Below are 68,608 nucleotides of genomic sequence, written 5' to 3'. Positions count from 1 at the left end.
TCCAGCGCGGCAGACAAAAGAGATTTACGGCGGCTTCTCATTCACATCACAGCCATCGTCCAAACTGGCTCTTCTCCTTAGTCATTGTTAAGTATGATGATGTGCAACACTTAAACAAACCCAAAGCTTTTACCGCACACACACCAATCAGAGGGCGAATCGCTGCCGACACAGACGACAATCAAGTGGCTTCTGCTGAACCAAAACAGGCAGAATTTATAGAAGCCGCTTCACTGGGAAATGATGAAAAATAGTCCCCCGGACCATCTGTTTGCGGAGAGCAGAGCAGATCAATAACAATCAAGACTGTGATCAGCCGAAAGGGGGCCTATCTTGTTTGAATTGTCTCGCATCAGATCTGTGTGGGTATTCAGCGCTGTGTGTTACCAATGTTTGGACAAATAAAACCTGACACGTTGGCGGTAACTGAAACCAAATCTTGTTGTTGCAGGAACAAGCAAAAGGTTGTCTCATCGAAACCTTCACGCTCGCATGGGAAATGGTATTTTCTATTATTTAGTGAGCCCTTTCCTCCGCTGTCGAGGTGCGGTATTTTATAAAACTGTGGGTATCTCGCACGCTCACCTGTCCTCGCCACAGCAGCAGGGAGGGAGGATCAGTTCAACCCGGAGCTGCCGAGCGAGGGAAGATTCGCCGAGGACTTTAAAAAGATGGTGGCGGATCAGCCGGGGAACTGCAGATGAGAGATGAAAAGGAGGAGGGGGAGACGGAGAGAGGGAGGGCCGGAGGAGAGGTGGGAAGAGATGGAGTGAGGTGAGAAGTTAATATCCCCCCCCCCCACACACACACACACACGACATATCCAGCATATCCAGGAGAAATAACAGCCAGCCCGTCAATGCAAATATGCACAATTACGCCCAAGTGTTGACCTGCTCGGTATTTCAAACATGTCACGGGGATTTCCAGCTTGAACGGGAGAATGAGGAGTTTGGAGCTGCTGCCTTGTGAGAGGATCAGCCTGATAATCTTCGTAATATCAAAAAGGCATCCATTATTTGGGAGCAGGCGCACGTGGTGCGCGACGCAGGGATACGACGGATGAGCTGATGCCCAATTCAATTAAAACACACACATGAATAAAAAAGCTCCCCGCAGCCGTCCCTAATGCGTGAAAAGTGTTTTGAAAGCCGCTCCGTGATCTGGGTGGATGTCCTCATTAGCATTCTTTTGCTCTGCTGGAGCTGAGGGTCATTAAAACACCTGACAGCACATTGTGTTCTGCGGGCGTTGAAATAAATAAATAAATTTGCCGCAATTAAACACAAACACCAGTTTGACTTCAGGAAAAGCATCTTTTACGCCGCATTCATCCATTTGCTCCCGTGTGGGGTCGTGTTGGCCTCAGCGGCGCACCGACTGACCTCCAGGAGTTCATGTTTTCATCTGTCTGCTGTGCTGCTGATGATCACACAACCTCTGGTTCAAATAAAGTTATGTTTTCTTTGGGGAAACGTTACAATAAAGTGATTTATCACGCTATAAACGAGACTAAAAACGACAGAATAGGGTTTACAATCATTATCTATGGACGTAGTATCAGGATAGTCAGCAAGTATAATACCTTAAACTAACTTATTTCCACTTTTGCATACATGGAGATCTCAAAAGACGCCGTAAATCATTCCGGCTCCGCGTTCCTTGATGGCGACCGATTGTGTTCACTTCCCTCTTTTCTTCTTTATTAAAAGACGGCAGGTCCGACCTGACAGCAGACCAATCTCCGAAGCCTCCGTATTACACCCCCCCCCCCCCCCACACACACACACACACCTCCACCCGCCCTCCGCCCTCCTTCCACCTCCCGCCCCAAAATTAAGATTAATTACACAACAGGCCAATATGCTGAAATGGGGGGAAATGATATGCTCCCAGGAGCAGGGCTCTGTGGATGCTCTGTCTGCGTTAGTGGAACAGCTTTTAGATTGCGCTCACACATCCCTGTGCTGAGCACAGCAGGCGTGGGATTGACTGTCTCGCTGTATTCTGCGGGCTTGATAATACCTGGCAGAGCGTCTCCGGATGCGATGACACTGATTAAAGCCACTTTTATTGCGTGTCAGGTGGGGCTGAGTTCTCCTTTTCCTTCTTATCGGTCTTCATGCGCCGTGAGGCAACACAGCGCGAGTCCTCCTGTGTGACGGGAGGCGTCACCGTGAGGCAGTACAGGATGTGCAGGCGGGACATTTTATGGCGGGAGTCTTGTACATATGAAGTAGTCAAATATGTGTACTTGGTCTTGCTGGAAAGAGGCACCACATATAGATGGTCCGTCAGCTTGCTCGTGTCAAACGGCTGGTCTTCAGGGTTTGGCAGCGTCCAGCAGGGAGGCTGCAGACTCTGAACTGAAACGTCTGTCATGGTCGAAGTCGGGTGGCCGACGTGAAAAACGCTGAAGGCTTTGGTTTGTCCACTGTGGGCTACGGTAGAAACATCCGTAATGAGGACGCACATGTGGATATAAACAGGCCATTCACAAATTTTAAATACACACCAATGTGATTATACTCCAAAGAAAAACATACTTAATATTATATTCCATTTGCCAATAGATCTCCCTCAATGCTACACAATAGCCAATGTGCAAAAAATAACTCATATTTGGTAAAAAAAAAAAAAAAAGACGAAGGAAGCCGGTTGGATCCCTGTTTTCTCCTCATAGTTTCATGTTGAAGTGTCCTTGAGCAAGACACAGCAGCACAAAGCTCCTTCATTACTAAGGATGATGGGTAAAATGCAGAGAATAATTCCCCCACTGTGGGATTAAGAAGGGATTAATAAAGGTCGCGCCCCACAGTTTGAGGATCACTGCACTCGCCCTTTAAGACAACTGTCGCTAAACATTGCTACATATTCTTTAAGCTATTTCTCTGTTTATGTCATTCAGACTGAAACAGAGGATTGTCTTCATTTCAACACAACACCTTGTTTCCTTGTTTTCACGACAGAATGTACCGCTTGCATTGGACAAGCCAACAGGAAGGCAAGTACAACATGTCCACGTTTTATGTGCCTCAAGCAAGTCTTGAGTGCACGCCTCTCCTCCCAGCAGCAGCATCAAAGCCCCCCATCCTCCTCCGTATTAGAGGAAAAGCGTTGACCACCCTGCTCCCCCAGCTGTGAACATCACCAGAGGAAAGATCCCTGCCGAGCGCACCGAGGGGAGCGGCACCTGGTGTGTTACGCAATGCGTGGAGCTCATTGTTCAACATGCAGCTCGGCGCGTTCACACTCTGCAGACCGGGAGGCATTATGTCCTGGACCGCGTTCAAGGATGGATGACGGGCAGCTGGTGGCAGCAACATGCCTCTGAACTGTTTCACACGCACCAGCATCCGACACACTCCGAGTACTCGAGAGGAAGAAGAAGAAGAAAAAAAATCCTCTGAACGCTTGTGAACAATGCGAGCATTCAGGAATAAGTATGCGCTGTCGAGAACTTCATCCGGGTACATGTCTGGCCAAAATGAACACAGAGCTTAGAATAGGACTAAATGCAAGTGCACGTGGGAAATGCAGTTCTTCCTCCAAGACGTGATGCCAGAACATTTCCCCTGATGAAGGTTTAGAGGTAAAATGTTGCTTTTATTTTAGTGTATCGAGCATCTGTGGCTACTTATTATATTTTGGGTTTTCCAGTGGATGGATGATCGAGATTCAAAGAAAATGCAATTACCTTTTCTCCAAAATCAAGTCTGCTACAAGGTGCTGCGTTGCTTCAGACGTCTTCCTCAGAATCAGATTACAAACACTTTCATCAGCAATGGATTTTCCTCTTGAATGTTGGATTCAGTAGAACATGATTCTGGTTTCCACACACATGATCTCAGTCTGTTTTATTGCACAAAGTGCCTCATCGTGTAAGTTCTCCACTGACATCTACAGCTCAAGTATGGCTGCAACCGTCGTTCATGAGAACAACTTCTGTGAAACTCTCACGCTGCGGTCTCAGCTAGGACTCTCTTGGAAACTAGATTTTAAACCTAACTGGATATATAAAAATGTAACAAGATAATAAAAAAGAATAAGGTTGAGGATCAGTCAACAACCCCCCAACAAGTTTAAAGATGGAGCTCATGAAGTTTAAAAAGAGAACAATAATCGTAAAGCACCTTTTACCTGCAGAAAGAGCTGACTCAGCAAAACGCCGAGCACAAACCTGTTTGGGTCGAGTTGTACGCCGAGGCCTAAAACGCCATTTGAGTGTCACGTTGCTCCAACTGCTCAAACGATGACCGAGCACAATTCGCAGCACGTCATTGCCATGTTCAAACTCTCTGGCCTCCTAGCAACGCATCTCTTCTTCACCGTCAGTGTTTTCCAGAACTCGCCAGGCGTCACAAATGTCACGAACGCCGACGGTGCACCCGCGTCCCGCGCCCCGCCGCCCCGCCGCCCCGCGGGTTGACGGCGGACATCGAGCAGAATCTGGAGCAGCGGACGCAAAGCGTCAATCATCCGATGAGGAGCGAGGCGGTTGAGTGAAACTGAGACGGTTCTTCTCCCGCGTGAGACCTGAAAACTCCCCTTCAATAAAACCTCGCCCTTCAACCGGGATGTCGGAGCTTCGCAGACAAAGGAATGCGATGATTAAATTCCCGCCTTCAGCCACAGAAACCCAACACAGGAGGATAACAGGAGTCAAGGTCACCGCTTTCCAGGCTCCAAAGGACGGCGGTCTGTTTGCTTGTTGTTTGTTTTTCCCCCCCGAGACGAAAGAAATAGGAAGTTTCAAAAACCCGGAAGGGTGAAGGAGCGGCGTGGAAGGAGCGGTCGGAGGGACGCCGACGCGGTGGCCTGTAATATATTACAATGACGCGCCCGAGAATCAAAAGCAATGAGCTGCTGACTGTTTAATAAACTGCAAGCTTACACAGCGCTATGCTCTTAACTATGATTCATTACTGTCACTGGATCTCCTATGAAAATAGAAGAGGCGCCCGAGGAGGCTGCTGGATTCCCGCCACACTAAATTGCAGTAAATTGCCTCTGCGTTGCATGTAAAGACTTTTTTTTTTTTTTTTTGGTGGAGTTCATTTTGCTGTGTTTTCTCTCCTCTTCCCTTCATTTCACTAGCAATTAAAAATGCATGGGAATAAGAGTTGCAAGAGCCCCGCGAGTTGTCACGGGGTTTTCAAAAGCACATGGTAAAGGCACAGTTTGATATTTTATTCATTAATGGGTTTCCTTAAATCATAATTATGGAGGTAGACTTAAACAGCCTCCTCAAAGTCACACGGCTGGTATTTCTCTCTTGAAGGAGCTGAATGTTCTGCAGCGCTTCATCTCCTCGAGACAACAGCTAAATGAACTCTTCATGACACTCCAGCTCCACGGAGAAGATACAAAAAAAAAAGCTTTTATGTTGAGGTCAGGAATATGCAGTGCATCACTTATAACCCGGGATGAACATTTTCCACATCCTAAGTAAAAAAAACAAACCAAAATGAATTAAAAATTCTGTTTGAAGTCATCCACGGAGAGTCTAAAAATGTTTGTTTTAAACAGAAGCGTGTCTCCTTTCGTCATGCCATTTCATCTGCGGGTCCACTGTGAGCCTTAAGAAATGATCGTTATTGCAAAAGGTGATATCACGGCTCTTAGATGCATTTTAAATGGCGAAATTAAAAGAAAAACCAGGAAAGGCAGTGCTTTATCCCTGAAGAAAGGCTGAGAGGAAGGCCGGCCAGATACTGGTGGGAATCGAGACACACACACACACACACACACACACACACACACACACACACACAGAGCAGGGTACTGGTTAAGGGTGCCGCCGCTCCGGTTGGAGCCAACGCTCGGCTGACTCATTACAGCGCTGTGAGTACACTCATTAGTCCGTTTCTGTGGAAACCGCTTAAAAAGCTGCCTATAAATGGTCATCCGGACGCTCCGTGTGCTAAAGCGCCCGTACGGTTCTTCAGAGTTTAAGACGATCTATAATTCATTCGGCCGCGCTCATTGTTATTCTCATTGGTGAAAGGGAGAGTCTGGGGAGTGTGATCGGGCCTCTTCTTCCTGTTCATTAGTGGAGCAGAGACAATGGCTTTTTCTCAAACTTGTCATGAACATGACCCGAGGCTATTAGGTGACTGGGAAACTTGACTTATTGCGATATGGCTGAAACGCAATCTGCGGTTCGCGTCCGGTCTTTAAAAGCTGCCTGTCAGCCGGGGAAACGGGGGGGCAGGGGAGGGAAAAGAGGCAGCGAGGCGGGCAGCGCTTGAAGTGTCGAGGTCCCTGTGAGTTGGTTTCATGGAGGGGTCGAGAACGCCCGGAAGCTTCCAGGGAGGCCGCTCCTGTCGCCGCTCGCTTCAAACCAGCGAGCAGAACCCGCCAGAGATCAAGATGTCAAGTCAAGTGTCTCTGAACGTCTCTTAGTGTCAGCCATCACGTCTCCAAGTTATCACCGTCATGACGAACCGCCCTCAAACTCAATTTAACCCTGGAACACCCGAGCGATTGTGGTTACGGTGTTTTCATTGGGTTGCTTTTGTCTGAGTTGTGTAGCTTCATGCTGCTCACTGATGTCATTGAAGGTGGGTGTGTCTTATTTATGGTAGGTGTGTCTTGTTTGAGGTGGGCGTCTCTTGTTTAAGGTACATTATATCGTGTAGTGGTGCTACTATTCGTAACGTTGTGTTCTCGGGTTAACGCACAGTTCAATGTGAGTTCAAATGGCGGTCGTCGGGACGGGGAGGTGCTTTTTGTATTTTAGCGCCACACAGGAGCGTCATCACATGTTCATATCCGTTTTTATATTGCAGCAACTGCAGGTGATGACAACGGGAGCAGGTATGTGGACCTCAGCGGCTCCACAGGCTCAACTCTCATCCACTCGGGTCCTCCGTATCGTTGGGGGTGGAAATAAAAAAAAGAACAAAATCCCATGATGAAGTGTTACTTTTAGAGCTATGACAGGTAATAAAGAATCCCAGACCAAGCTTAACAAATACATTAGGCCATTTCCCTAAGCCCAGGGACATATTCCTGCAGTTGGAGAGCATTCATTCATAAATAAATAATGGTGAAACAGATTATGGGTGCATCTGGCTTTATATCCGTATTAGCCGCTGTCCTCATGCAACCATGAATCACGATAAAGAGGATTCATGAGCGCCGAGGCCTCTTTAAAACACGGATCCGTCAAGCCTTTTGTTCCTGCGGAGGAGCTGAAGGATCATGCAATGCTGCTTTTCCTATTGCCTTATAATCCAATGATATGAATAGATACATTCACCCAGGTCAGGGTGAAGACTTGCAAACTAAAAAATGTTCTCCTGTTGGAAAAGCATCATCGACCCTGTGGTGTCACAACAAAAGTTTTCTTTACTGGCTTGTTGTTGCATAAGCCCCAGAAAATGTCCTTATACACGGTGTTCTGTTGCGAGAAAACATGCATCTCACAAACAAGGTCACTTCTTTTTCTTCTTCTTCTTCTTCTTCTTCTTCTTCTACGTCATCTTCCTGCGTTGTTTGTTCCCCGTATGAACTGGTCGTGTATGCAAATGGAGGACTCGGGTATTGAACCGTGCTCGCTAACGGATCGGCCATGTTTTATCCCACTTTGATGGAAATGTGGCCGAGCACAGACTCACGCGTCCTGAATAACTGAAAGCACGCCGAAGTGTAGCGTCGGCACAAATGTGCTGAACAAAGGGTCGTACAGGCCGTCGGATTCTGACTCTACAGCCATAATCATAACCGTAAATGGGATATTTAATCCATACTGCATGCTTTTGGATTTGCTGCACACCTGAAGCCTTCAAGATATGATCATATATCGATGTTTTGATATGTGAAAATGATGAAATAATTCACACGTTATGAGAACATATCGTTACTGTGATGTATTCAACTTTCTGTTCCGAGCTATTTGACAAAATGACTCAAAATCTTTTGAAAAAAAACACGTAATATTTCTTGTAACAGATGCACCTCATCGCAAAAGTTTGACTGTAAGCATCTTGGAGACTACAAAACTACACACACACACACACACACACACACACACACACACACACACACACACACACACACTAAAGTGGAGCATGACCCGACTACACGAATATCACCTTCTGAAATCACTATTGTGATACTGAACAAAGTCTCTTTCATAGGCGTGTTATTTTCATAAAAAGAGGAACATATCTGTGCAGCAGCATAACAGCCTTGTGATTGGATGTCCACGTGCGTGCACATCTATATTAAAATCAACTCACCGTTCGGATGGCTCCTGATCAAAATCAGCAAGAGTGACGATTCCTCTCGCTGCTAATCTCGCCGTGTTTTGCTTTTGTCTGAAACCCGAGATAAAGGAGGACAGGAAATGGCAGCAGGGAGTAATAAAAATTCAATAAAGAAAGGAAATTTCACTCGTCGTGAACCGTAGAGATCGGTCCACACAGGTATGCTGAGTACCTTTGAGCGGTGCCGATGACAGGGTGGACGTGGCCTGCAGCCAGACCACCACACACACACACACACACACACACACACACACACACACACACACACACACACACACATACCAGCAACCTGCACCGCTGGCGCCTTGGATCACGACTCATGTTGTCCAACACACAAACATCTTAACTCTCGATCTCCCAGCCCGTCGGCCACGCTGACCCTCTGCAACCCGGGCCGATCCTGCGATAGAAACCAAGCAGCGGTCCCGCTCGGTACCGAAGGTCTGCCGCTGTCTCGCCCCGCTTTGAACACTTCCCCCGTGAAGGTTGATGGAGTGGTCAGGGGGGGGGGGGGGAGGAAAGAGAGGGATAACGAACAAGCAGCGTGCATGTGAATGTGAAAAGAAGCTCGGGAGCAGATAACCGGCAACTAATTGGCGGCAACGAGGAGGACGAGGCGATGCCGATGGGGGCATCGGGACGTTTTTCCCAATGGACGACAACGACATCTTGAGCTTGACCATCAACATGTTGCCCCGCCGTGAGGGAGAGTCCTCAAATCAACTCTAACAAACCGTACATTTGGCTGCATTTGAACACAACCCCACCGGCTCCTTCCGCGTATGAAATGACTCGCGGGCGGCCATTCTTCTTATCTCGTGTCTGGGAGCTCGGCTCGCTGTGAGGCCGGGACACTCTCATAATCTGTCGTTACACACCGGTTTCACGTCGGTGACCTTTTCGCTGCGCCAGCACATGCATATTGCGGCCGGGCTCGTGCACCGAGCTCTGCGAGTAAAGCTCTCCGTCTCTGTCTTCCTCTCGGTCCTTTCCCCTGAATTCCAACCGCTTCTTTTTTTCTTCCCCCGCCCTCCTAAAATCAATGATTATTGATTTCTCTGCACTCTCCGGGGTGGAGTCAAAAGAGGGGACAAAGGAGATAAAAACCACGGGCGAAACGCTAAAGTAACTCCACTGTGCCGTGGGGGGGGGACTCACATTAGCGTGAGAGAGGAGTCAGCCGCTGGTTCGAGTCCACCGCAGAGCGCCAGGAGAAAGAGAGCTCACGGCATCCTGTGCTTACCGGGACATTTCCACATGATTCACCAGGTGGATCTCAGCCAAGAGCTGGCTGCCTGTCTTGTTTTATGGCGTATCAGCAACACGCTGATACAGAAAGCCTCGAATACTTCTAACTTTAGTTTAACAGCTGCTCTAAGATGACCCCTCCCCCCGACTGGAAACCCGGCGGGTGAGAGGGGAGACGATGACAGATGCTTCACCATTCTGGCCCTTTTTCTGAATATGCTTCTCAGATGATTTACAAGATTAGTTCTAAATTGTGTTGGACTGAATCACCGTTCAGTCTGATACAAAACAATAAAAATGACTTTTAGATCTCTGATGAACAGCTGTGAAAAATACCTACGCACATTTACTCAAGTTCTGTAAATCAGTACAATTCTGACTTATTTAAATTACTATACAATCATGTGACTGGTCGTGATTTAACTATCAAACTCTCTTGTGTAATATGTCTTAACACGTGGCTTCATTCCACCATTTCACATTTTAATGTATTTACTTTCGCCTTGAAAGGCAAAGCAGACTAAAATGTGTTATTTCAGTTATCTTTTAATCAAAATGACTGATTGTTTTTTTGTTTTTTACCATTTAACACCAATAATATTTGCTTGAATATACTGAACACAAATGCATCTTAATGTAATAATCTGGAGTGAAACGTATAAACTGTATTTTAATCTGACCCAATATGCAAAAGTACAGTTTGTTGATGACATGTACATAACTATTGTGTTGTGCTGCGATTGTTTGCGTCGTCCTTGTGCGTTGAACATGTGTGTGAGGCTTAATGATGCGAAGCTTCTTAACCACCGGTGATAACATGAAAGTCAGAGTTCACACAGATTTGCCGGCTGCAGCTTCACAACAAGTAATTGAAAGACATTAAGAGTTCACTCGACTTGTCTTTTCATTTGAAGCGTCATGAATCAATTACAGAATCAGCAGCTGATGAATCACAGTGTCCTCAAGCTGGTTGCTAGAAACTGCTTTTTTTTTTCCAATTGCCTTTTAAAAAACACCACCACGGGTGGTGGAAATACGACAAGTGGACGGCCATCTTTGAGTAAAGCTGAGCTCAGACATGCTGGCATCTGCACGTCCCAGCACCTCTACACCCTGGAAGAAAAAGCTTGAAATAATAATCCCGCCCAGAGATGTGGAGGCGCTCGTGTACCGCGACGCCTCGAGGAGACAATGAGCGCTGGGTTTGCGTGCTTGGATCCCAGCGGGATGAAAGAGGGATCTTTGCACATTAAAACATAAAAACACCTTCACATCGAGCACCGTGCCGGAACAGGACACCATCTGACAGCTGAACACAAGACTGTGGACAGTGTCGCAGATCTGAGAACAGATCCGCTCTCGTGGAGCTTTTCTCTCATTATCGGCTTCTCTGACAACAATCACTCTCAAGTTGGAGAGCAGCAACACACACAGCGTTGTGCAACTTCAATGTTCATTGAAATATTCATATGTGTCAGTGTTCATGCTGCATCAGAGTCTCTGTGAAGAAACCCAAGAGCTGAAAGCTGAAGGACATGTTAGAGAAGAGCTCCCTCTAGTGGCTGAATGAATACACACAAAACAACACCAACTTTAAACGTTTTTAATCAGGTTTTTCATTTTGTACTTGCATGGGTAAACCAACAAAGTATGTACACATTTGTCCTTTTGGTGGGGGGAAAAGATAATGTAAAAGTGCATACATGATAACAAAGGAGAAATAAATTAACATTGAAGATGTCGACTCGTTCTAATGAACGCCTGGATGTCAAACACTTTGCTCAGCTCATAAAAAAATAGAAAAAAGTTTTTTTTTTAATGAAATGAAGAGGAAAAAGATAGAACAGAGGCCTTAATATCACATTTAAAAAAAACTGAACCTGGTACAAGAAATACAGTAAAACAGCATTAATTAGTGAACACAATCTCATTGAATGCAATGCACTGTATTTTACAAAATGCTTTAAGAACGATACATAAAAATAATCACAAGTAAAAGACGAAAAGGTCAAAGTGGAGACGTGCTCGGCGTTCAGCACGACATTGTTCTCTGTTAGCTTAGGAAACGTTAAAGTGAGACTCCAGACATTCGTTCATTCGGCTCCTCGGTTTCATCCAGAGACTCAAAGTTACGGCTTGTTTTGCTTCAGGCTGCGGACGCGTTTCATATTCTGTGTGTGTCGTGTTTACATGTGGACAACAGCTTCAATATTAAGCACACAGCTGCTTTGCTGCAGTACCACGGTATCTGGAGGAGTCTTTTTTTTTTTGGAAGATCAGTTTCAGTGGTTATTGCAAATTTGATTGAGTGGTAAAATCACACAAACGTGTCATTTATTTATTTATTGTTCCACCTGGAAACAGTGGAACTTGTGTGACTCTGTAAAGAAAAAACCTCAATAACTCAACGTGCAGGATTCTCTTATCTTTAATTAACTTCCGTTTAATGCATTTTGACAACCGGCGATTAAAAAATATCGTGCCGCTGCTTTCAGAGCACGTTGGGAAGTTGTTTTGAATAAAGAATAACACAAAAAAAAGACATTATGATCGCAATGATTGACTTGGCATAAGTACTACAAAAGGTTTGAAATGAACATTTACATTTTAATGACACAGTTCATTACATACTGAAATAGAAAACTAAAAATGTACTATCTTTCCTTATTGCATTTAGCTATATATATATTTATATGTATCTATTTATTTGAGATGCGTTTGGAGTCGAGAGCGGCCACATCTTTGATGCAGCTGAGAACATTTCAACTGTTCGCACTGAATTAATGGCGTCTTTTTCACAATACATTCATACATTCATACATATATGAGGCTATTTAGTCGCCACAGAGATGATCACGTCCATAGTGTTGTTTGTCTCCGCTGCTGTAACAGCAATTATAAAACACAAAACAAAGACAGCAACCTACCAGCAAGGTAGGAGCACCCAGAGAGCAGAATTACAAACAAAAAAGAAGAAGATATGTCTGCTAAACATTGGTAGACACTAGTAGAATGTGTAAAGAAACGACAGCATTAAATATATATTTTTTAAGTTGAATCATTTTAACTGTACAGATGAGATATTCTGTCATTTACAATGTCTTAATATTGGAATGGTGTGCAAATCAAGCAACGGGATACAGCGGCCATGCGCGGCGCTCTACGTGAAACAGCCACAGACTCTTGCATAGTTAATGAAATACATGCATTAGCGTTGTCATGCAATATTGCATTCCTTAAATCATTCTCAATTTTGTACATCGAACACAACAAAAAGAGACAATAACCGCAGTGGAGGACGCCAGAAAGGAGAATTGATTCCGTAAGATATCGATTGCTTTTCTTGTACATTTTACAAACATTTTTTCAATGGGGATCTGTATTTGGATTAATTTGATGTATTTATAGTCCTCGTCTGGTGGTAAAAAGTTGCACTTTTTTTTTTGGTAATTCAAACCTTAACTTCTTTAATCTTACTGATAAATGAGACTATTTTTGCTTGTGTTGTATTTTATGTCCCTGTGCCAGAATACAGGACCCCGGGGATTCAGATGGGGATTTCTATGACAGCGCTACAACACAACGCCGCCCTGAATGAAGCCTCGTGTCTCCCGCGCCGTAAATACTAAAGAGTCATGGAGGCAATGTGGTGGCTATAAAACACAATTGTTACGGATGAATGAAGAGCTTTAAGATTTAAGTTCAGCTTTAAGTTCTGTACAGAAAAAAAGATTCAGTCATTAGCGTCACAAAGAGTTGGAGCTCAATTTAAATATCATGAGCTCGGTACACGATGACTGATCCTCGTTTAAAGACATCGTCCGAAGTCCTAATGCACTGGGTTTCCCACTACATGTGATCCAACACGTGTGGAGGAACAAACAAACAAACAAACAAGTAGATATCACGGCACGATGAAGCCTTCAGACGCACACGAGCCACGACGACTTAACGACGGACTTAAAAACACGATGACGTAAAAACCGTCCCGCTTTGATCCAAAGTGCCATGCACGAGTTCCTGATAGATTACTATGTGAAGTAGAAAAAGAGCAGCTACAGGAAGAGCGCCACATTTTAAACAGCAGCATGTTGTCTACGGGGTCCGTGGCGTGAACACACAGCAGCCTCTCGGTCTGTAGTGGTGGTGGAAGGAGGATCTGACTGCTGGTCAACTTACAAGAGACAATTCCCAGCAGTTTAACAATAGGTTTAAAAAGTGGTGGGTTGAACATGTCGTCTGAAGGCATATTTAACTGCCAAAAGAGCTTCGATGAACCACTTGTAGTGCATCTTGGGAGTTACACATAATAGTATCAGATATCTTTGGTAGCACTCAACTGGCTATCCAACAAAATGGAGACACACAGCTGTCGACTTGCAGCTACTTTTGACATCACGAGACGTCGAAAAATGTCTTTTAACTCTGACCTCCGACCCCAAACACAACCGCACGCCCTCAAAGCCGGGCACGTTAAAAGGCCACTTAAACAACATGCAGGCGTGTTTAAATTGAGCACCGCTTCCTCTGAAACCATCTGAGAAAAAATGTAAACCTGGTCGATGCTACAGAGAGACAGTTTAGAGAAACACTGTAGATCTAGAAGTCAAGGTATTATGCTAACGTTAAAGTATAAAGTACTTACTAATGGTTGGATTATAATGGCATCACCACGTACATTCATTCATTCATTAAAAACATACACTGTGCTGGTATCTAATGGATGGATATTGCTATTGCATGAGGGGTAATGGTACAACCGTGATGCTGATGGGTTAAAAAGGAGAGCGGGAAGCCTCGGCAGCAGAGTCAACATCCTGCGTCGCTTCTGTCGATTCACTGCGAAAGGGACTGAACCCATGCAGGTGTCTGCTCGGTGAGTAATACAGCCCACAGATGCATGTTGGGACAGCTGTTCAGAGGCAAAACTAATGCAGTTCTGGGACTATTAAATGGCTCATCGGAGTTAGTCTCAAAGCCCGATGAAGCAAATAAAATGGCATCGTCTTCTCCGATGAGCTTCTCCACAGGTTGTGATGACTGCTGCCAACCGGCTTCTGGCTCACAGAAGTGTGTGTGTGTGTGTGTGTGTGTGTGTGTGGTCACAGTTCTGAATCAGCGTTTGAAAATATGCTCATTTTAGGAAATATCAATGGCAGCGGAGCCTCGGCTTGTTCCAGCACCAGGTTTAGTAGAGGGGGAGATTTCTTAAAAATGATCCCCTGAAACATTGAGATGGATGAAGTTTTCTCAGTCCACGGCCTCTCGAGCCCGTTTCACGATACGTCTTTAACTCATGGCAACATGTTCAAAATGAGATCATTTAGAGAGTGTGTGTGTGTGTGTAAAAGAAAAGTACGTTATCTATACAAAGTGCGAACAATACAACATTCCTCCTCAGTGATGCGTACAGTAGACTGCTATGTTGCCAAAGGCAATTATTTGTTTCCATGTACAATATTGAAAGGCGCTTAAGATTATTTTCATCTTGCTCATGGAAAAAGAAATGAGTTATATACTATATATTGTGTCAATACCTGTATGTATATGTATATATGAGTATATATACACGTATACATACGTTGACTTTTAAAGGGTTTCATTCCAAAAACACACCATCCCTTTGAGAAAAAAGTCGTTGGCTTCAATAAGCATCTGATAAAATACATTTCTATCAAAAAAAGTTCTAGTATCAAACAAAAATAAAGTCTTAAAATATTGGAAAATCTCTCTCGATGCCGCTTTGAATTCTTTCACACCTCAAATCATTTTTGGTCCAGGGCCTGCCGTCGCCTCTGTATCTATATTGTTGATAATCAGGAAGACTGAAATGATCCGCTACTTGTCTTTTTCAGCTACGTATCAATCTTTTGACATGAAACGTACAATTACTGTTAATGATTTTTAGACAAACTGCCTATTAACCGACGCATGAGGTGTCTGGAGAAAAAGTGTTTGACAAAAAAAAAAAAAGAGAAAGCAGGTTTAACTCATTGATGGTCAATTTGATCGGCTCAAAACAACCAATGAGAAACACCGCGAGCACTTCTGTTATTCGGGAATGAAACTCTTTTGTGTGCGTGTGCGTATGTGTGAGCGTCAACCCAGCTGCAGGGTTTGTCCAGAGACTATTTTTGATGATACGGTTTGGTTCTCAAGTTTTAAATGCTCATAGAACAGCAGGGAGGTTCCAGCATCGACGTCCAGCTTATTTCTATCTTAATCTGCAGAGAGCCAAACGATGCATTGTGGGCGAATACGAAGTGAAAGCGCTTCTCGCCCTCCGTTAATGTCTTTAAATGCACAAGCTGCTGCTTTTTCTTAAAAATCTGGTCCCGTCAGCAGGATATCTGGCGAGCAAACTAAACTTAATGTTTGCAGCTTCTCAAAAAAGACAAGCCTCTTGTCTGGAGGAGAACGTAATTGGATTTAAAGATTCCAGCAGGGAATTCAGTCAGCTGTCGTGTAAGCCTCCAGTACACACAATCAAACAGGTTGTACTGCACAGCTGAGTGCGTGTGGCACGCGTCGTGATTCCTCAACGCCAGGCGGCGGCGGGCACAGCGAGCGACTGCTCAGAAGGTGTAATTGGTAACAATACACACAGCGTGAAAAACTAGAACTGGCCGCACACCAAGAAACAGTTTGGCAACCTGAATGTGCAGATGATGCACGCTACTTTTTAACTAGTGCAGAGAGGAAATACTCAAAGCTGGCTGCCAATGCTCAAACCTCCAAGACCACCTGATGCCCAAGCGTAGCATCAAAAAAAACCAGTCTGGTTACGAATACATCTGGCGCTCGCTGAAACTTAGGCACAAAGAAAATAGCTGCATTATGTAAAGGTCAATGGAAACGAGGGGTATCATTGAGGCCTCTTTGTTGTACGTGCAGGAGATTGCATGCTTGTCGACAGCTTTCGGGAAGACGCCATCCTGTCGAGAGGCTTCTTCCCGTTAGAGGGAGACTTGAGACTTACTTCAGAAGTGGAAGACTTGGACTTGCCAACGCTTAACAGAGTGCGACTGAGAGAGCTGGCGGGCTTGGAAGACTCCTTTGTCCCTGGCTTCGACTCCGCTCCGGGAGTCTCCGCGGAGGTCTGTGAGGACCCGGCGTCTCCCGTCTTTCCAGGAGCGCCGCCGCCGTCCTTGGCTTGTCCGTTCTGCTTGCACGTCCTCTCCGAGGCTTTTTTCCCCAGCAGGGTGCTTTTCCCCAAATCGGCCGACCGGCGGCTTTCCCTTTGTCGGAGGGCGCTCTTGAAGAAAGACAGCCCCTTTTCCTCGGACTTGCCGCTGCGCTGCAGCTCTCTGGTGGACACGCTCGGGGAGCGCAGGCTGGTGACCGAGGAGCTGCTGCTGGAGCTCCTCACGGATCGCCGCTCGGGCCGGTTGCTTTCGCCGCTCTTCGTCAGGGAGGAGCGGGCGACCAGGCTGCCTCGCAGACCGTCCGCCAGGGGGCTCGTGTGCATAGAATCTCTGCTGAAGCTCCTTTCCACCAGCCTCTTCCGGCTGCTCGCGGAGCTTTTCTCGGCGACGCTGGTGTTCTTCTTCGTAGTTGGCGACGGGGAAGCCGAGGACTGAGGTGTGGAGCGGACGAATGGCTTACGCTGTGGCGTTACGGCGGCGGGTTGGGTGGCCTCCTTTGTTTTGGAGGGAGTTCCACAGGGCGTAGAGGTGCCTTTCTTGGCGTTCACACCCTTTTCTTTAGTATTGCTCGCCTTTTTGCCTTTTACGGGAGTACTGGAAGATGTCTCAACAGTGCAGGTCTTGTGGGTTGAGCACAAACGCTTTTTGGAGGTTTTCTCTTGCTCCACTTTACTGGAAGTCTTCGAGGAGCCTGAGCTTTCCGCCTTGGCGGCGAATCCTCCGATACTGCTCTTACGTTTCTGTTCTTTGGAGGGAGTCGCTTGGACGGGGAGAAGGTTTTGGTCAACAGCTGTGATCTGGTTGTTGTTTTCAGTCGCCTCGTTTTTGGCGCTCTTCTTCTCCACCGGAGTGGGAGCCCTGCAGTACATCATGTCGAGGAACCGCGTGTTGTTGTCCTGGTCACTGAAGTTGCTCTCCATCATGGACAGCGGAGTCCTGCTGCCAAAGTAGCGCTCGTGTCGGCTGTAGCTGCCGAAACAGGACGTGGACACTTTGTCGTCGCAGGCCTCTCCTATCCGCTCCAGGGGAGGGGAACCTCGAGAGTCCAGGGAGAAACGAGAGGGCGAGTTGGATCTCATGTGCAGCTTCGCAGAGAGAGACCAAGAGGGCTTTATCCCGCTGTCGTTGAAGGCCAAAGGGCTGGCGATGGACGACCTGGAGGACGAGCTCTGATGCTGAATGCTCCTCACAAAAGGGCGGGCTGAGAATCCTCCTAAAATCAAAGAAAATTGGAGAGATAAAACTTTTGTGAGAATTCATCCATTAATACATTTACAACAAGAGTGCAGAGTTTGCTCAGCTGCCGCCTGCAGGCGTTATTTATCATTAAAACCCCATTCAGAGGCATTTCTTCCTTGTGAAAGCAGAGATTTGTTTCTCCAAGTCAATATTTCTGTGTTATGAGGTTGGTAACTGGTTCTCAGGTTTCTTCCCGACCAGCTGAAATCTTACCGCCACAATGACTACAAGTACTGATGCAGCAAATACATGTTTAGACATTAAGATTAAAGAGGAGTTTAAAAAATGGTTGTATAGCTCAACACATTACATAATTTGGCAGCATTATCCGTCGTGATATATAGTAATAGTTTGCATGGCCAAGATTTTTTTGGGGGGAACTTTGCTGACTCAGGAGGGTTCAACAGAGCAGACTTTTATAATAACCACAAACAGAAGGCCAAGCCAACATCTGTCTCAATTTAGATTCACTCGCTACGTCAGGTTTCCCACAGTACATTGCATGTTTCCCTGCTCGTCAGATGTGATAACACAAGTCGCATCACTTTCTGCCTTGTTCCTTTAATATTCTCCCTTTTTAAAAATGTATAATGGAAGGAGGTTGAGGTGGGAGAGTTCTTGACTCTCAACATCTGGGAAACCTTGGTGGTATCTTTTGATTCCTACAGAAACATTGTCAGAGGAAGGAGAGTTGCACTTTGTTCAAAGGTTTGTGTTGCTTGTTTTTAAAAAAGTAAAAAGCAACGCTGTCTCTTTGAAGATGTTTCCTTTCGTTATGTTGGTCTATAACTCTGTAACGCATGGTTTAAAGTGTTGTTTTTATATTGGTTTTGGTCTTTCGAGTTTAAAAAAGGTCCAGTCTCATCTGCTGGATGGTTGGTTTTGTTTTCCCATAGATCAAAGTCACAACTCTGACCTTTGTGCTTCTGTTAGAACCACGAAAGAGAAGCGGAGTCGAGGACAGCAGAACAGAAAATGACCACACGGCGCAAAGAAAACACAATCTGGCGACCGTAAACATCGCCTCACCGTCGTCTTCATTACGCTCTACTGGAAACTCGACCGACTCAGCCAGCGACGCCAGAGAGGTGCGTCTGGACGAGCCTCCAGAAGCCAAGCTAGCAGGCCTGCTGCCGGGCAGCCTGTTGATCCAGTGGTCACACAGGGACGAGCTGGTGGAGCCTGTGGAAAACACAATAAAAAAACTACGGTTTGGTCCAAAGCTTCAGAGCCACGGTGAGGTATCCTCAAATAACATTGTCTGAGATGTGCAGTAGGTACGTGCACATTCAAATCATGAGAGCAAAATGGATAAAAAACCTAATATTCTGTCACAATGGCAGAGTAGTATACCTTTGGGCGATGTTTATGCAGCTATTCGAATACAACTAGACACAATATGACTCAAATTTGTAATACGGCAGATATTTGGCAGAAGCATGGAGAGAAATACTGACCAGCAACCGAGCTGTTGGCCGACCAGGAGGGAATAACTGTCCTCCGCTGGTAGAACAATATATACGCCGTCTGCTGGCACACGTCATCGTCGGCTACCGGTGAAACCTCGCTGTCATCAAAGCAGTACCACTGACCATCAATGGAGTTCTTGCAGTAGGCTGTGAGTGCAAAGCAAAAGGGAGGAACGGGGTTCAGATGGATGAGGAACAGAGACTATACGGTCTTATTCTCATGCAACGTTTGTTACCCGTGTAGTGGCCTCCGTGCATGTTCCCGTGGTGGTTGCACACAGCATACAGGTCGTACAGGTAGTCGTCGGGGTTTCTTCCCAGGCCGTATGGGCGTCTCCAAGGGGACCAATGGGACGGTAAACTCCAGCTGCTCTGGCTTCTCTTAACCACATGAGGTGCCATGTCCATGCCCATCAGTGGGAACCGCACCATGTTCTGCATCTTCACCCTGCGGTCCCCGTCCTGAAACCAAGATAAACACTTCAGTGTTTAGGGGTCGACTGCAGCCGGCCTACTTGTTGCAGCCTGTAGCGCTCGTTTTAGGATGATGCGTTACCCGTTTCAAGCAGAACCAGAAAGTCTCAGTTAATTTGGGGTTTGATGAGAAGTAAGCATGAGCTACAATCATTACGAAGGAGTTTTAATTGTTTTGTGTGCCAGCGAGCTCTTTTCTTACATTTAAGATAAAGTCAAACCTATAAAAGGATAATAAAATTAAATCTTTTGAGAAACACCCTGAGGCTCGGCCTCGTTTTAAAATGTTGGAGATTCAGTAGCATTAAAAACATCTTCTCTGGAGCGTCTTGGTAGCCGAGTGGTTACAAAGCATGCCACATAACCACCACGTTCCAGGTTTGATTTGGGCGTTTTGTTGCACGTCCTTTAGGTTGAGCTAAAATACCTGTCTGAACCTCTTGAGATGCAGAATGAGCACATCCGGCAGCGTCCACAGGCTGAGCTTGATGCGGCCCTGCTGCAGCTGCTTGCAGTGGGGACAGCGCCAGGCATCATCTGGAGCCAGCTGAAACACACACACACACACACACACACACACACACAGCGCAGGCAGCAGCCATCAAGGACGAGCTCCGACCACAATGCTTATAAAACAGGCCTCGCACGGGATGAGGCCCCGACTTTTCTTCTCGTTTCTCCTCAAGAGCATTTGCAGTCAAGTCAAACCACAGAGTTTATGTAGGCCTGCGCTCAGTTTTTTCCAAACATAGCATTAGAAGTCAAATACACAGTAAAACCACACAGTGAACGGATTTTCGAATTTTAGCAGAGGAATGATAAACCGATGACGAGACAAATGAGGCCGGACATCAAAACATACTTCCCACTGATTTGTTTCCACGGCAAATTCAGGATTTATTTTCTAATGTCAAACTACTGACTCGAATACACAAACACAGCTGATTGCCGCAAAGTGTTACCTGCTCCTCCTTTGTGTAGAGCTGGAAGCACTGGGCGAGCGTGCAGGCCTGCGGCTGGTGATGTTGCTCCCTGTGCAGATACACACTCTCAGCATCGGGAATGTACTCCTCCTCAGTGTGTCCAAACAGACTGTGGGAACATGAAGCACAGTCCTTTCATTCAACAGCAAAGTCAAGCGAGGATCGGAGCTCCACCGTGAGGGTTTGGTAAAGAAATGTAACATTTCAAGACGTTTGACACATCAAAGTAATCCAGTTGGTCCTTGGATATAATAACAACTGGCATAAATCACATGTGATAATCAGTATTTGAACTGTTTCTCATACTGTTGGCTCTTGCAGCAGCACTGTAAAAGGGCTGATTACAGCTTCACGAGCATTAAGTACAGGTTTGAGTATTAATTCAATGTCTTGCGGGGATTTTGCTCCACATGTTGCCAAAGACCGTTTGCTCCTGCCAAACTGGAACGTTGATAAACTCCACGGGACTTGTGACCAAGATGTGACTTCCATTTGACGGGCAAAGGCTGAGCATGTGTGTTAACCACATAAAGTAATTTGCTTAAGTGAGGAAATGGGAGCGGACACGTTGTTGATCGTGTGGGCGGAAACTTCAAACTGTGGTGTTTACTTGTGGTTTTAAACCACAAGCGTGTCAAAGTAAGACCATTTTCCGGTCGATTAAGCAATTAGATTGTTCACAAGCAAATAATGTGAATAGCAGAGTAGCTTGTTTAATTATTCTTTGATCAGATAGATCCTGTTTTAAGGGGTCGGGATATGACAAAGGCATATACATATGCCTTGGCATGCATTGGAATTCATTGATTTAATAAACTCTAATACCATGTTTGCACCAACATTGAAACATTTTAAACGAGACCCAGCCCTGCTCAGGGTGTTTCTGCAGAGATTTAATTCAATTATCCTTTCATAGGTTTGACTAAGCGCAACTTAAATGTAAGAAAAGAGCTCGCTCACACCCAAAACAATTAATCACGCGGCTAAAAGTCCTTCGTAATGATTGAACATTCCCTGGTTCTCATTGGTCCCCTTGGAGACGCCCTATACGGCCTGGGAAGAAACCCCGATGACTACCTGTACGACCTGTATGCTTTGTGCAACCACCATGGGAACATGCACGGAGGACACGCTATGAACAGTTGTCCCGGTTCAAACGCTGCATGAGAATAAGACCGAATAGTCTGTGTTCCTCCCTTTGCTTTGCACTCACAGACTACTGCAAGATCTCTATTGATGGTCAGTGGTACTGTGAGGTTTCACCAGTAGCCGACGATAACAGTTTTGCAGTTCACGGTGAGGCAAAAAACTCAATAAAACTGATGGCGACAGCGACTGCATTATGCAGGATCGCTGCAGGAACTGTCAAGTTAAGCAAAGGCCGTGCGTGTGCGTTAACCACATAAAGTAATTAGCTTAAGTGAGGAAATAAGAGCGGACATGTTGTTGATCGTGTGGGACTCTGTTTACCGTTTACTTCTGGTTTAAAACCCACAACCGTTTCAAATTAAGACCATTTGCAGTTAGATTATGCAACTAGGTTTTTAAAAAGCAAATAACGTGAATAACAGTCACTTCCAAAGAGGTTTAGTCTTGTAAAATGGCCCATGTGAGGATTTGTTTCACTTGACAGTTCCTGCAGAAATTCTGCAGAATGCAATAATTGTTCCTATTAGTATTATGAAATATTGGCCTCACCTTAAACTGCCACACTGCCTTCTTAACTGGCGCGTGAAGGTGCAGCGATGTGTGGGCATGTGCATTTTTTCTGACTGTGACCACTGCAAGATTCAGGCCTATTTATTATTATTTCTTTATAGAAAAATTGAAGCCATCATCTCAATTATGCTTTTTCTACATAACTGATTACACAGAATCTTATTAGCCTGCCCGTTAAAGGCAAAGCCTCATAGAATTACAGTAAATTACATCTTCAATGTTATGTCCACAAAGCTAGTTGTTCAAACACTACGCGTTAATGTGTGCAGTCCAGCTCTGCGAAATTCATTATCATGTTTCCGATGAAGATTACAGCAAACGCATGTCAACACTGGGCCTCCGTTTTATACTGTGCGGGACAAACATACTGGAGATAAAAATAACTGTATCAATAATTCATCTTTTCCACTCACTAGTCCTTGGTCTCTTTGTCCCACTCCACTACAATCTTCACGTGTGGCGGCCCCCCCTGTCCACAGGACTTGTATGCCCTGCAGTGGAAACAAATGAGGCCATTTAGTCAGGTGACGTGTATGATGGGATTCAATACGCTTTCACTTATGCTGCTGGAGGCGAGAGGGAAAAGCTTTTCCTGGGCAAAAGCTGTGTGCCATATAATCTACATGCAATTTAAAACGGGATCAGAGTGAAGGAAATTTCTTTTGAAGATGGTTTATGGTAAATATAATGTAGTTGCTCTCAAAGAGCAGGTATAAATTGAAATGTAATACATATCTCTGCAGTTATGAAAGTGTGTGTGTAAAACAGACAATAATATATACACAGAGAGAGATTCTAGTTCTCATGTAAGCACCTATCAATCACTCAAAGTGATGCCAAAGACAACTTTGATTTCACTTTGATTCTTGCATCTCTATTGAGCAACAACGTTGTGACTCTTTGTTGTTGCGAATTGTAATAAGCTAAACGTGCTGAACCGGCATTTTTACAAACAGTCAAAATCCTGTCAGGGCACGTCACCAACGCAGCAGAAGAAAAGAACTGATGTGTTCAAAGAGAAGATTAACGAGATGGATGACCTTCTGACCTGTGTGTGCGCCGCTTTGTGCACATGTACAGTGTTTACTTGGAAGAGGTAATATATCTTCCAAACGTTTGATTCAATATCAACATGCAAATTGTAAAAAAAAAAAAAAATCATATTGTGAACCAAAAGCGTGTATCTCTGCCTCGTAACATCAACATTTTACTGACTGTTTTTCTACCTTTTCAACAACATGCACATGTTTGTGAAAAAAGACAAGTATGACATTTCGATGTTGTATTAAACAGCAGGACTGACCTTTCCACGGTTGGGTGACACAGCGGTCGCTCATCTTGGGGAAGGAGGTAGGTGATGCCGACAACGCCAACCACCCGAAGACTGAAAGGTCCAACCTGTGCAGGGACGCCGGTGTCAGTACGTCGAGCTTATTAATAAGGTGGAATCAGAAAAACAACAGGAATGCCCATTCTGAGAGTAATTTCAGCCACGTGAATGTGAATCCGCCTTCCAGACTGGCTTGCTGTCTGCAGCATCAATTTATTTACTGTACAGAAAAAACAGCTCTTCCTCCTCCTCCTACCTGAATGTAGACCCCTGGCCTCAGAAGGTGGCGCATTTTCTCCAGAATCTCCTTCTGCAGAGCATCCCAGGTCACAGTGCGCTCCATGTACAGTACAAACGGCAGGCCGAACCTAAAACAACAGTGTGTGCTTAACGAGCTCTTATTTCACCAAGAAGCTTTGAACAACACAAATAGCCCAGTGCTTGCATTTTTCAGAATTGGATATTGTGTCGTAACGATTCTCCCGTCTGTGTTATTGACAGGAAAAAGAGAAATGTATTGATTAACATATAATATTGAGATTGCCGTACCTCTTTCCTTGGTGGCCGGAACAAGCTCTGTTACACACCAGAAGGATAATCTTTTCTGGTCCCAGGTTTTTATTAGGCGATGCAGTTAAAGGTGTCATGGCCCCTTGCATGAAAGAAGAAGTCCGGCTGATTTCTGTCCCATATTTTAAGTTGTTGTGATTCAGATTTGCCAGAAGACTTCCTGTGAAAGAGAAACGAGTTTTGATGAATTTCCCTCCATAAAATTTGTGTGGGAAAAAAAAATCTGAAGAATTCCTTAAATATGAAGTACCATTTACCTCTTTTTGTGCGTATATTTTCCAGTTTGAAGGTCTCTGGTGTCTCAAAGGCAAATATTGAATCACTCTCTTGAATGATTTCGAGATCATCGTCATCGTCGCAAAATGAACGATGAAAACCATCATAGTACATTTCAGTCAAAACAAACTGAAAGAGAAGAAAAGAGTACATTTAAAAACGTTGTGTCTAGTTTCTTAAATGTTGTATACAGTTACAGCAAAGATAACTTTTACTCTCGGGGCATTTTCCTCCTGCCAGCTTTAATCAACGTTGGCACTCAGTTGATGCGGCCCGAAGGACAACCGTCTTTAAAAATGTCTTTCTCTATATTGAGTCCACTTTATAAAAAGATAAAGTGGGTTCATGACAACCTACTGCTCAGAGGTACAACTGGCTTAAGGAACATTGAGCTAACATTGAGTGACTGGAACACAGTCTCTCTGTGAGACCCGGAGCTGATCGGAGACAGGAATAGTACCTGGTCCATTGGGATCTTGGTCTCACGTGACACAGCATCTCTGAGGCGATAGACGGTACTGTTGAGGGGAACAGCGACTCCAATCCTCATACAGTGAGAGTACTTCCCTTGGTAAACCACCGTCACGTACAGGGGCCTGGCAAAAAACAGGTAATACAAATAAAAACACACTCTTATCGCGTACTTTGCTATGCAGGTAAGGCCTGCTATAAAGACATGGTTCACATGTGTTTCAAGGTAAGATGTGAGAGACATTGACAACATGAACACAGTATTGTTTTGGTTGGAAAGGGCAAACTCCTCCGGCACCCTAAGCGCCCACACACACTCCAAACACACCAGGTGACATTCCATCTCATGTAACACACATAGATATTTGACTGCCGTCCTTGTTAAAACTCAAAAAGTGACAACCCTTTGAAGAGCTTTAATAAATCACGCTCGCTTGGATGACAAACCACTTAAAAAAATAAAAAAAACTTCATGAAAAGATTTTTGTATTTGTAAATGGTTTACTTTAGTTATGCACAAGGGCTGTATGAAGCGTATAAACCAGTAATATTTAGTCAACATGTCATGCCCTGTTCACACAGTAACTCACCGTGTGTGCGGCAATGGGATCGGTAGCGAGATGCAGAGGAAGGGATCAAACGTATTGCTTTGCTTTTGGCAATGTGGGCAAGTAAGAGAAGACCTGTTGGAAAACAAATCCCCTTATTATAATGTGAACATACGGGTTTAAAAACAATAAAAGAGGAAGTTTTATTAGATATCAAGTGTACCTGTACTGAGCTTGAAACAGTTCTTGGACAAAAGACCCGGCAGAGAGCGGGGGAGATGGCCCCTCTAAGCTTTGATCGTCTTCTTCAATAGGGGGCTGAACAAACACAAAACAGGTTTTACTGGTCAGATTTACAAGTCATAAATAATACCAGCCTATCAGGTTTGGCTGCAGAGACTAAGGAAGAAAAACAAGACCAGGCAAGTCGAGATGAGCAAGAATGTGAAGGCAGCTTATTTGAGTGACCAGACTCATTTTAACACCTGAGTTATAACGCAATGAAACAAAATAGTCATACAATAACAGCTGGAATGAGGCTTTTTTTTTTAGCTTTCCTGATACAAAGGATGTTTGTTGTTCAATAAAAACACCCACCGATGCCCATAACGACCCGCACAAGTCCTCTGAACACACCTTTATAGCAGGCCTGATGTTGGGGTTGACCGTGTTGAGGTCCTCGTGCACTCTGTCCAGCAGCCACAGCAGAAACTCCTGAGCATCGTGCTGAGCATTCCCTTTAAACTGGGTGGCATTTTTTGACACAGCATTCTGCAACAAGCAAGCACGGCATAAGAGTCACAAAGCACCAATGTCAACATCTCAGAGTGAACTTAAATATGTTGATCATGAAGTGTATTGTATGAATAAAACATTGTTTGGCACTTTCACCAGGAGGATCTCTACTGACTTACCTTAAAATCCCTGCTATGCTGCGGGGTGTACTCAAAAGTCCACAAGGCCCGCATGAGTCCTGACAGCTGCTCTGTAACTTCTCCTTTGGACAGAGGACCCTTCTTCTGCAGATGAATGCCATTTGTCTTTGCTCTGCCCTCCTCCTGCTCCTCGCCTTTGTAATGCTCCAAAACGAGGTACTCTGCAAAGAGCTCGGTGTTGCTGAGACACTGCAGAACCGCGTTCATGAAGCAGGTGTTCCCGTGGTTCTTGAGGCCCGACACTCCGGGAACTCTCTCCCCGGACAGGAAACTGGCGAGGTCGCCATCCTCCATAGGCACGTCTTTGCTCCCGGGCTTAAAAGTGGAAAACCCTCCATCGTCTTTCTCGTCTTCTGCTTGCACTTCAGATCCGAAGTGTGACAGCGCGGTCAGTGTCCTCAGGAATCTGCTCATAAAACTGCCCACGGAGCGGACGGAGCCTCGCCGGAAGAGCTTCTTGCTGAAGCTGGACTTCTTGTCCTTGATCGCGGCTTTGCAAGACATGATTCCTGTTTCACTGGCGTTACAACTCAGACAGATGTGCTGCTGCTGCTGATGTGAAGAAGAAGAAGATGAAGAGGAAGAAGAGCCATCTCCCCGGCTGCTTTCTGCGGCTCCATCTCACAACACGTAGTCAGCAATGGCTGCAGGCAACGTCAGGTGTGTTCGCTGACCTTAGTAATGTCATTTTAGTTGAGGTGTCTGCATGCGAACTGATTTCACTTGTCAGGTAACATTAGCATTTTCGTGCACTACAACCTCACTAAAAAAAACTGCCCAAGGCCAATTACCTAATTACTTAAGACGCGTAACACAAACATCGCTGCGGTCTGTCGTTTATGTCTGCAACTTGCTCCAGCGTTGCCTTGTTTTCGCGGGCAGCAATGCATCAACATCGATTATGCTGGAAGCGAAGGCAGAAGAGCTAGCCGCTTAGCTAACGCTGGCGCTCGCTACAATAACAACAAGAGAACAGCAGAAACGGCGGCCGACCGGCTCGGCCGAGGTGTGCGCGTTCACCGGAAGCTGGTAGTCCGCCATAGTCTGCCGGGAATGGCAGTCGGAGTGGAAAGTGTGTCCGAAATGTGGTTACGCTCACATTTGTCACATATTTAGAGGCACATTCGGGCTAAGCTAACAGCAGAATCGTTTTCACTTCTTCGTCGTCTTCTTCTTGTTCGTGTTTGTTTTGGTAGCTGGTGAGCTGGTTTACGGCCACGTCACCGCCACCTGGTGGACGGGAGGGAGAGCGGCAGCCTGGCAGTATTGCACCCAAATACACTCTTTGTGCTGTCGCTGCTTCTACTAACCCTGTTTCTTTTTAAGTGTAGACATAACCTGTCATATTATATGGCCAACAATTGTACATACTGAATGAATAAACAAATGTTCTTTTTTTTTTTTTTTTTTTTACAGCTGCATTATTTTAAGGAAGAAAATCTGCAGCACCCTATCACCCTAATCAGGGTTATATAAAAATCAATAATGAATACTGTATAGATATATTCTCAAATAAGTAATTGCCATGACTTTGAAGAGTATCCTCTTCATGCAAGCTACAAAAAGTAATGTACTTCAATTTGTATATAACCAATTTAATGGTAAGCGAGGACACATAACATGTTGTGCAGATTTAGTTGGCCGATAAACCAGACGTTGAGATGGTCAATCAATAATCCAAAAATGTGTTTGTTTTCGCGGTGGCCTGCACCTTTCTATGAGGAAGCCTTTGTGACCAAATGTCATTGGGCGAGAGCTTATTGTGCAGACTTGTTCTCTATTTGGCATCCTAAAGGTCACACTTGTAAGAGGGCCTCAACCCACTTGGGATGCCTTAAAAGGGCGCGAGACAGCTTGAAAAGTACTGTGACGTCTCTGTTACCATTGGCAGACACCATGTGTGCAGTAAGTATATATTTATATAAAATAATGACGTGTAATTCCACTACTTCTTTACCAACGCATCCGAATAACATCTAAAGGTTACTCCTCAGGTTGCCACGTCGTAAGTGTTAATGAGAACGTGACAGCGGTAACACTGAGTTGGTGGCTAACGCACAAGTCAAAGTATTTTCATCCATATGAATCATCCTTCTGAAGTGAATATGTTTTCCTTTTATTGTGTAGGTGGAGAAGATGGTTGAAGACAGTAGAGAAGAAGAAATACACCCACAAAGATCACAAGGATTTAATGAAGCCAAGTGGAGCTGATATGATACACACTGCAGTTGTCTTTAATCATCTACACAAGGAGATTGTTCAAATGTTGCATGTATGTGTGGCGACTGATTTCAGTACCCTCGACTTGTGATTATAGATATGTGGTATTCAGCAATAGAAAACAAATAATAAAGTAAGTGATCATCATAAAAGGACGAGTGGCAACGTTATGATTTGATGATGGCAATTTGTGACGGCGAGACGGGATACAATGCATTGTATGAATGTCCATAATGTCAAGATCATATCAGCTGCTATTGTATAATTGTTAGTTTCAGCCCTTCGCCATAATTCAAGAGTCTGAGCGTGTTCGTGGGAAACGACGACTCAACAGCACATCTTCTGAGGATAATAGTGTCGATTTTTGAGTGACAGTTGTTTTGTGTTGTGCTGATTAGCTTCTTGTTCTCGCTGATGGAGGGAACTGTGTGCTGTAAACACTTCCGCTGATTGGCACTCACTTCCATTGTGTGGAGATGCACCTCTGCTTGATGTCAGTGTGGGGTTGATCCAACAGAGATCAATACGCCTAAGAACTGCGGGGCTGTGATCCAGATGAATTAGTGCTGCATCTTATTGGAAGCTTATTATAGTGTGAGCCAAACGCACGGGGTGCGGTACTGACACACTGCTCACCACTGGGTGGCTGTACAAGCATCTCAAACCAGCTGTCTCTTCTGCACCCATGCTCTTCTCTCCAGGAGTCTTTTCTCTCCTCGCAGGTCTCCGTGGATCCACCTGCATGGCCCTATTGACACCCACTACTATCTTACACTATATCATAGTTAGGGACATTGATTTGACTAAAACTGCTTTTATAATAAGCTTTATCATTCTATTGCATCCAATGCTGCTGTTTTTATTCTGAGTAATATGTTTTTATATTAATCCAACTGCGATTATTAGTGCTATACTCTTTTTACTTATTATCACTTCTGTCATATGGATTGAATGGTGTCATTTTGTTTAATGTATCTGATGCGATCAGGATGTTGTATGTTGTACAAGTTGTGAAGCCCTCTTTGTGTTACATGTGTTATTTGAGATGATTGGGCTTTAAAAATGAAGATGATCTGAATACTTTGGAAGACTTGACAACTGCTTCTTGCCGCTCATCACTTCCCAACGTGGTCGAAATCTGAGTGAGCTCTGGAAAACCTGTCGCCGCCTCCTTTGTCCAATTTGCAAGCTCGGCGTTGAGCTCCGACTCAAACGCAGGATCAGCAGTTGCTCTGCATTGATCTGTAACCTGAGTGTGTGTGTGTGTGTGGAGGGGGGGTCATTCGGAGTGTATCTCCACCTGTATGAGGCAACACGGTGGAGGGGGGATGCATCTCCACCTGTATGAGGCAACACGATGGGGGCAAAATGACTCTCCCATCCGCCTCTCTTCTCCACACTGGTGTCAAACATCATATACATTACATCAGAGAGAAAGGAAGAAGAAAGCCTGACTTACATCTCCCAGAAGCTGCAGCAGTAACGAACACAGTCTGAATGACCTGAATGATTCAGAAGAAGACGCCTGCGAGTTCAAAGTGAGAAAATGCAGCGACTCGACATTAACTAGTGCTGCACCCTGTTAGGATTGGCAGCCATCAAAGTAGTAATGCATACTACTATAATAAAAGGAGTATAAATAAACATGTAATCTTAATCAGATTGAGTGTTGGACTTTTGTCCCGGGTTATTACTACATCCTTCGCTTGCTATTTGCTGTCCTCACGAGCAGTCGTGGCCAGATGGGGACGTTCTCTAACGATGTGTCCATGGAAACAAGGCAGAGGGTCACATGTGCTTCTTCACTCAACACGGGGAAAGCTTTCTGTTCGATGTGGCTGAGATGAGAAAACAATGCCAAAGCACATCGAATCAGAGAGAAGTCGCGCTTTGGTTTCCCCTCGTTAGTAAATGAGATGGTTTCTGGTGTAATCGTTCAGACTCAAGCTTCGGTCGACTAATCTGTCTGTTTCCTTCGGGTCTGAAAGCTGAAGCCAACGAGGAAGTGCCTCAAAGTTGCGTTCTTTCTAATGGCCACCAGGGGGCGACGCCCTCTGACTGCTAAAAAAAGAAGTCAGATTGTATAAAGGTCTGTGAGAAAATGACCCTCCTCCTCTCTTTATGTATTACTTCAGTAATTTTTTTTTGTAAATGATGAGTCAAATAAACAAGAGGTTGTTACCACGATGTTGGGAGTTGTCAGTGTTTTTGCCTTTCACTGTAGTTTCAGTTCACGAAAGTTAATTGTAAAATTTATGGTCGCCTAGAAATTGTGTTTTTAAAAAAACAAGATGGCTGAATGAAATGTTGAATTTGAGGCTTCAAAAAAAAAAAGGATGTCACGGTGACTCCGTCCACTTCTTCCTTCACAGCTCAGGAGAAACTCACAATCCGTCGGAAGAGAAACTTCCCTCTTCCACTGTGCGACGGTGAGAAAACGTCAAAGGAAGAACAAACACATCAAACAAGTCCTAATTGGCTCTTAAACCTTTTTGAGCGGTCTACCTTCTGCAGTGAGGATTTGCAATAACATGCTCAATTATTTCCAACTAACAGATCCGGTGAATTGATTTCATACGTGTGGGCATTTTGCACATATTACTCGTAGTGATTTATTTACTTCAGGGTTTGCTCCTCTGATTATTGTTAGGTAAACAGCGCTATAGTAACTCCCTACTCGCAGGATGTTGATACACTTTGACGAAGGTTTCCATTATAAATTGTCAGTCCAATGATGAGAAGGTGCCTGACTGCGGCTCCTGTAACATTGTCCATGTGTGAAATAATTTCTATAAAGGGACACCTCTCCCCTATACAAGCACATCATTAAGGTCCATGTGTCTATTAAAAGCATGTGTGCACATGCCCCTTCCCTTCATGGGCTCTAATCTGCAAATGGAGTAGTGAGAAAATGATGGCGTCGAGCTGCTGCTCATCATCTGCTCAACCTTTCTGGCAATGTGTAAATATCAATGAAGCGCTGACACAGAACTGTCATAAAGTCACCGAGGATTTCTTTCTTTTATCTTTAGAGCCACGCCAGTCCTCCATTGATCAGCAGGAAATCAATCAAAAGTTATAATGTAATAATGATGAGTAGTTACATACTAGATCACGGTGGACATAATGTGAAAAAACAGGATTTTAGGCATCTTGTCCCTCTAATTTGGTCTTTTTTAAAACACACATTATACAGCTACATGTGTCAGCTGTGTAGTGGAATATAATTGTGCCACTTTAATGTTTTCTTATACACAAATATATCAAACCTTATCACTGAAGCACACAAAATAGAAGTGACAGTGGTTATCTCTCTCGTTAAAACGCTGTTATCAAGAAACAGGAAGTAAGAATGGTTATCATTGACACATTGTGAGAATTAAGGAACATATATTTATCTAAACATATGTTCTTTGTTGTTGTTGATGTTCCTGTTCGGGGTCGACACTGAGAAGCAGCTTCTGTGCACTTTTTGCAGAGCCTGTGCAAGCTTGTTGATGTCCCGAGCAGCTCGTTAACATATTTAGATGCTATCAGAGTCGCATTAGAGCAGCGGATGAGCTCATTAGCAGAACAAAGTGGAGCACACGACTCTCTCTCCTCTGACTGACACATGGAGCTGCTCCCGACGTCGCTCAGGGATTTTTCTCGGCGACATCCCTCAGCAACAGTCAAGTGATGCGTTCAGGTGCGCATCGTAAAATTCAGGTGCCTTTGGGAGGACGTAACGATCAACTATTAGGAATGGTCTACTGCTATGTTGATGATATAACAGGGACATTTCTATATGGTTCAAATGAATTCAAACATTTTAAACTTTCTTTACAACATGGATGTATAGATATATGTATTACATGTTTATAAATATTAACATTGAGGAATAACGAAAGTCGAGATTTCTCTCTACTTATCTTCCTCAGATTGAATTATTGTTTTGTAACGTATAGCAAGAGTACATACATCTGTGAAGTATAATACATGCAGTTTATATCTATATGTTTATCGTCTTCCCGTCACTTCAGAACATCAGTTAAACAATATTAGCATTAGCTTAGCTTACATGAAGACAAGTGGTGTTGTTTTTTCTCTATTCTTTTTAGAAAAAAAAGACAAAAGCTGCAGCCAAAATGTGTTCCCTTTTCATAAGATGTAGCTTCATACATTTACCAAGACTTACAATATTATAATAAACTAAATATTAAACTAAGCTTGTGACTAACTAGACTAAGTAAGCTAATGTTGTTTGTTGCATCTTGACTCAACATGTGTTAGTTTCGCGCTGTCCCCCCGAAGTCTAATATTTCCGACCGTCATCGAGGGCAGTGAAGTATCGCTGCACTTCCTATGGCCATATTTGGGCGAGCATCGGTGGCGGCTGAGCTCAGGATGCAATTGGAAACAGTAAAATGAGCTTCTGTCTGTCGTCTGTCGCAATTAAAATATCCAAACGTTGTTTTCGCCGAAGTTGCTTCTCCCCGCTGCAAGAGGCAACCAAGCAACCAGCAACCAGAGCTCTGAGTCTCTGCAACTCTGACACACGCAGCTGCAGAACCAACATTTCACCCTGGAGAACTGTCAGGACACACAGGTGAGCTGGATTTTTTTTTTGTAAAATGTTTAGTCATTTAACTGCACGGAAGCTTTTGTTTAGAACAGTGAAAGCAACAGGATGCTTCAGCGTGACTGACTCACAGGCTGCTGCCACTCCGTGCAGGAGGCTGCTCCACTGGCACCTGTTGAGCAGAATTCACGGATGAAAAATCATTTCTTACCATCTTATTGACGGAGGATAAAGTTCTGTTGAGGATTATGTGATTAGCATTTAAAGCAGCTCCTGAGCTCAAATCTGTTTTTACTTCTTTCCTTTAAAAAAAAAAGAAAAAAGAAAGACAGATTGTGTTTGTGTGCATTTCTGCTATGTGGACAAAAGTTCCCCTTCTGTTCACCATAAAGATCTGAAAGCACAATGTCGGAAGCCTAAAGTTGTCTCAGAGTGGAAGCAGGTTGAGGCAGACACACAATGTGGATGTCAGTGAAATGCTCCACGATGTTGCTCTGCCAAAAGCTGACAGGTGGAGAAGGCTTTGCTTGAATATTTACGTGTAAATGCTCTCCTGATATGTAATCTATTAGCCTGATCAGTACGTTTCAAAAGCATTAAACGCCATACACTTACAGAATCAACAACCGCACGCACACACACACACACACACACACACACACACACACACACACACACACACACACACACACACACACACACATACACACACACACACATACACACACACAGACACAGACACACACACAGGTGCATCAGAGCAGCATCGCATCAGATGACGATAGAGCATGAAGTTGGCATTGAAGACATGTTATTTCTCTTTGAATGCTCTGAAACATTCGCAGGTTTGTGTTGGAGGATCATTGTCGTATAAAAAACAAGTGTCATGAAAATAAATGGCAGGTTTAGACCTCTTGATCTGAATTTGGCTTTAAGCTCCTCATCAGTGGACACATTATACTCGCTGTGGTTCGTACATGAAACAATTGTGCTCTTATGAGATGCTCACGAATCTCTCACTCTCTCCTCTCTCTCTCTCTCCTCTCTCTCCTCTCTCTCCTCTCTTCTCCCTCTCTCTCTCTTACGGCGCTCAACTAGAATAATCTTGCCCCCAAGTGACAGCCTTTACCTGTGCTTTTATCATTGATCACCCAGCCGATTCAAAAGTAATTGTTAAGCAATAATAGATAATAGAGAAGAAGCTTGGGTTGGTGTCTGCAGCCCCTTTGTGTCTCTTTGTGGCTTCCTCCTCGTCTTTCTGAAGAAGATGCAGCTTTTAATTCCACTTCAGACTCATCATGAAGAGTCCACTCACTCATGAATCATTTCCTCTTTAATGCCACAGATCAGTCTGTAAAGAAAACCAGCTTCCCTCGAGATATCATACAAAGATTATGCTAATGCCGCGCAAATATAGTAGTCAGTGACTGTGTGCAGAAGTAGGACATTAATTACAGTGTGTGAGAAGTTGGGTGACTCAGAGCATCACTTGTAAACGCAGACTGATGTGTTCTGCGTAAGGCATCATTGTTTCTGCACGACGGCTCGGCGGCTGCTATTTCTGACAGCACCGTCTCTGCGAGAGAGTGTTTTTCACGGTGACAAAGGCTGTATTGTCTGCGATACAACACGCGAGGTTTTGTGCAATTGTTTAAGTTTTTTTGACATTGTGTGCGCTGCTTGTGGCGCTGACGCCTTTTAAATCCACTCCTGGGATGTGTTTTCACCGGCAATTCCTGAGCCAAAGTGCATGTCATGTGCCTCGACGACAGATGCTGGGAGCTGAGGGAACAGCCGGGCTGGACGGTCTGGTTCTCAGGGGCCGGAGCTGGGATGGCTCCTGGATTGTGTGTTGTGCTTTATACAGGTGCACACAGTGGAGATCAATTAGACTTTTCTCCAAATTCAATCCACGGCGAGAAAACGCCACTCCTCCCTTTCTTCCGGCTGACAGGGTTAAATTAAAGTTCAAAATGGTTTCGTCTTCTTTCATTCAATTAACACCAACCGTCGGTGTCATTGTAAAAGGAGACGGTTAATAATTCCCTTTCATTTTGTCAACTTAGTAATGGAGAATGTAATGAATTGACATTCTATTTGCATTTGGTTGTGAGATAAAGGCATTTCATCACTCATTAGTTGGGTCTATGTTATGGGGTTGGGGGCAGTAGGCCTGATGAGGTCACGTGATGGATTACAGGAAAGGCCCTTTGTCTCCAGGGTAAGCGTTTGAAAAACTATCAGAGAGTAGCCGGTGCAGAAGCAAATGTATAATTACAGGTTCTAATTTAAACATAAAACGTAACAGACGGTCTGTTTTCTCTGTGTTTTCTTCTTCTTCTTCTTCTTCTTCTTCTTCTTCTTCTTCTTCTTCTTCTTCTTCTTCTTTTTTAACGGCCGGCTATATTGATCCACACTGTTGAGAAATCAGCCAGAAGGTATTTCTGTCTGTCACTCGTGTATGTAACCTGTCAAAATGGACACAAATCTGCTGGAGATGGAATATTTTTCTGCATGACTGCCTCCCATTGTCCATCTATTTCATTATTTTTGTTTTCACTGTAGTATAAGAGCATCGTACAAAAAAAAAAAGAGAACTGTCCTTCTGAATAAAACGTTGCAAATGTAGCTTTTTTTCTTCTTTTTATGCTATCAATAAACAAGTAATGGTCGTAATAATTAACAGAATAATACATTATAATAGCTGTTGGTCGCAGCCGTGCAAGCGATGGAGAGGAATGTGGAGTTCAGGACCCTGAGAGAGATCGTGGCCTGTTGTGACAGCTGTGTAAATACAATGCTTTGGAGTTTCACTGCGTTGAGGGGAACACACTGTAACACCAAGGTGTGTGTTTTTTTCTTCCTTCCAGCTCTCCGAATCCCGTTTACCTGTATTTACCAGCTCCCTTTCTTCTGCTGTTACCATAGAGACACTCTCTTCCGATCAGCACGGCGCCTTTGGCTGCCGGACTCGTCGTCTCTCGCAGGAGGGAGACGCCGCCGGGCATTAGCGAGTGTTTCCCTGGCACGACTTTGGCAAGCCGGGGGAAAAGGCATTTACTCGGCTCCGCCGGTGTTTCCTTGGCAGCCTGGCGCCCCGTCGGTCGGCGGCACGTCGACCCGCTTTGTCGCCCCGCGGGCTGACGGCTGAGACAGAGTGGAACCCAGTCGGGAGAGATCCACTCCCCGTAATTGAAATGAGTTCACCTGGGAGACGGCTGCTCGGCGGCGCCCGCGAGCTGTCAGCAGTCCGCGCTTAGCAGCCTGCGTGCGGCGGGGATGATGCGAGGGGCTGTTTGGAGCATCTTTCCTGTTTACAACGGCGAGAAAAACACGCCTCAGGTGTGTGTGTGTGAGCTGCACGGCATTTTAAAGATGTCGTGGAGAGTATTTCACTCTCAGAGGGAGGCCATTCGGGAAAGAGAGCAGAGCACCTCGACCCTTTCTCAGTGACAAAATGCACAGAAATGCACCTGAGACCTTTCTGTTCTGATATATTAGTGATAAAAAATAATTATAATCACCATTCAAATCTCATTAACATGTGTGAATACTGTACATTTCCTTTGGTTTGTATTGGCGCGTCACCTCTTTTAATTTTTTCCACACACTGGGATTCATAACTTAATGGAGTTACAGGATAACGTAATAGAATTACAGCACATTCAATGAATATGACATCCATTATATGAATAATTGATGTCATCCTCATTGAATGGGCTGTAACTCTATTAAGTTATTCATTCTGGTCACATGACATCTATTGCTTCTGTGGGGACAGGGATCCTCCTCTGTTGCTCTCCCTCAGGGTTCGTCCTTTTTTCCCTGTGAAAGGGTTTTTACTATTTTTATTTAGGGGAGTTGTTCCTGATCCGATGTGAGATCCCGGGAAAGGGATGTTGTTTGTGTACAGATTTGTAAAGCCCCCCGAGGGGCTATATGAAATAAATTGAATTGAATTGGAGTGGAACATTTGATGAATGTGGCAAAAAAAAAGAAGTTATTTCACCAAATAAAGAGCTGCCTCACGTTTTATACGCTGTGCAACTTCAACATCAGTTTACATCACGTGCACTTTACTCAGAAAGTTCCTGTCGACTTCCACTTTAAAAGGAAGAAAACTCAAAGCAAAACACACATTATAACATGTGAAAGTACACACGCAGATGATGTTAATAGGTTAATATGACAACAAGGAGGAAGTGGAGTTGATGCACTAAATGGAATATAAAATCGCCCAATCAATTGCTGACTTAGCGAACATTTAACACGCATGAGTCGCAGGGGTCGAGGAAAAATCGATACAGCATAGTATCACGATATTTTGCGTGGCGATATTGTATCGATACACGGAAGTATCGATCTTTTATAGTAAAATAATGTATTTTTTGTTGCCAAAGCTTTCCTTTGGGGATAATTTGTGGTTGAAAAAAAGGTAATATATCGCAATAATATTGTATCGTGATGATATCGTATCGTGGGACCTCGGGTGATTCCCACCCCTAATAAGTTGTCGTCTTCCTGGATGTCTGGGTTTATTGTCGTTGTCTCCGGACAGCGTGAAACGGAGCCAAGAAGGTTACACTTTTTGAATCTTGAACCAATTAGAAAAAATCCTGAAGACCTCGATCCATTCTTCTTTCGTAGATTGGCATGTGGCTCGACCACCGAAGGAGTTTTCATTAAATCCATGAATGATGAAGTCACCGGCATCGAGGGATAATATTACCTTTGTCAGAATTTAAACAGCCACACTTTGCAGTTTACCTGCTGTTTCTTATTCACGTGGATCATTATAAGTCTCTGACATTCATCTCAAGGCCATTATACCTTTTTAATGGTAAAAGGTCAAAAGGACCTGTAAAAAGTCTTTTTACATCACAAGTCGTCATTACAACAGGGGCTACCTGTTGCACAGCCGCCGGTCCTTCGCTGGTCGTACAATGCCGCCGGTCCTTCGCTGGTCGTACAACGCCGCCCTCCCACGGAGCCACAGTCACATTTCTAAAAGGAGATTGACGCTAGAAAGTATCCACAACTCTGAGTTTCAGTCGGACTCATACCACCATGAGTTTTCTCGAGGCGTTTAAAAGCAGCGGCGGTCAAAACAACAACAGAAATTCCAACAGTTTGTCGCTGGGAAACGGCAAATTGGTGATATCTGACAGGAAGCGGAGCGCGGCCACTTCAGTCTAATAGATTGAAGTGTGAAGGCTCCGAGTGGATAACGGGTGTCAGCCCTCTGGATCGATAGCATATACTGCCCTTTGGGCTCTACCTGTACCGCGAGTATACCCGGCTTATCCGAGCCGGGAAACCGCCTGCATGCTGCACTGCAGGTCTCTGAGCGATGGGCCTGATTGACGGCGGCCACGCGGCAGATATGTCACATTTTCTGGAATCCATTTGGCGTATGCTCATAAAAGGCTCGTAAAATTGGGGGCATCAGCTCAGAATGTCTTTCCGCTGTTGTCTTCTCACAGTTTGTGAGTCTTTTTCTGGTTGGAGAATCAGAACAAGCTCCCAGCAACAAGTGGCCGTCAACTATTGAAAAGAGAGTCTGACTGTCTCCTGAAACAACTTTCTTTCTCCATCAATCAAAGCCTCTCTCTCTCTTTCTCTCGTGTCTTCGTCATTCCTCCTTTTTTTTCTTTTCGAGTCTCTTTAATTTTTCCCGCTGCTGCCTGTCAGCACGCTGGATGTCGGAGGCTCTCTCACAAACATCCAGGTTCAGCCGGCATCACCGGAGCTCACCTCTCAGTGAACATGGACAAGCGGGGGGGAACCGACGTGATTGGATGCCGTTAAGAAGGAGTCTTTGATTTGACAGTATGGCCTCACGCTCTTTCTCTGTTGCTAGGCAGACGGGAGCATTTCTGAGCGTTTTGCAGGAGGAACTACTGACATTTACGCAATTAATAACCTTTCGATCATTTAACTTTGTGCTTTTTAAAAAAATTTTTTTTACTTGAAATGAATATGGAAAAGAAAAGCAGATTGCCCTGTATCCTGTGAGGGTTTAGAGAACGACTTCAATATTGAACCGCTGGTATTTATAGATGCTTCAACCTTCTTTTGAGATTAAAAGGATTAACTCCTAATAAAACAGAGACATACTGCAGACTCACAATGAAGTTCAGTGTCTGACTTCTTAAAGTTAAAAGGTCACAAAGGGGCCTTACTATAAAAAAAAATAGTGTGCACGCTAACTATGTTTGCCTTTGAGTAAATCAAATAGAATACAGTATATTCACATTACATTTTTTCTTCCTATTAAATCAGAAGACCTGTGCCTTCAGACTCAGCTTTGGTCATAGTTGAGAGGACACAATGAGCTGATATGAAAGCAATTGAAACTGTACAGTTTGCTTACTTTACCTTTTCCTGTTTCACTTGGGGAAAATGCAGACGTGGTCATTTTCATAAAAAATAAAATCCGTGAACACCACAGTTTATTTTATTCTTCAGCTCCTCTCCCGCGGGGAGCACTGACTGTGCACAATATTATTATCTGAGGTCGCGTAATTCAGTTATACTTTAAAAACGCCGTGAAGCCAATATGAGAGTTGACTTTATGGCTCTGAGAAAGACCCGCTCGCTCTCAGCGAACGGTTTTTAGCGGCACAGTGGCAATCTCCCTCGAGGTCGCCAGATTGGCTCGTTTTTTCTGAATTCATATTTCACAGACACGAGCCAAAGACCTCTCCCCACAAAAGGCTTGCATAACATTCCTGCTTCGGTTGAACGTTAACAGTGAAACGTTGCTATTTGTTACCATTTAACATGCAGAAGACAATGATTTTGTATCACATTTGTTCATCAAATGTAAGCCACTTCCCTCCAAACTGGCTTCATATTTAAATATAGAGGGATAGTTAATGCTATTATGAATCAACCATTTGTTGGTGAACACGTTCATATATTAAAATTCTTTGTATTTGCTCGAAGCAGATTGCTCAAAGACATGCTTAATTAAGACATGCTTTGGAATCATGATTAAACATGGCTTTTACTCGGCTCTGTTGTCGTTTAATTAATACGTATTTAATGGTTTTTAATGACATTGCGGTTAGCGGCTCTGAGAGGCTTCTTAATTTGCACATTTTGCACAAAACGTGATCCCCAAAAATAAAGGTTGATTGACTTTAAACCGGCCTGAGCAATCGGTGGGCGATTAATTGCATAATGTATACTTGGACAGAAATAGAGCGCCCCCCTCCTGCTGATAAAGAACACAATTATGTTACAAGAACAAAGAGGTTATGCAGCTGAACAGATGAAATTAAATATGTACTTTGAGTTGACTGGCTTCTCTCGACGAGAGGTGAATTAGTCAAACTGTGCTAATTATGGGTTGCACCTCTTTGTGTCTTTTCTGGCAGGGAGAGATAATGACGACGCTGCTGGACCTGAAGAGCAGCGTGCTGAGGCAGGTGCAGAGGAGCCAATCGCTGAGGAGCCGGAGGGAGCCGCCGCCCACCGCCGGCAGCCCCCTCACCCACGGCCCTGACACCTTACCTCGCAGGTGAGCCGCTTGTGTGCAAACACACACACAAACACACACTCCTGCAAATACCCTCGCTGGTTTCCGCTTATTGTGATGTTGTTTTTTTTTATTTCATAGATGTGAGATATTTTTTTTTTTTTTACAGCAGCAAACAGGTAAAGTAGGGTGGGGGAAAAAAATCGATACAGCATAGTATCGCGATATTTTGCGTGGCGATATTGTATTGATATACGGAAGCCAAGTATTGATCTTTCATTTGGTCAATTCTAAACGTTTTGGTCCTAGAATAATGAAATCAATGTATTTTTTGTTGACAAAGTTTTCCTTTGGGGACAATTTGCGGTTGAAATAAATGTAATAAATCGCAATATATCGCAATCCTTAATGAATCGTGATAATATCGTATCGGGACTTAAGTATCGTGACGATATTGTATCGTGGGACCTCTGGTGAGTCCCACCCCAAGGGTAAAGTGCAAACAAGAGACATAGTAAATGGAAAAAAAGTAATAAAAATAAACAGTAAAGAAATTGTTTAACAGTTTTTCCTCTTTGTCACTCAGAACTGATTGAAAATGCAGCGATGTATGGAAATCCAGCGAGCGGCGGAGACGCCGTATGAACTCATGATGTCAAAAAGTCAAGTTGTGATGTACTTTTTGCTTTTCGATGAAAACAGACGACGCCATTGCTCGAGTCTGAGCGAGAAACGGGAGCCCGGCTGTTTGTTGTACTCCGTCGGTCGCTTGATTGTTGCCGCTTAGGACGAGTAATAGCTTCAATAAAGAGTCTTTATTGGGGGAAATTAAAGTAGCACAGAAAGAAGATGGCACACGCACTAGAAATAAGTCATGTCTGTGATTCATTTGTTTTCAGCCGGTCAAACCAGCTGAAGCCACTATAAGTCATTAGTCCCATGTTCGAATGTGCTCGGCGTTTTTTTTAATGCACGAGCCGCCTCGGCCCCCGAGGACGCATCAGCCGCCTCCCTATCGCATGCGCGGTCAGGCTCCGAAGGGCGTCGCACGTGCTCGAGTGTCCGTTCACGCCGCAGGGGGGTTCGGACGCCTCCTTCAACATACGAGTGGACCGTCGTGCCGCGCCCCGCCGAGTCATAAAGAGCTCTCGCCGCATCGTCAATCAGGAAAGCAACATCACCTTGTGTCTGAGTTTGTGTATGTGTGTGTGTTTTGTGTTTGAAGTTACTGGTACATGGGTTCATCTTGTTGTGTGCGTAAGCTGTATGTACATTTATGTATACAATTTGTGTCAATCCACGTGTTTTTGTGTGTATTTTGAACATCAGACAAACGGCAGGATCTTTAAGTCACTCACATACAAAGCCAGCGAGAGAGGCGATCATAAGAATATTTATGGTATATTCTGACTAGCTGTGTGGCAGAAATAAATAAAGAAACCAGTGATCAGAGACAAAAGGCTAACTGAGATGTTTCTGATGTGGATAGCCATAAAAAGCTAAATATATTGACTTCTCAGCCATTGAAATGACACTTTGAAGTTCAGTTGAAACGGTTCGCCGATAGTCGTTTGCTTTAAATAAAATTGATAGAAAATACAACATCACACCTTTATTTGTAAAAAGAGCTGCTCAATCATTCGTTAATATGTTAATTTGCTATAAAATGCTGTATGTTCTTATGTCAATGTTTGCATGTGTATTTATACATGTATGTTTATGTCGCCATGTAATCTGTATATGTGTATAGTATGTATGTATGTATGTTATATGTATGTGTCTGTTTATGTTCTGTTTCTCTTCCGATGTTGCGTAACGTCTTCATGGATGTCACGTTGTATTATTATGTTGGATCTTGGTGAGATGAACGGGACCTCGGTGGGTTTTCTCGCTGGTTTTCATCTTGTTTCTCTCAAGTTGTCTTCCTCTGTTCCTGTGGAAGGTGGTTTTATTACTAGCAACAAATAAAGTGGCACAGGTAAAAAATCTTTCATGTGTTTTTTTGTTCTTCTTCAGTTTAGTTTTGAAGCGTCATCTGAAACCAAAAGTAATTGTGTGAACCTGCGGTTTCTATAGCAACCTAAATACAGCCGGCTGCTGTGAACTTATACTCGTACTGACGACCAAGTCTATTTTTAGCGCGGAAGATAACCTCGGATGCTTTCCTGCACATTTTGGATTTGAGAGACTATTAGCTGCCCGTTTCATTATTTAATACGTGTTCTTTATGCTGCCTCAGTAGGCTTTTATTGATTTGGCATTTTAAATAGTGTTCCTGACGCAACGTAATGATGAATCTGCTTCAATGGGAGCCTGTCGGTGTTCTTCATTAAAAAGTGATTTGAGCTGTCAGTATCTCACATTTTTCTCATTTCCCATGCCAGCTCCCCGGTGCTCCATCCTTCCCACTGAGTCTCATCCGTGCGCTAACCCCGAGCGGCCGTCATTAGCGGCCGGGTGTTGATCTCCGTTATCCGTTCAGACGGCTGCCGGCCCGCCTGCACTCTCACTCTAATTGAGAGTTTGCAAATGAGGCCGGGCGGAGCCGGAGCCGCTCCGGGCCGCAGTCGTTGACCCGGCGGGTTGCGGTCGGCTGTCAGAGGCCGACGCGCTGAGAGGGATTTTAATTCATTCAGTGGAGCAAATGACGCTTTTGTCAGCCGGTTGTCAAGTGTGAGAAAATGCACGAGACACCGTCAGAGATGAGCTGGACCCCGGAGGCCACGCAGCAGGAAACCCACAGGGACGTGCGTTGAGATTCTTGTTGTTTGTTTTTGTGTTGTCGTGTATTTCACTGTTCTTTTCCATCTCTGACAACAGTGGTGAAGTTCACACTTGATTTCTTCACACTTGTTTTGAATTGTGTCACTAATGGATTCAACTCTGAAGTGAGGCTCTCACTTGTTGATTAATGAGAAGTAACACAATCAATTTAGATTGATATTAAACAGGGAACAAAAACTATCTTACAGACGTGCTATTCATTTAGGTATTTAAAGCTGTCAAAGTAATTTCAGTTCATGAGCCACTTACAGCCCAATTTGATCTCAAGTGGGCTGGACCTGGTGGACCATTGCATGATAACAGATAAATAGCATCACCTTCACACCGTTTTCTTTCTGCTCAAGGAAGGGAGACCTTTGCATTCGGAAAAAAGTGACAATTAATTAAAATCGCTGATCTCTGAGCTACAACTAAAAACAAACCCTCCCATAACTTGCCAATAATCCCTTTATCTTCATATGTCATTTTCCTAAACTGGTGTTACAATTAAACCTTAAAAAATGAAAACTATCCAACGTGTCCCTCTGTAAAAGACGTGTTTGCCGTCTTTCCCATGGATCCTCTTGCGGCCCCTCAGATGTATCTAGCGACCCATCTGTGAGGTCCCAACCCCCAGGTTGAGCACCACTGCCCAAGTGAGCATATTCAGCAGAAGAGTGGTGCATGCGTTGACTTTAAGTAAAGCAAAGTGCCCGTGTTCATTGTATAGAAGGAAGATTCAATGGTGTGGCTCACCGATGTGTTGCTGGGAGCTCAGTGGCTCAGAGGAAGAAGACGTATCGGGCGTGTGCTACAATGGCAGCGCAAGGTCATTGTTGCTTGTGATCTGCTGACACATGCAGTCATGGACACGCTATACAACCCTGAATAATAACGTAACAACAACACTGCTCGAGTATCGTCTACCTTGAGGGACTCATGTAAGAGCTTCATCTTACAGTTACCCTTTGTCTGTCTTTCTTCTTCTTCTTTTTTTTTTACAAGAAATCCTTGGCCAGCTATTGACCTGCACACTGAGAAAGTGAAAACCATGGAGCACCATTGTGAAGCAGCCAAAAGGACCCAAATTGAAAATAATTGTTGAAATGTTCTGTCTGCCAGTCGCTCGAGCCTCGGAGACCGCTGTTTCTTTCACAAGTTATCGAACGGAGGGATTCTGTGATCGTACCTTTTATATTAGATACTCCTCACCTGTGATGTTGTGTTGCTTCATGAAATATGTAATTAGAGTCAAACCAGTAGAGCTGTGTGTAGTGTCGAGGAGGATCCCGGACGTGCAAGAGATCCTCTGTTGTGATCGGAGCAGCAGGCCGATGTCATGCACCGACAACCGCTGCCAATCGCATTAAAGAATCACCCTATTTTATCAGAAAGGATACAGACGTCACATTGTCTTTCATGCTGCAAACAACAGCGACGTCTGCGCTATCAATTTCTGTGCAAGCGCCGCCATCTCGTTTTGAAGTTTGAAGCGAGGGACTGCGGTCGCCTCTACAGCCCCAAATTAGTCACGTTTATTCTAAAAAGAAGTTCAGCGTCTGTGTTTTTGTCCACTTCTCCCTTCTGATTTACTCCCCGGACAAGATATTGGGATGGATTCTGAAAATAAATTAGAATAAAATGACAGTAGAAACAGGACCTGTTTCCTAGCAACATCAAATCAGAGAGAGAGAGAGAGACAGAGAGAGAGAGAGATAGAGGGATACATAGAGAGATTGACTGTCTGCATCAGTTGGGTATTATTTGGGCTCATAAACACAACGCCCCAAAGCTGGAAACCAGAGATCCCAGACTGTCTGGACAAATCCTCAAGCTTTCGAACAGAACAAGGGACATGTTTCTGGATAAGAGGACACACTAGACAATTGAAGACAGATGTGGAGAGAATTGAGTGTCTCACAACACAAGTATCACAATCAAATGAAGCTTATTGTGCTGCTATGTGTGCAAATGAAAAGCGTAAGCTCCAAAAAAAACAAAAAGAAAGCTCCCGCGTGGTGTCGGCGGAGTCGGCTTTGTGCATTTGCAGATTGGAGACTCGGTTTGTGGCTCCAAGCTTTCGGATCAGAAGAGCAAAATCAACAAACTCGCCATAGCGAGCCTGCAAATTAAAGGGCCGTGTTTGTTGCGCCGTCGTTTTTATTGCCAACAGATGAAAGGTTGAATCTCAATGATCTCAACTTGGACTCTGCAAATCTTTTCTGACATTTTATGGGCCACATGATCTGGCAGTCAAGAAAATAATTGTCAGCTTAAAGGTTAATTAAAAACCCCTCGGTATAGCTGCAGCCCTACTGTGCTGTGCTATTGTTTTCACCTCACAAGAACATTTTGAGAAATTTACTGTGTTTATAGTCGAGGATTTGATGTCAAATTCAGCTGTTCTAACTGATTGCATCCACCTTGTTTGACTGATTTAAAAATCCAGTGGAAACCTGACCAACTCCCTCAGCGTGACTGCCATTAGCTCTCATCAATACCTCAGGGGTTTGCCATCCGCTCCCCCGCCGCGGCGAGAGTCAGTGGGTGCTGGGATGGGCTGCCACTCGCCCGCTGTGATGCGATGACGCTAATAGAGGAGCGTGACGGCGCCCCTGCGGACGGCTCCTCCGTGTAATGTGATGGGGTTTTGGCTGAGAGACGAGGAAGAGGACCTAGAGAGAGGGAGAGAGAGAGAGAGAGAGAGAGAGAGAGAGAGAAGCTGGCAGGTGTGGGAGCTGTGGGGGTGAGGAGTTACAGGCAGACCGCACGGATGATCCCGACAGTTCTGCTACAGCTCCCACAAGTGATCAGGCCGGGAGGATGGACGCCCCGGTGCGAGGTTTGGGAGGGGTGAGATGTTGGGGGTGAAAGGGAGGGGAGGAAAGGGGGAGGGGAGATCCCCAAGGTGTTGAGCCAGCTACTCCCTCCATGAATGTGCATGCATCACCATGACAACTGGGTCCAGCGGGAGCCCGGGGATTCACTCACACCTGGAGGAAACGGAAACATTTGCATTTATTGCACACATCACAGCCGCCCCCCGCTCATCTTACAGGATAGCGAGATCAACGTGGTTCACGCAGAGTGCAGACATGTTGCGTTGCCGGCAGCTTCTGGTCCAGACCCGCTTCTGCTTTTTCGTGCCTGAGATAAAGAAAAGTGTTTGATGGCTAATTAGGAGCTGAACTGCAGGCGATGGAGTGCAGGAGGAAACGACTTTATTGACAGAGACCTTGGCGTGATCCCTCCAAGGGCTCTGAATCCCACTTTGTTTTTCAATTTAGGGATCCCGAAATGTTGCATTCGTCACATGAAAGTAGCTCTCTGTTAATGCAACGTGCGTGTTTTCTTTCCCTTCGCAAATTAACATATTTTCCAAGTGTTTCATCTCTATTTTTAGGGTCGGTTTGTCAATCTGTTTTTCCCTCTCCATGGCAGGATTTCCGAGGAGAGCGTGGAGTTTTTTGAACGTGTGAATGCCATCCTTCAGAAGCAGGAGAACCTGCTGCGGGCTGCCCAGGCTGAGGTAACCCCCCCGCCCCCACACACACACACACACTCACCACCACCCAACTTCCACTTTTCCATCTGTTGCACCCTCTGAAACGCGTCGGCGTGGCGAGTGGGCCTCGGCGCTGTCTGTTCGGGCCAGCGTGACGCGTGCAGACAGACGGGGCTGACGGGGTTGAGCCGGGTGCTCGGGAAAGGCTGGACGCTCAGCTGCGACAAGCTGCTGTCGATTCAGCTCCTCCTGCTGCCAATGCTAATCAGGCAGCGATGCCGCGTTAACATCTTTGCTGAGAGCAAGCGATGCCTTCGTTTCCGGCATCACTTTAAGACTAGAGAGGAGGAAAATCTTGAAGAGTCACCATCAAAACATACGGAACAGTCACACTACATATCATCATTGGTTCGAAAAGTAACATAACTTACGCTTTTTCCATCTGTTTCCCTGCAGTATCGGGAGAAAAGATCCTCCACATTTCATGCAGCTACTGAACATGTAGCTTTATTTTACAGATATAGAACAAAAAGTTTGTAAATGTGTGTTTGGTGGATAATTTCTCTCGTGTAACAATGCTTCTTTTCAATAAATTGAATAGCGTTGGAGAGCCTGTTTATTCCCCTTTTAATTCCCATGTATAAGGAACATGCGTTTGTGGGAGGAGCAGCACAGCTGAGTGTGTGGGTTGTGCGGCGGCGCCCATGACAAATGTCATGCCACAACAGCCTGGACTGCTGGAGGTCTTCCACTCCTCATGAGGGATTTGCCGCAAGTCAGCCGACGTGGTTGTGTTGGTCACTCCAGCACGGACGGCTGATCCCACAAGTGTTCTTTGTGTTGAGGTCAGGACTGCTGGAGGCCATTCCCCCTCCTCTCTACTCCCAAAGTCTGCAGGTAGTCTCTGAGGAACCCGCTCTGTAGGGAAGGGAGGGGGGGAGCACTGACATCTTGGAGGATGAGATGCCGCTGAGTGCAGAATATCATCTCAATATCTCTCTGCATTGAGATTCCCCCTAGAAGCATTTTTGGGGTATGGGGAGCTCAAAACAAGAGTCACTAGCAACAGCAGAATCAGCTGTTTGCCGTTGCTCAGCTCTGCTGCTCCTCCCACCAAGGCATGTCATGCAAGAAGAAATTCCCTTCATTAGTATTTGAGGCCTAATGTGATGAATTATTGAAAAAAATAAAATAAAACACAAGTTATTTGTAACTTGTAATCATCTCACGGCCCTTGAGCTTTGTCTTGTGACTCATTAGGAGCTGGACCTTACATTAGGAGCCACTGGACAGTCACCTGTTCAGCCTTTGGAGTCTCTTTGTGTTGTCTGAGCTGTGTGACTCCCCGCAGAGCGATCAGGGCGCCTGCACAGTGCCGCCGCCCCAAGAGCACGTGGACCAGGTGGCCTTCATCCCCGACAGGATCCGGAGGACAGAGGTGCGTCTGTTTTCAATGTCCTGCAGCAGCTTTCACGTGTTGCACCTCTCCTGCGTGTGATGTGCTGCAGAGCGGAGCACACGAAGGTGAAGGAGCATGAGTTTGTATGTGTTTAGTTGTATTAAGTGGAGTGTGTTTTCGTGCAGCTGGACCTGCTTTATGAGGAAGCTGTGTACACGGTGGTCAACCGGGTGGGAGTGCCTTCACCTGAACACGTGAGAAGCGACGAAGACCTGTTTGCTTACCTGCTGAAGGTATCTACCTCCCTTTCTCCCAACCTCCCTCTCCTCAATACCTATTTCCCAACCTCCCTCTCCTCGATACCTATCTCCTTACCCTCCACCTCTCCTTGATACTTCTCTCCCTCCCTCTGTCCTGCTAAAGAGCAGCATCTGTTCTCCCCTTACCCCATCTCCTCTATCCCTATCTTCTTACATCCCTCTTCTCGATACCTATCTCTCAACCCCCCTTTCCTCAACACCTACTTCCTTACTCCCTCCCCTCAATACCTACCTCCTTACCCCGCCTCTACTCGATATCTACCTCCCTTCCTCCCTCTCCTTGATACCTCCCTTCCTATCTCCCTTCCTCTCTCTCCTCCCTTCCTCAGTCTCCTCTGTCTCCTCCCTTCCTCCCTCTCCTCCCTTCCTCCCTCCCTCTCTAAAAGCAGCATCTGTTCTCTGAGCTCTATTACATCTCTTTCAGTAACACATTCTCAACCTGCGTGTTTGTTGTGGGCCGGCTGGAAGAATCTGAGCAGATGCTCTCGGCTCTAACCTGATTAATCATCAAAGTCCAGTCACACGGTGCACTGGTGTACAGCTGTGATGTTAAATCCATTCAGATGAAATCATGCTCAGTATTGTCACCTCTTCCGTGACTGGAGTGGGTGTTTTTTTTTCTCTTTTTTTCTATGTTGTGTTTTATTCCTCGCTGTCGGGTGCTTTTCTATAAATTATGTCGCAGTGTTTGGAATCGTAACAAAACGCTGAGTGTTTCTAGAACGTGTACTCGCATGTGAAAGCTTTTTTCTTTACCTCTCACCTCTCAAGGTGTTCGATATGGGCGAAGAGGAGCATGACATCATCCTCCAGAAGGTTCAAGAAGCCAAGGTGAGCTTCATGAGTCCGTTCTAGTTGTTGTCACAACAATCAATGATCTTCGGATGTACTGTTGCACAAGACACCAGTTTTCTACATGAAGGGAAAAATGTCTGCGCTGCTATAACATTGTTATATTGTTGGCTATTTACAACATATTTTTTAACGTGGACGTTTTAATTTGCGAGTTTGAGATAAGTGGAGTCGAGTTAGGACTCATCAATACTTGAAGGAAATAGGACAAGCTGTAACATTCTCTGTCATATTTTGCAATACAGAATTAAATGGAAACAAATGTGCAGAGAAAGTAGGAAATAAATACTTACTAAAACACGCCAAACCTTTGGTACGGCGCTTTAGGCCATTCCCATCTTAAGTTAATAAAACTCCTCAGTGGTCTCAAAGACTACGAGGCGTTCCTAAATCCCCAGTTGTGAAGCCACAGGGGGTGTTTGAGTGCATTTCCTGGTATTTTCCCGTGCTCATGGTTTGCCCGGTGCATTAGCGACATGAAAGCTTTGGGTAGAAACAGTCGGAGCGCACTGAAGCCTCTGGAGAGCCGTGAGATGTGAGACCTGTAACACCTGAAAGCCCCACTCTGTATTAGTGTGTGTCTTTTATTTGACTGCAAGGGACTCTGTTAAGAACTGTGAGCCCTCACGATAGACTGCTGTTGGGACCAGAGTGGATTATGTTTTGCCATTTATAAATTCTTGAACATTGAGTTTGTCTCCCTTGTGCCTCATGAAGAAAATATATAACTGATGAACTATTCAGGAATAGTTTTGTTTCACATCGTTCTCCAGAATGAATGCTGATGTTGATTTAAATGGAGATATAAGATCATCAATAATAAAACAAAGAAGACTAATATAATTCACTTAATGCGTGACATTGATTTGTTACATTTGCAGTTTGCTGCAGAATAGAAATTCAATTTATTTTGTTCACAGCGAGCCAGTTTTTCCTTGAGGGCGTCTGTCATGAAAGCGAAGAATCTGATGGCCAAGGACGCAAACGGTGAGACATCTCAAGACACTCCAACTCTTGTATTTTATCTATAATGATATACAGAATAACCCTGTTCACCCCCGTCCATTCAGCCACAATCTAATGTACAAAACAGAAAGACTGAAAAGGTTCAGGTAGAAGCATCATGCTTATATATATTCCTAACCTAAATTTGTACCAATTAAATAAGATAGATAATTAAATATGAAGAAAAAATGTAAATAAAATAAATGTATGTACATGTAACCCTCAAACATAATTTTATAAACAATTATCAATGTAGTAACTGAATTTATTAAAGTACACTATACAAAATGTTACAAGACTATATTGAATATTTGTACACATTGTTATAACGTTATAATTTACTTTTCTAATAACACACTTTCTTACTAAATATTGATGTAGCGAGTCATAACGAAACCTCCGTTAATGTTACGATAATTGTTGCGTGGTTCATGAAAACTACCACAGATAACGTTGACCAACGTTGGAGCGCTGGGGAGGTCTGGCATGATATAATTGATGTGAATATCTTGCATACCCTCCTCTTGTTGTCTCTCCGTGAATGTCCAGCACGCATGTCGTTCTGTGACGACTGCACAGTGTGAGGATGTTGCTATTTGAATGGCATTTCTTTATTAGGAGCTGAGAATAAGGTTGGGGTGGATGTGCCATACTTACATGAATTAGAATTACATCCATATACGTACATAAAATACAATATATAGTACAAGCCACATTAACCATTTCATTATATGACATACACGCAATTAGATTTGTAAAAGATGAATAAAAGGCAAATATTTTCAGTGTCGGACCTCCCGTTTTGCTCCTGGTTGTCCAAAATGGCTGCAGGTTTTTGTCACTTCCCTCGACCCCATAGCCAACTACCTGACCTCACAGCCAACTACCTTACCTCACAGCCAACTACCTGACCTCATAGCCAACTGCCTGACCTCATAGCCAACTACCTGACCTCATAGCCAACTACCTGACCATAGCAAACTACCTGACCTCACAGCCAACTACCTGACCATAGCAAACTACCTGACCTCACAGCCAACTACCTGACCTCATAGCAAACTACCTGACCTCACAGCCAACTACCTAACCTCACAGCCAACTACCTGACCTCACAGCCAACTACCTAACCTCACAGCCAACTACCTGACCTCATAGCCAACTACCTGACCCCATAGCCAACTACCTTCACTTTCCGTGCGAGTTGAAATTCACCCCAAAGCAGCTTGTTGTCAACGAGCTCTTCATACTGACGAGCACTTTACCAAAACACTGATTGTAATCACAGAATGAGCCCGAAAGGCTTCCCTCCTCCTCCTCCTCCTCCTCCTCCTCCTCCTCCTCCTCCTCCTCCTCCTCTTCCTCTTCCTCGTCCTCCTTCTCCTCTTCCTCCTCCTCCTCGTCCTCCTTCTCCTCTTCCTCCTCCTTTTTCTCCTCCTCCCCCTCCTCTTCCTCCTTCTCCTCCTCCTCCTCCTGCTGCTGTAACGGCGTCATCGGGGGGTGATGGCTATAAACAGTAACCTTTTCTGTGCATTGCGCCGCCTGGCCTGCCAGGGTACAGCGACCCCTACTGCATGCTGGGAATCCTGCTGGGCCAGAGCCCGCGGGAGACGGAGGAGAAGAAGGAGAGGAAGTTCAGCTTCAGGAAGAGGAAGGAGAAGCTGGAGAAGCGCTCCAGCACCAAGGAGGTGTTACCCGCCAGGTGCATCCAGGTGACCGAGGTCAAACCGGAGACCCTCAACCCGGTGTGGGACGAGCACTTTGTGTTGTGAGTACAGTTAAACACAATGTGTGTGTGTGTGTGTGTGTGTGTGTCTGTGTGCAACGTGTGTGTGTGTGTGGGTGTGACGTGTGCAAGATTCACAGTTTCATTTGTTTCACACTGAAGTTGTCAGATATGTGACCAGCGCAGCACCGTGTCATCACTAAAGGATGGATGTGTGTATTATGAGTATTTGCCCATGGAGATGATTATTCAAGTAATAATGTTTTCTCTTTTTTTGGTTGTCGTCGTTGTTTTTTCACAGTGAAATAGACGACGTCCACAATGATCTTTTACATCTTGACATATGGTAAGATTAGTACCATGCCAGAGAGACAAAGAATGTTTTTTTTTAATGATTTTAATTGCATTATATGAGGCTAAATCTGAAGATTTGTCAGAATTAGGATGTTTTTTCTCTTGAAATTAATATTTTTTTCAATCGCCAATCCAACAGGAATAAAGTTGAACTGTAAAATTGCACCTTTTGTATTTGTAACAAACTGGAAAACTCTGCATCACAGATTGTTATTATTTAGCTGTTGAAGAAACGTGTCTCCCCTCCGGTCACAGCTCTGTGAATAATTCACTCCTATTTAAAAACAATCATTTGGAGGCCATCTTCACGTCTCAGTTCTGCTCGTCGGTGTGCAACGAGAGAACGGCGTGTACCTGCAGGAGACAAGAGGTTGACATAACCTCTGAATTCTCTTCTTTTCTTCAGGGATCACGACGACGACGTGTCAGTTGCAGAGGCTTGTAAAAAGCTCAATGAAGTCAGTGGACTTCGAGGAATGGGCAGGTAGAAGAAAGTCTGTTGTGAATTAACAATCATGTCACAAACATGTAACGCCGCCGCCGTCTGAGACGCATCTTTTTGTAAGAAATGCTGCATATGCCTTGAGCAGTTGTGTTTGTCTTTTTTCTTTGGATGGCGAACAAGCGCAACTGAATCATATAATTGTGACTTTGCGCACAATTATGTGAGTTGGTAATTCATGTATTCATCTAGTAGGCAGAGTGGCAGTGAATAGATGAGTCATGCAACCTGTCAATCAATTATCAATTTAATTGAAATCAAAAGTTGCAGTTTAGAAATGTATGTCACAGATTGTAAATGCATTAAATAAACGCCCTTAAAGAAGAAAAAGAAAATATCACATTATCGCTCTCACATTACATTTAAACATGAATTGACAAGCTCGATGCTCTTGTCCCTGTGTTTTCCCCCCTTGTGCCAGGTATTTTAAGCAGATAGCAAAGTCAGTGCGCTCCAATGGATCTGCATCATCGGGCTCCGAGGAGAACGCCGATGACTTCCTCGGATGCATCAACATCCCTTTGAATGTGAGCGTTCAAAGTCCAGTCAAGTAGCCACTGCTCAGAGGCGTCGAGCCACTGCGACACACAACCACACAAATAGATTCCCCCGAAGGACACAATGTGACAGATTTCCCCGGTAGTCTGTCGGGGATGTTAACCTGCCTGATTCCCTCTTGCAGGAGTTCCCCATTGTGGGCTACGACACCTGGTTTAAGCTGGAGCCTCGATCGAGTACATCTAAAGTTCAGGGAGAATGTCACCTGATACTGAAGCTCTTCACCAGCCAGGTCCGTGTATTCAGATTGCAGCGCACCCCTCCTCTCGCACGTGGAACAGTTCCAGCTTTTAACTTGACGTTCTTCTTCCAGAGAGACACAGCGTTGTCTAAGTCCGACACAAATATCTCCATCTACAAGAAACTGCTGAGTCAGATTGTGGAGTATGAGCACGCTCATGTGAAGGTGAGTGAGATAAAGCGACCTCAAAGCAGTTGCATGGGGTGGTAACCACTGGCCCCAGTGGACGCTAGTGAAGGACCCGAGTGCACGCTAGTCACTAGATGTGAAGCACACACACACACACTCTCATATTGTTTTGTCACCTGATGAAACTTGTCATCGGATTGTCATCGGATATCTACGTATTTGTTACCCAGCAATCATTGCACATCTATTCATGACAAAAAAATACAAGAGAAACTCATACATTATTAATTTAATGAATAGCATTTAGAATTTATGCAGATTAAGAATATTATTATAGATTTCTACTGACAATTTTACCTAAAAAAGGAAAACCATCGTAAAAACCTTGCAGCGGATCTTTAGCAAATGGATCCATGATATACAGTATATATATATATATATATATATATATATATATATATATATATATATATAATTTATTATTTTATATTTACTCCCCTGCCTTACTGACGATAACACTGGGTGTCAACATTCTGTCATTATAGTTACGTTAACATATTTCATTAAAAGTTCATTAGTTTGTGTTGTTCATATTTTGCATTATTCGTTGACTGCATGACATTTTTGAACCCAAGCAAAGTTCCTGATGAGTACAGCTTCCTCTGCACTGCTAATCTGCTGCATATGTTCCTAGAGAGAGCCGTACAACTGGAACGGGCAGGTTTGTCCTCCGGCGTGGACGGTGCTGACTCACCACGCCGTGCAAACCGATCTCTCCCCTCTCCAACAGGCGGTTATGTGAGTATTAACGGGGGTATGAAAATCAATCAAATCCAATACGAAAGCGTAAGCGTCACGTAAAAAGTCCCTTTTGTTTCTCCGCCCAGACGCTGGCAGTGCTACAGCAGCCACCATCGGACCCAGAGGGTGTGCTACTCCCTGCTGCTGCGCCTCCTGAGGACCGTCGATGCAGAGTGGGACCCCACCGCTGTGAGGGGAGACCTGGTAGGTTTTTAAGCCATCGCCCACTCAGTAGGTCCAAAAAAAACAAACTTTCATCATCTGAAAAACCGGTCACCTCATTAGCTCAGCTCTTCACTGACATGCATCAAGGTTTTTGGTCCAGCCAAAAATGTCTCGCAGCCCAGTTTTCCTTGAAGCTGTAACTGAGGGCCCTTCCTGTGTCCAGGAGAGGCAGCTGTCAGACAGCTTCAGGCTGTACACAGAGCACTGCCTGTGCCTGATGAAGAACATGCGGCAGGTTTTCCCCTGCACCAGCGCCGCTGCCATTACACGCTACGAGCTCATGCTGAGGTAAAGTCACACGGCCATCGCATCGCATCAGACACCATACCGGGTAGACGCTCCCGCAGAGGAAGCCGGGCTCCTGAAACACCAATATTTTCAACCCTTTATAGGGCACTCATTGGAATACTTTGTGAGGGAAATGACCATATATGGTTACGTGCATGATAGAGGTCATTGATCATTTCTCATTTCAAAACTTTGAACGTTTGTTCCGGACCACAGATTTTATTGGATACAACCTTAAAGACAGATGTTATGCTACAACATATTGTGTTCATGACATACATATTTTTTATCTTCCATAACATACTGTTCCCTATGATGTTATGCTTCCATTCCACCAATAAAATGAAGGACCAAATCCATCCAGCCATACAGTCAAGACAAATGTCCTGCCTGACCTGTGGCTCCCAGCTCAGTCTTTGGGAATATTCCCAAGAAATTATAGATGTGGAATTGTCAGCTTGAGGATATCATGAACGTTAATTCTTTGGAGAACATGAATATTCACTCTGAATGTCATGGATCAAAGCTGTAACTTTGTGACACATTGTCATCATTGTGTTAAGTTAACAAGAAATGTCAGGTCTCCCATCAAATCATAAGAAACAGACGTACGACCACGGTTATTATTGTTATTGGAGAGACATTCAGGCTCCCAGTCGAGTCTGAAAGACTTTACATAACAGAAGGACGAGCAGTGAAATGCTCCAAATTAGCGATTCTGTTCCACATAAGCGCCAGCCAGTAAAATCAGCTAATTAATGAAGTTCTTGTTGTTGAGTAGGAGGGTTTTTTTATTTTTTTATTTTCATAGAAACTTCCCCAGTAAGAAGTCCAGATCAGCCCAATGATCGACACCTCTAGGGAAATCTTTTTGTCATCTCTCAGAAACACACGCAGCGTGACTCACCAAACCGTTAACGCTGCCTCTCTCCTCTCCTGCTGAGAGTGCAGGGTCCCGCTGACAATTAGGCTGTAAAGAATTTAGTGGGATTGAAGCTACTGTGCTTACGTGACATTGTATCAACTCCCCTCTCCCCTTTACCACAACCATTTGAATTATGTGACTTATTATCAATCTTCTTAATGCTTCTTCCTGTCTGTGAATGCCAGGGGGATTGGCTTCATGCAAAACATGGAGGCGTTTAAGACGGTGTGTCCCCTTCGACACGATCTGCATTTGGACATCACGACGGCTGTCAAGGTAACGACGCAATAAAAAAAAAAAAACATTTAGGTAGGTTCACTTAAAGGAACCCTGTGGAGCTTTTGGACTACGTTAGGTGCTGCATTTATGTGCTCCACAGGACACCTTTAAGTATTCATTCTCCTTCTTTTGTGTGATTATTTCGACAGAAAGGAACTGTGGAGTGGTACGAGAGCTTAATCGCTCAATACAAACCAGAGGACGGGGTACGTTGATATGGGACCTTCCATCTTATCCTTGACCGTTGCTTGAGGATTAACATCCAGGATGTCGTTCATTTTGTTTTGGCTAAGCAGTCTCTGGAGGAGCAGCTGAAGAAGCTGGTTCATGTGGTTGATTCTGTGTGTGCAGACGTACAGAGAGCCCAAAACAACTACAACAAACTCTTCTACAGGTGAATACCAATGCAGCAAAAACTATGTCGAAACATTGCCTGGAACAGAAACTCTGATTTGGTTTCCAACTGGAGCCGCTTCATCCTTTGCTTGTGCCCACAGTGCAGTGAAAGTAGATTTCTTCAGCATAGCCTACCGGCAGTTGGAGAAACAGGTAAGTCATTGAAAACGATGCCTTGTGTGAGTCATTCTGTGTTGACTCTGACCCAGTTTTTGTTTTAATTTCCTTCATCCTTCAGGTTGCCGATGACGTAAATGTAGCAATGGAGCGTGTTTGCGGGACTCTGGAGCAGGAGAGCTCCAGACTGACGCAGACGATGGGAGAAACCATCTTTGAGCTCTTCATGTCCTTAAAAATCCTCAAAGGCTTCCGGGAGTTTCTTCCTCTCAAGTTGGTTATCAGTTTTGACTCTCGTGATATTTCATAAGGCGGCGGAAAAAAGGGCCCTGACGGGCGCTTATTTGTGTTTGGAGCTCAACCTTTTGCTTTGAAATTTATTAAAAAGGACTTGTCTTCCACAGGGACGCGAAAATGTTGGCCCTGACCGGCTTTCATAACTGGTTCAAGTCATCGATTCATAAGTGGCTGCAGATCGTTCACGACAGATCCTGTGACCGAATTCGTAAAGCAGTGGAGGCGGACACGGTGAGAGGCCTCGAGGCGCCACGAGGCATGCTGTAGTGTAGGCAGTCGAAGCCAACATGAGGGCTCTTGTAACATCGCTGGGTAAACACAGGTGTAATAAATCAAATTAATTAAAATTATTTGTGATTTTTTTTTCTCCAGATATATAGAGATAAGAGATTGTAAAGGATGTACTGTTGATAGAGGATTCAACTGGTAACGGGTTGAATTAAAGTATTTGAAGAAAAGCAATTACATTAGTATGGAAGCCCATTTCCACCACACAAAAAATACATATAATAGATAAGAAAGATAATATGGTCAAAAGTTAAAAGACTTTTTATCTCATAATAATGTCTTAGTATCACATAATTATGACATTTTATCTCATAACAATAACTTTTTATCTCAGATTTATGACTTTTTATGTCATAATAATGACTTTTTATCTCATAATTATGACTTTTTATCTCATAATTTTGACTTTTTATCTCATAATTATGACTTTTATGTCATATTAAATTTTTATCTCATAATGACATTTTATCTCATAATAATGACTTTTTATCTCATACTCATGACTTTATCTCATAATAATGACTTTTTATCTCATAATTATGACTTTTTATCTCATACTAATGACTTTTTATCTCATAATAATGACTTTTTATCTCATACTCATGACTTTATCTCATAATAATGACTTTTTAGCTTATAATTTTGACTTTTTTTATCTCATAATAATTACTTTTTATTTTATTGGGAATTCTTTTGTGTGGCGGAAATGACCTTCCGTACATTAGACCGCGTTAACAAAGTCTGTAAAAACATGTGACCCGTTTCATTCGAGCACTCTGAGTGTCTCACGTCGCGCGTCCCGGTGCTCTGTGCGCAGCTGGAGCCCGTGCAGCAGGCCAAGCACAGCTCCTCGGCCGTGGAGGTGGTGACATGCTTCAGCCAGGTACGGGAGATCTGGCTCCAGCTGGCCTGGCCAGACTCTGCGGGGGCCTTCATCTTCGTCACTCGTTTGACAGACGTGAGTGCTGCGTTCAGTGTCGCCACGCTCACGCGCATGCTGCACACACACACACACACACACAAGAACAAGACACCGAGCGCGCTCGCAGCCGGACACAACAGGATTGATACAAGATTGAATCTGTGAAAATCAAAAGAAGAAACTGTGGATTTGTTTTTGTTTTTTTTCTTTTACAGAATTTCTGCAGCGAGGCTGTGTGCTACTCAGAGATGATGACACGAAAGATTGAGAGGAACCAGCCGGGTCGTGACAACAAGAGCTTCACAGTGCAGGTAACGCCCGTGGCGAGACATAACTGGGGCAGGTGAAGGGGGCGGGGGGCTTATACAATAACGGGGGATGTAAATGTGTGTGTTCTCCCTGGCAACACAAAGGGCTCAGCAGGAGATCAGCTATGTTTACGCGACAACAAAAACACAGTTGCCTCTTGTCGCCGTCAATCATTTACACTCGCACCCCCGTCCCTCCACTTTTCTGTAGCCCTGCTTTTTTTTTTCCTTCTTTGTTTCTCCACCTCCACCCTCGGTTTCTCCTCTTCTGCGCCTCCTCGCTCTCTGCCGTAGCTCTGCATCGCCCTGAACAACACGGATCACGTGCGCATCTTCCTGGGTCACCTGCCCCGCGACCTGGACTGGCAAGGGGTGGAGCGGGCCATGGAGGAGTCCTGCGGGGCGGAGGGGAAGGAGCAGGTTTACAAGGCCCTCAACGGGCAGCTGTTCAACATGGACCTGGACCTGCAGAGAGAAGCCAAGCGGCTCATCACGCTGCTCACCGACAAGGTGCAGTGCCCAAAGCAGGACTCTTTCTAAAGAATTTATTCAATTCATCTGTTGCATCCAATTTTTATTGTGAGTGAAGCTCCCAGGAACATTTGTCCTCTCTTATGATCCATTGCTCTTCTCATAGCGTTCAGAGGAAACACTCTGGGCTTGGATGTTTTCAATGGTGGAATAAAGTTGGAAAGTGTTAATACTTTTTTGTGCATACTTGTGTGTGACTGAATATGTCTGTGCAGATGCAGCCTGAGCTGCGCAGGTACATCCAGCACATCAGCTTGTCTCCAGACTCCATCAACAATGACGACGTAAGTCCCCGAGGTGGTTCTCTGTTGCATTCATTTATGTATCAGTGGTGTTTGTTTGTGTGTAATTATGTTAATCCGCCTTTCTTCCAGGCTGTGTCGCCCCTTATGAAGTACTTACAAGACACCATGGTGATCCTCACTGAAAACCTTGTAAAGGAGAATCTGACTAAGTAATCCCTTTCTTCTCCTCTCTCCTGACTTCATGTATTTTCTGTTTAACAATTTTCAAGAACTAATCTGAGTTACAATTGTGCCACATCCGGTCCAATGGCTCATTTCCGTCTGGTGAGCCTGTGCAGTAAATGATAAAAGATGACATGCAAACATATGAAACACAAACAAGAGAGAAATCACAAGATAAAGTCAAAGCATGTGTAGATATTTATAGCCGGTGCATACCCAGCAAGTCTTGCAAAACAAATCATCAAAGCCACTGCGGCAACTCCCAGTGGTACTATGTTGTTTAATTATTAAAGCTAGGGTAGGTAGTTTTTTTATTATTGGGCAGGAAGATCCTAATATTTCAACTAATTGTAATGTCAAGTGGTACATTAAGGCAGGCAGTTTTCTAGAAAAGACAAAAGAAAAGCCAAAATTTGAAAATGCAGCACTCATCATGCAGCTTCCTGTGATAAGCCCCGCCCACCGGAGGAGCAGGGCCATTGTAAACATTTTGTAAGTAAAGGAGACATACTCTCATTTTCTAAACCCCGAAAACAGAGCCAAGCGGAGGTGCAGAAGTCTAGTTTCCTCTCAGACCACTTGAATTACAATATGCTGAAAGTTTTTTTTTAATGGACTCTTTTCACTCAGTGTCGCCAAAAATAAACTGCCTGCATGAAATGTGCACCACTTTAGCATGGGACTCCTGAGCTATTGTGTACTGTAAGCGTTTGGCATAATAATACCACCCCTCAGCGTTACCACTTATCATTATCAAGCTATTATCTGTAAAAAAAAAACATACATGAGGCTAAGTGAGGGTACTGGTGTGTTATTGAACGAGCTGGTGTGGGTGTCTCATTGTGTCTGCTGCCTCGTAGAGTTCTCCAAAGCATGTGGGAGCTGCTCCTGCGGATGATCCTTGAGGCGGTCGCAGAAAACAGGGGCGTTCAGGTGGAGTTCTACAACCGCTTCCAGTACACAGTGGAGGTCAGTGGTTAGGCTACTGCACTGTATCACGCCGTACCTTTTCGTATTGCTACTTCCAGTCTGGCAGAGTTTAACTAAGAGGAGTATTCTGCTGAGAAAGACATGTCAACTCTGTCCCGATAATGATCACCACTGATACCGCCAGCCTTTTAATTAGCTCTCTAGGCTTGCCGTCGCGCAATCATTAGCATATATTAGATATTTATGAAGTCCCTAGGAAGTAGTTCGGCACCAAAGCGCGGTGCCTCATAAATGACAATGTGGGAGCTATTGTATATTGTAACGCCAATTTAACCAGCTGGCCGTGGACGTGACGGATTTGCATGAAAAGTCATGGCATGCGGCACGACGGGGCCTAGTTTGGAGTTTGGCAGACGGATATCGTGTTTGCCTGTCAGAGGTTTCACGCTGCTTCTGTAAACAACTTGTCAGCTATGCCGAGGCTTCGTTCAATCACAATGAGAGGGATGAATAGGAAGACTCTGAGCTCCGAGGTGTATATATATATATATAAATATGTATGTATATATATATATATATATATATATATATATATATATATATATATATATATATATATATACACATATATATTTATCTTGTCACTTGAATGCTTTAGACGCTGTTGCAGTTCTTGCATGCCAAGGGAGATGGTCTTTACCTGGATGACATGAAGAGTGGCGACTACAAGGTAGGACTTCTTGTCATGCTTTTAGGATAAATATACTCCTATTTGAGATGTTATTCATCTTTTTTTTCCTTTTCTTGCCGTGTTGTTTCAGGTCCTGGATGAAGAGCTCAGGCTGAATAAATGTCCGTCCTTTGAGCTGATTGAACAGTACTATCTAGAGAAGATTTCCCAACAGGTGTGTATCTATTTACTGGCAGTTTCATTTCAGCCCGAAGGTGGACAGAGCCGTATTGATTGAACAGCACAACCCTCTGTCTGTCTTTCTCTCTACTTCTGATTGAAAGTCTGCCCTCCTGGGTTCTTGAAAAAGCAAAATGCTGTCAGGTTCTGCAACATAAAAAAAAAACATAAAAACTCACATGCGCTTTGAATAATTCCTTCAGAAAACACTCAAACATACTCGCTACGGTCGAATCAGTGTCAAGTGCTACTATGACGCTCCGGAGCAGAGACTGACAGTGGAGATGCTGCACGCTGCAGATATCATCGCCCTGGATGCTAACGGTAAAAGGGTCACAATTAAATACAGTTTGTTGCGTTGAAGTTGAGTTTGCACTCACTTGTGCTGCTCCTCCTCAGGCCTGAGTGACCCGTTTATCATCGTGGAGCTCTGTCCCCACCACCTGTTCCCCATGGCCAAGAGCCAACGCACGCAAGTGAAACTCAAAACCCTGCACCCAGTTTTCGATGAACTCTTTACCTTGTGAGTACTGCGCTGACCTCTCTCTCCCTCTTCCTGTTTGTGCGCGCCCTGACTCGTTTCCTGCGTCTTCACAGCCACGTCAGTCCGGAACAGTACAGACACAGGTTCGCCTGTTTGACCTTCACCGTGATGGACTACGACTGGCTCTCCACTAACGACTTCGCCGGTGAAGCCGTGGCGCCGCTCAGCGACTTCTGCTGGCCGGGGAGACCGAACGCCTCGGCTGCCGGCAAGAGTGTCCAGCCTGTCATTCTCCACCTGTCTCGCAGCAAACCCAGCGGTACATATAGCCCCCACAGGCTGTATCAAGATCTTTGTCTTACACAAACATAATATTGGTTCTTGGGAGACCAGAGGGGGTGTGGACCGAGGTTTCCAATTACCTCTCCAGCATGAAAAGCCATTCAATCTCAAGATATTTGTGTCAGGTGTCGGAACTACTCTCATCTGTTTGCTCTCCCCCTGCAGAAAAGCCAATCATGAGGATGCTGGACGCTCGCATCGGAGACAGGGAGGCTCAGGAGTTTGTCCGCAGGCTGAAGGAGATTGAGAAGTCGATGGAGGAGGAGTAAAAGCTGTCCGTGCTGCCCGTGTTGGTGTTCTCTGACCACGTCTTGCGACATGTGCTTTTGTACTGGTACGATGTTTACAATATTTAAATCTTTTTTTTTTCCGTTTGTTCAGTAATTATACCAAAATGAAAAGAGAAAAAAAGAAGGAAAACGCTCAAGCTTATCGCGGTTTTCCAGGAGATGAACATCCTGTCACTGTGCAACCCTCTGCTGTCTCAGTCAAACTATATTTTAAAATTGAATGGATAGTTGATCCTAAATGTTAGCAGTCTATATTTTTTTGTAATGAGGTATTTGTTATCTTTGTTGTATGATCTTTGATATGATAGATTTAACGTTTCAGAACTATTTTGTGGAAGTAGCTAATGTATTCTATAGTATATCGTCAGAGTCTAAATCTATACCTCAAATATGCTCACTAGTTGCAGGGGAGTAACAAGTATCGAGACTTTCCTTCCCCTCGGACATTGTGGAGATAAATTACATGAAAGCCTATCTCGGATGTGAAAATTTAAACCATCACTGATTTTCCTCATGCAGTAGCTTCCTAACAAACACCTATGAATGAAAATACCTACGTCGTGAAGGAAATCATGAAGACATACATAGCTTTCGGGGACTGTCTGAGTCTTGGTGTTTAAGGCCGGTCACACAGCTCAGCAGCAGGGAGACCAAACACTCCCCTGAGGCGCACGCCACAGCGCGGGTTCATTCGACTTCTCAGATTGCTCTTCACAAAGCTCACGATGGGTCATTGAAGAGGCCAAAAAACCTTGTGGAGGAGGACCAATTCTTTTAACTCACTTCCTTCTTGCTGTCTGACACCAGTGAGTCAACGTCGCTGCAGGAATATGTGTGACAGGTTGGCTGGCAACGCTGCACTAAGTCAACACACTGACAGAAACAAATTCACGTCTGTCATACATGCATGTGTTGAACAATCAACAGGTTCATTTAGAGAACTGATGTCACATCGAGGTAGCATTTTTTTCTTTTGTGCGGCTTCATTTAATCTGAATCTGTGTTGTCGACTTCACAGTTAATGAGCTACACATCCATATGTTAGCTACTGGAACTGACAGGAGCCAGCGGCTGTCATTATGAGGAAATTGATACCACTCTCATGTCCGTAGAGTAAGTAGTAAGCTACCTCCCGCTGCTGGTTAGCTTAGCTTAGCATAGTCTACCTGGATCTGTCCAACATTAACAAAATGCACCTCTCAGTGCTTTTAAAGCAGAGTTATTAACACACAAAAAACATGTCGGTGTGAAGGATAAACAACACAGAACGTGTGTAGAATACAACTGCTTGTGTTGAACGACAGAATATGGTGAATTATGTCCTGTCCATGTTGTTAGTGAGAGAAAATTTGCAATTTCATATTTACCGCCCTCCGCCGGCTCTATACTTATTTGTATTTACTTATAGATTGGCCCTAACACACCATCGTATTATACAGACATGCTCAACACAATATTTCCACCGAGCGATAACAAAACGTTTTGGGAGCTGGCCCACGGACTAAAAGTGACCTTAGCCCAGTCGAGGAAAGGTCACATGACCTCAATAAATCCACAGCATTTTAACATGTCAACAGGCTTAAGCTCTCTTCTAAATGACGAACAAGCATATTTACAAAAATATTTGTTATTGAGAGTAGCCAGCTGGAATTAATTGTAATACCAACAAGTTATTTAGCATTTGAATGTTGGTTTTATTTAGTTATTATTTCAAGTGTATTACATTTTTTGAATAATATACTATTTTGTCAACTTGTGTAAACAAGAACATACTCCAAACAAATAAATTAAATGGATTTTACATTTTTCATTTATTCTTGGAGTTCAAGTTGATGATTAATTGCTCTTAGAAGAAGAATTAACTATTCATGCATTCATGGTTATGGGGATACACCAGGAGACCCTGATAATTGAAAGGGAGAAAATACACTCTGACGTACCGTCCCCAGAGATAACACAGTGTACAGTGTGTGGCCAGATGGTAGCTAATTGCAGCTAATTGCAGCTAATGAGCTCATGTAGCGTTCGGAAAGTTCTAAAAACAGCAGTAAAACACAGCGAAACCTTTTGTTATCCAAACTTTACAATTATTGTAGGCTCGTCACAGGATTCAATCAAGGACCACAACGTGGGTTTGAGTCTCAGTCTGTGACTAAATCTCTCGAGGTGAAGAGAATTAAAAAGCATAATGAACCCGTGCGGTGGCATAATCATACATAAGGGGGTAAAGGCGAGACCTCGCTGCCGGCAGCAGCTCTCATTTGACTGACAGCTTTAATTTAACACCAGCTCTCACCAGCCCTCCAAACCTATGTGACTGAAAGGTTAGGATAATATGTTTGCAAAAAGAAATAACAATCATACTACTATGGATTGCTTGTGGAAAATATGACAATTATATGCAATTGAAATATTACTAAACAACAACCAAATTCTGATTACAGCCTCCTAGTGAAGTCGCCTTTACGTTTTACTCTCGTATAGTGTGACTTAGAAAACTAATGTTACCGTAGCAAGTCAAATGGCAGTTTTCTGGACAGGGTATCAGATTAAGTCTAAATCTAAAATAGTTAAATATAGTCTTACAAAGTGAAAATGTAATGTTGCATTCCATCAGGACACTTTCGTGCTGGACTAATGAGCTGAGTTTCAGTCAGCTGTGTCATCCTCTGGCAGAGTTCCCTAACGAGGTTAATGTAAATCACCTGTGTTGTCCTCGTTAGAGCTGCAACTGCTGCCAAAACTCCCAAGATATAGTGGACTCCAAAGCCCAAAATAGACAAAATAATGGAATCGTAAAAAGATGTTTCACGTCTCTCTAATGGCTAATAATGAATCTGACTTTTCAAGCTGCAGGTTAAATTTAAACCCCTTTAGCCATCGTGGAACTCTACACTTTAAATAAAAAAGCTGGGTTAAATGGAGGACTATTTTGAGTTAATCTGTGGTACATTTATGATATCATTTAGACTTAATTACAGTCCAGGAAACTGGCCCTGACTGTCACAAATGTAGCGTAGAGTTTACACTGTTAAAGCTATAAGATGAGGCATGCCTTTGAAAAAAAATACAGGCTATGTAAAATCCTTTACTCAACCCCCGAAAAAACAAAAAAGAAACATGCTCCATGATGTTGAGTTTGTCTTCGCATGTTGGAAAAAGCTTAGTACACACAAATCTGGCCTTTAGGAGTTTTTAAAGACTGTTGCCGCTTTAAATGTGGCACTTTTCACGTACAGAAACACTGTAGCAAAAGCCGAGCACGAGACTTTCCACACCGACAGCATTTTATTCGTGATGTAACTTACCAGTAGCTGCTTGTGTCGTGCTTTGTCGTTACTCTGTGGAGTTGTGAGGATGAAGCACGCAAAACCACATATCTATGCCTGCAGAGTGAGCTGCATTGAGTGATGAATCCTTTCTGTCCATCTGAACAGCACATGCCTTCATGTTTTATTTTAGATTTTAACATATCACAGGCGGACTCTGCGTCAGCAACGATTACTGACCTCTTTCATTGTTAACATTAACATTACCCGACATATTTAGTTCATAACATACTGCAGGTAACAAAGACAGAAGGACTTCAGTGTGGTGTATAAGTAATGAATGGATCTATTGACTGAAATATTCTTAATTGTTAGTGTGGCAGTGATATTTTCTCTGCATTCAAAACCATAGTCTGTATTATAACCAGATATTCTGGCCAGATGTTTACACAAATACATTCAACCTCACGCTATACAGTAGAGAACTTTAAAACTAATATTATATAATACAATTTATACTAACTAGTGTCACAATAAAACATTTTTACAGATTTAGATTGAAAATCCAGATTCTTGGAGAGGAAGCACGGTGTCTTTTCCCAGTCAAAACAAATGGCTATGTTCAGTATTGTAGACGTCCTTATGTTGCCCCTATCAGGCAATCCGGTCGGTATTAGTTGAGTAAATTGATTTATTCTGGTGATTTTCAATGATTCAAATACAGTATTTTGGTCTTCAAATGTTCAGTGAAGTTGTATTATCATAGTGTTCATTTCCTACAAAGTGCATTACACAAAAGAATAGTTTTGCTGATCATAATTTGAAAAAAAAAAAAAAAAAAGGGAAAGGATCTCAGACTGTGAATTTACAGAATATGATCACAATTTTAGTTCCATGACCGTTAGCTGACATTTTATTTAAGGTACTAATATAGAAATATTTACTGAAATGAGTATTTGGTTTGTCGTCTGCTGTCCAAATCAAAAGGCAACAGCTGGTGAAATGTATCTTCAAGAAGCTAAATACCTTCGATTTGTTCTCGTAAAAGTGAATTATTTGTCCTTGAACTGTACATGCCTGTGTTGCTGTTTACTGGATTATACCTTTGAAAGATGTCTATGACCTTGAATAAAGATTGTATTTAAATTTGACCTTGTTGCCTCCACTGACACGAGCATAAAGCATTAAAATAGATACATGGATAACGCTGGGAGTTATTAAAGCACCTTTTTTTCCATCCTTCCAGTGTGACGACCACTGACCTGTTTCTCTCCACTTCATCTTTCCTCACATGTCATCATCCGCCCGATCAATGTCCCATGAGGCCACCCTCGGCGCTGTCTCTCCTCGACCTTTAGTACCCCCCTCTGCAGCAGTAACCTAAAGACCAAACACATGCTGACATGCTAAAGCAACCCGAGAGCAAGAGCACACACACACACACAGTGAGACACAGTGTTTATTATATCCAGAGATCAGACTGTTTCACTGTCCACATTTCTCAAAGAGCTGCTATGACAGTAGATTAGAGGGTTTTTCATACAGCAGGACGTGAGTGTCTTCGAGGGCTTGTACTCTACTGAATGCTAGTCGATACGTTTTCATTTAAAAGGCTATTGAATCGTGTTCGGGCTCAGGTGTGGAAAGGATCTTGTCGTCTAATGCAGACATCATGCCCTCCAGTCAGCGCCTGCACACACAATACATCCATCAGTGCAGCAGACAGCGCTCTGCTACTTCAGTGTCTCTGAGCCGTGGGCAGCCTCATGCAGGTTAATAATACTCACTGGGTCGCTGGGTCCACACTAGATGATTCTGGATCGCACAAACAAGCTGCACTCCGTGTGTGTCAGAAACAATACAGTGCGCGTGAGAGAGAGGATCAAGAGATGTTTTCATTTGGACTTCTGATTTGAACCACTAGATGTCCTCGACATTTTACAAATCATTTCTGGAGCTTGAGTCATAATCGTCGTAATAATCACTGATTTGTCACAACTTTTCCACTCAGTCACGCAGCTCAGAGCAGAACATCAAGACTCATCCTCCTCCATCAAGACAAGGGCGCCTGTGATTTTATACTTCATTTGCAGTTGTCGAAAGTGACTAAGCACGTTCACAACTAAGTGAAGATAGATAGATCTGAACTATACCTATTCACATGCGCAAATTCTCTAGATTTTTAAGGCCACATGTCATCAATTACTCAATAAGATATGATATTAAATATGTTTTTCTGAACCA

General features: G+C 44.1%; 2 protein-coding genes and 1 long non-coding RNA gene across 4 annotated transcripts; 2 read left to right on the top strand and 1 right to left on the bottom strand.

The window, feature by feature from the left end:
• Positions 1-11,136: 11,136 nt before the first annotated feature.
• usp31 (ubiquitin specific peptidase 31) lies at positions 11,137-27,839 on the bottom strand. Its single transcript, XM_068579556.1, has 16 exons — positions 26,660-27,839; positions 26,382-26,516; positions 25,969-26,063; positions 25,788-25,880; positions 25,187-25,322; positions 24,708-24,855; positions 24,430-24,610; positions 24,137-24,248; positions 23,854-23,948; positions 22,964-23,041; positions 20,811-20,940; positions 20,276-20,395; positions 19,611-19,836; positions 19,363-19,521; positions 18,935-19,087; positions 11,137-17,879 (listed from the first exon to the last, which is right to left on the bottom strand). The coding sequence occupies exons 1-16, from the start codon at positions 27,182-27,184 to the stop codon at positions 16,387-16,389; spliced, it is 3,879 nt and encodes a 1,292-aa protein (XP_068435657.1). The 5' UTR covers positions 27,185-27,839; the 3' UTR covers positions 11,137-16,386.
• On the top strand, positions 27,155-28,953 carry LOC137787228 (uncharacterized). The gene is made up of 3 exons (XR_011077619.1): positions 27,155-27,340; positions 28,476-28,585; positions 28,808-28,953. It is a non-coding gene; the product is annotated as an uncharacterized lncRNA (long non-coding RNA).
• Positions 28,954-33,269: 4,316 nt separating this feature from the next.
• Positions 33,270-67,515, top strand: baiap3 (BAI1 associated protein 3). Of its 2 annotated transcripts, none has more exons than XM_068579558.1 (34): positions 33,270-33,488; positions 40,844-40,986; positions 47,149-47,236; positions 48,564-48,650; positions 48,797-48,904; positions 49,703-49,762; positions 50,704-50,770; positions 52,340-52,553; positions 52,813-52,857; positions 53,272-53,349; positions 53,789-53,894; positions 54,050-54,157; positions 54,239-54,331; positions 54,990-55,093; positions 55,183-55,300; positions 55,485-55,609; positions 56,720-56,810; positions 56,963-57,019; positions 57,110-57,207; positions 57,311-57,362; positions 57,448-57,599; positions 57,731-57,854; positions 58,729-58,869; positions 59,049-59,144; positions 59,436-59,651; positions 59,888-59,956; positions 60,047-60,126; positions 61,000-61,108; positions 61,728-61,799; positions 61,891-61,974; positions 62,183-62,303; positions 62,379-62,502; positions 62,577-62,782; positions 62,971-67,515. In XM_068579558.1, the coding sequence occupies exons 2-34, from the start codon at positions 40,853-40,855 to the stop codon at positions 63,072-63,074; spliced, it is 3,531 nt and encodes a 1,176-aa protein (XP_068435659.1). In that variant the 5' UTR covers positions 33,270-33,488; positions 40,844-40,852; the 3' UTR covers positions 63,075-67,515. The 2 variants fall into 2 exon arrangements, with proteins under 2 accessions (XP_068435659.1, XP_068435658.1); XM_068579557.1 differs by having other exon boundaries at positions 57,107-57,207.
• The last annotated feature ends 1,093 nt before the right edge of the window (positions 67,516-68,608 follow it).

Source organism: Clinocottus analis, unplaced genomic scaffold, assembly GCF_023055335.1.
Source record: "Clinocottus analis isolate CAN_PGR_092001 unplaced genomic scaffold, fCliAna1.0.p SCAF_16, whole genome shotgun sequence".
In the NCBI taxonomy this organism is placed as follows: domain Eukaryota; kingdom Metazoa; phylum Chordata; class Actinopteri; order Perciformes; family Cottidae; genus Clinocottus; species Clinocottus analis.
The sequence above is the reverse complement of the archived record's forward strand: the minus strand, read 5'-3'. Positions and strand labels throughout refer to the sequence as shown.

Coding starts and splice junctions, on each gene's coding strand:
- usp31 (XM_068579556.1), bottom strand. CDS start 27,184: ATGTCTTGCAAAGCCGCGATCAAGGACAAGAAGTCCAGCTTCAGCAAG. Junction 24,611..24,707: donor AAATATACGCACAAAAAGAG/GTAAATGGTACT, acceptor TCTCTTTCACAG/GAAGTCTTCTGGCAAATCTG. Junction 24,249..24,429: donor TCCGGCCACCAAGGAAAGAG/GTACGGCAATCT, acceptor CTGTTGTTTTAG/GTTCGGCCTGCCGTTTGTAC.
- baiap3 (XM_068579557.1), top strand. CDS start 40,853: ATGACGACGCTGCTGGACCTGAAGAGCAGCGTGCTGAGGCAGGTGCAG. Junction 47,237..48,563: donor TGCGGGCTGCCCAGGCTGAG/GTAACCCCCCCG, acceptor GACTCCCCGCAG/AGCGATCAGGGCGCCTGCAC. Junction 57,363..57,447: donor ACCGGCAGTTGGAGAAACAG/GTAAGTCATTGA, acceptor TTCATCCTTCAG/GTTGCCGATGACGTAAATGT.